The sequence below is a fragment of the Zootoca vivipara genome, chromosome 10 (genome assembly GCF_963506605.1).
Source record: "Zootoca vivipara chromosome 10, rZooViv1.1, whole genome shotgun sequence".
NCBI classification, from domain to species: Eukaryota; Metazoa; Chordata; class Lepidosauria; order Squamata; family Lacertidae; genus Zootoca; species Zootoca vivipara.
This window is the reverse complement of record NC_083285.1, coordinates 24,384,445-24,456,533: the sequence shown is the minus strand read 5'-3', so window position 1 is coordinate 24,456,533 and position 72,089 is coordinate 24,384,445. Positions and strand designations below refer to the sequence as shown.

Genomic DNA, 72,089 nt, shown 5'->3' with positions numbered 1-72,089 from the left:
TAACAATCAATGGCTCTTCCCAGGGAACGCTGGGAATTGTATCTCTAGTAGGGGAATTGGCTTCTCCTACCAACTTGCAGCACCCTTAACAAACCACAGCTCCTAGGATTCTTTGGGGCAGGGGGAAGCCACAACTGTTTAACGGTGGCGCTGTGGGTTAAACCACAGAGTTTAGGGCTTGCTGATTGGAAGGTCGGTGGTTCGAATCCCTGCAATGGGGTGAGCTCCCGTTGCTCGGTCCCAGCTCCTGCCCACCTAGCAGTTCGAAAGCACATCAAAGTGCAAGTAGATAAATAGGGACCGCTCCGGCAAGGTAAACGGCATTTCCGTGCGCTGCTCTGGTTCGCCAGAAGCAGCTTTGTCATGCTGGCCACATGACCCGGAAGCTGTCTGCGGACAAACGCTGGCTCCCTCGGCCTATAGAGCGAGATGAGCGCCGGAACCCCAGAGTCGGACACGACTGGACCTGATGGTCAGGGGCCCCTTTACCTTTACCTTTACCTTTAACAACTTGCAGCACCCTTAACAAACCACAGCTCCTAGAATTCTTTGGGGCGGGAGGAAGCCACAGCTGTTTAAAGTGGTATCATAGTCCTTTAAATGTATGGGGTAAAGTTGGCCTAAGCATCACTGCATGAGTGGAAGTCCTTATGCAAATAGAGCTTGGTTGAGAACTCCAAAATGTACATTTTTTATGCAGCTGAGAAAGGACTTTTTCACCATTAGACTCCACAAATGTGCACTCCACACAGACACACATTTTAAGAAGTGCTAGGTGAACTTGACATCTAGGTGAACTTGCATGAGCCATTAGCTCTAAACGTTAGCTATTCATTTGCAACATATAGGATACTATTGACCAACTTTAGAGAGTTACTGTAAAGACTCCTGCGAAAAAGTAATATGTATGACATGGTTGGAAAACACACCCACAAAAGCACTCTAGTATAAACTCTAAGCATTAATAGTAGGCAGACAACAGAGCAAGCATGCTATTAAACTTATTAATGTCTTATAAAAAGACATTTAACCATTAACCTTAATGGGGCCTGATTGACTGAGGATATAATCCCTTCTAATTAAAGTCCTCCTACTTGAAGTATTTAGCGCAAGGCAGCCGTTCCCCTCCCCACCCCTGCCTTCCTCCAATTATCACAAAACACTTTACAGGAAAATTCAACATCGGGGGCAGTGACTTGTAGGGGCTGAGCGAGCAAAACTATTCAAAGGATGACTAAAAGGGAAGAAATGAGCAGGGAATTATAATGGCAAAGATATATTAATCTAGAGGAGGTTGTGGAAAGCAGTAATAGTACGGAAGGGAATATTAATTGGCTGAAGGTTCAATTAGTAGGAGGAGGTGAGGGAAAAGCATCAAAAAGTGGCAAAATGTTGGGTGATGATTAGAAACTAATGGAAAAAAAATGAGTGAAAACAATTATTTTAAAAAATCTTAAAATGTTTGAATAATTGAAGTGCCATTCCCCCATGAGTAAATTTGCAACCTAAAGTCTCCTCAGACAATTTTTACCAGACTTATTTACTTCCAGGGCCTTCACCTCAGGGCCTGCTCCAGCTTGAACGTTCCTTTCCTAGCCACAGGGCCTTCTACCACTAACAGCCCTGTGGAAACGATCGTGGTCGCTGCATTTTCATATGGTTACCGTGGCTTTATTAATATCTCTTTATGTTGTTTGAAAGTCTTCTTGCAAGCATACAGCTCCTGAAAGGCAGGATACATAACTATGGAAGTGAGAGGTGGGTATTGATCCCAGCTTGACCTGAAAGCAATTGTAGGGTAGGTGGGTGTTTTTGTCATTTTCTCCATTCGGAGCAGGGAAGATCAAATATAGCAATTCAAAATCTGCTATAGTCCAAAATCTTTTTTTTCTAAAATGGATGGAAAGGCATTTCCTTTGAGGCGTCAATCATTTTGTTGACTATACAACATTCATGGAACATTCTGAACGCACACAATGAATGCGAATAGGCATAATACCATATCCTTGACATGATGCATAGAAGCTATTCTGACTGCTTTATATCTTAGTAACTTTTTACACAGTGGGGCTTCTCTCCACCTCCCTGCCCCTACTTTATATACACAATTGCATCTCCTTTGTTGTGCTGAAGTCTGGGAGGGAAGACGTGTGTTGGTTTGCCCAGTTAATTCTCCCTCTTCTCCACTTGAGGTTCTGCCTCTCCTTTCTGGAAATTTCTCCCTTTCTGGATATTGTATGTATCGGGATGCCTTAAGTTACATTGACTTTGCAAGTTTATGCAGAAGCATGGTTGACATAGAAGTCGCTATCAACTCGACAGGCAGGATCTACACATATTGAGATGTGATTGGTGAGTACTGGTATGTCCATGGGAAGACAACACACGCAGGCTCCAAAATCACAAGAGGCCCAGTAGAGGGCTTTGGCGACTTTGCAGATCACAGCAACCACAAACATCACCTCCATGAGAGTGCTGCCAACTTCAGCTCAGACCCAACACTCCAAGCCAGGGATAAAGGAAAAAAATTTATTCGGTTTGCATTTAAAGGTGAATCTAACAAATTTACACTTTACGAAACAATCTGAGAAGTGAAATACAGATCTGTTTGTTAATAATATTCCAATGTTAAAACAGGTTGTCCAGAGTGGATATCGTTGGTAAGGATTTCTGTCTCCAGTGTGGCGCCTTGAAGACAGCAGTCTAGAACACAACTCAAGTTTGCCCTTTAAAATTTAAAGGGTAAGTTGGTACTTTCATTCTAATTATTCCATGATTCCTGCTGCGTACAATCTTGTGGACAAACACCTAACCTAACACTTTCTTAACATCTACATTAATATATATGTTAAAAAGTGCTCCCCACAATCAATGAGTGTTTCAGATGTTGTCACTTTGGTACTTGGTTATGGTTTTCTTATTTTACATCAACAATATTTCCCCTATTGTCTAAAGTTTAGTGTAATATCTAAGCAATTTTTGAATCACTATTTTATTTCACTCCCTCCAGGCAATATGCTATATTTTTTTCCTTTGAATTAATGGTTTCAAGATGCCTGCTCATGTTCACTGACAGACCCTTATAAGCAGTCAGATATCTTCATCTCCCATCTGATAAAATGTATTATTGCACAGGAAAGTATTCAAAAGCCATGAAGTAATTCTCAGCCAGTTTGCAGGGTAATAATAATAATAATAATAATAATAATAATAATAATAATAATAATTTATTTATACCCCGCCCATCTGGTTGGGTTTTCCCAGCCACTCTGGGTGGCTTCCAACAGAAAAATAAAATACAGTAATCTATTAAACATTAAAAGCCTCCCTAAACAGGGCTGCCTTCAGATGTCTTCTAAAACTCCGGTAGCTGTTTTTTCTCTTTGGCATCTGGTGGGAGGGCATTCCACAGGGTGAGTATGGTCCAGTTATGTGTCCAGTTCTGAGCACCACAGTTCAAGAAGGATACTGACAAGCTGGAACATGTCCAGAAGAGGGCAACCAAAATGGTTAAAGGCCTGGAAACGATGCCTTATGAGGAACGGCTTAGGGAGCTGGGTATGTTTAGCCTGGAAAAGAGAAGGTTAAGGGGTGATATGATAGCCATGTTCAAATATATAAAAGGATGTCATATAGAGGAGGGAGAAAGGTTGTTTTCTGCTGTTCCAGAGAAGCGGACATGGAGCAATGGATACAAACTACAAGAAAGAAGATTCCACCTAAACATTAGGAAGAACTTCCTGACAGTAAGAGCTGTTTGGCAGTGGAATTTGCTACCAAGGAGTGTGGTGGAGTCTCCTTCTTTGGAGGTCTTTAAGCAGAGGTTTGACAGCCATATGTCAAGAATGCTTTGATGGTGTTTCCTGCTTGGCAGGGGGTTGGACTGGATGGCCCTTGTGGTCTCTTCCAACTCTATGATTCTATGATTCTATGGTTCATTCTCCCGAACTGCCACTTTCTTTATGTGGGATAGGATCCTCATAGGGCGACAGCGGAGCTTTCCAAACTTTTCATGTTGGTGACACACTTTTTAGACATGCATCATTTCGTGATACAGTAATTCAGTTTTACTAGCAAACCGGAGGTTAAACTAACCCCTCTCCAGCCCCGGGAGGAGTGCAGGGAGCATTCATGTGACACACCTACACACTGTAGCCAATGTGTCAAGACAAACAGTTTGGAAAGCTCTGGGCTACTGTATACTGTATAGAGATATTTCCTCTGCTCCTCTACAACCGGGTTCTGTATAGATGTTTTTTATGTTCAAGCGCTTCTCTTCAACTCAGGAAGTTATTCTGAATGGCTTGAAAGTGCAATCCTATACATTTCTACCCTGAAGTAATCTCCTAGAAAAATGTGCATTGCCACCTGAATGTCCGGGAATGAGGCCATTAATGAGCTGCATTTAATAACCTGGTTTGTGGGCTGTTGACAAAGTAATTGTTTTTTGTCATCACCGTATGAGAATTGAGTCGTTATTTTTTCAGTGAGCAGACTAGTGCAAACCCATTCACAACAACTCGTTCTTGGGTGCGCTCATGTGAGTCTCTATACCAGCATAACGAACGTATCAGAGACCCAAAGATATTCTAATGTTTTTTCTCCACAAACTAAGATTGATGTTGCAGTTCATTTATTGGTAATTTTGCATGCTCCCCAAAGACGTATTAAAATAACTTTCCAAGAGCTCAATTCCATTTTATTTTTAGATAAATTACATTTCACAATTCTGCAATGGTTTTATGCAATCATTCTGCATACAAGAAAATGATTTGGCAAAGATTAATTTGTTCCTCTAGTAGATACTGACTGATTAAAAATTGTTTTCTTGATCGCTTGGAAAGTCGATCTGGGTGTCAGATATTCATTGTGTACGTCATTTTAATTAATTCATCTTGTAAAGCATAGGCACTACAAACCAAAAAGCTGTAGTCTAAAGAGCCTCCCATAGAATTAGATGGAATTACCATATGGAAGGAAAGTAGAGAAATTATTGGGGGAAGTAACTCCTTTCTCAACTCGGGAGCGGCTGAACTTATTATTGCCTGAAGATGAATTTTTGAATCAGGCTGACGAACAGTGGCATGAGGTGAATTCTTTGGTAAGGGAACAGTTAGGGTCAGCTTGCAAAGGTGATGGGGGGGACACATCATGTGTGTGGTATCCTGACATCCCGACACCATGCGCGTGAGCATCGCTCCTTCCTCTGTAAGCTAGGAGATACTAGGCCTCTGGCATGATGCTGGAGCCCTCCTCCCTCCTCCTCCAAGCCGGGTGGGCTTTGGGAAGGTGGCAGGAAGGCTCTTGGACATGGGAGCATCGCACCTACCTCCCTAAGCTGGGCATAAGTTTCCTGGACTTTAGGAGGGAGGCGCTAGGCTTTAATACTCTAATTTACTTGGAACATTTAGGAAACTAGCCTAGTCCCCTTTCATCCATTGGCCGCACACCACTGGTGAGGAACATATAAAATTAGGAAAAGGCTGCCATGTAGCCCTAGGATTGTAGGTTGTCTATCCTGGGCTTTCAGCAGTATTGTCCAAAGACAAGAAATTGTGTGACTTGGTACTCTGATTCCTTGCCCATTTTATACACACTAATAGCAGAGATGATACAACTGGAGATAGCTATCAAGGGATAGACATATTACTTCTTGCCTTGGTGAAAGCCCATGGTGATTAAAGACTTTGATTTGCAGTGATAGATAGATGATAGATGATAGATGATAGATGATAGATGATAGATGATAGATAGATAGATAGATAGATAGATAGAAGATAGATAGATGATAGATAAGTAGATAGATATAGATGGATAGATAGATAGATAGATAGATATAGATGGATAGATGACAGACAGACAGACAGACAGACAGACAGACAGACAGACAGACAGACAGACAGATATAGATGGATAGATGATAGAGATAGATAGATAGATAGATAGATAGATAGATAGATAGATAGATGATAGGTAGATAGATAGATGATAGATAGATACGGTAGGTAGGTAGGTAGGTAGGTAGATAGATAGATAGATAGATGATAGATAGATATCCATGAACACTACAACATTGTTGTAGTGTTGGGCTACAATGAGATAATGATATGAAATACCCACAGAGAGACTTTGGGAAGATTATTCTGCTCCAGCATATCATCTTAAGTACAATAATAGACTATAACTTGCATGTCACCAAGTTTTGGATTCCAAGATCTTTTGAAAGTCTGCCCGACCATATAACACTTCCCCAATATTACTTTCAGCCTGCCTGCTTGAGAGCACACTGTAATTTTTTCCCTATAACCATATCATTGTTTTTGGCATAGCGTGTTATTAAATTTGAAATTACACTATCCAAGGAATTCAAACAAGTCTAATGAAGCTTCAGGTCTCAGAAAGGCTTCTTTCTAATTAAAACTCTCTGTTCATCCATGAGAAATATTATGAGAAAAAAAGAACTGCAGAAACTTTAAATATTTGCACTACGCAGGAAAAGGATGAGCAAAATTTATACCTCTTTTCATTCCAAATTGTCTTTTTCAGCTATGTCCTTAGCTACAGTTAATGCCATGTTTTTAAAGAGGTGGAAGATTAATTTTTAAGCGGCTCATTTAACAAAACAGATATCAGACGTCTAAGGTGTTCCAGCGACTTGTGTACGAGCATGGAAACATTCAAGCATTTACTGAAAAGTAGGCAGAGATATATTTTTTTGAATATATTTTTTTATAAAAACATTTTCACATTATCCTTCTGTGTAAATATTCTAATGACAATCATGATTGTAATGATATCCATGGCTATAATGATCAGAGCCAGGGTGGTGTGTAGTGCTTAGATTATCGGACTAGGACCAGGGAGACCCAGGTTCAAATCTCTGCTCAGCTATCAAGCTCACTAGCAGGGGCACTGACTTGGGCCCCAAGTTATGGGTGCCCAGTGCGTGCACATGACATCATGCACCCTGCGACCTCAGTGACACCGGAAGTCAGTTTCCAAGGTCTCGCAAGGCCTTGGGCCTCGGGCAGTATCTCCAAGGTCTCGCAAGGCTTTGGACATGACTTCTGGAGCTTCACACCCTGCGGTGTGGGTGCTGAGCACCCACAACAAAATTTTTGTGGGTGCTCAGGCCCCCAGAGCCCCCTATAGTCGGCACCCCTGCTCACTAGGGTGCCCTTGGACCTACCTCACAGGGTTGTTGTGACTATAAAAACAGGAGTTATATACACAGCTTTGAGCTCTTGGGAGGAGAGGCAGGATATAACTATAATCGATAATAATGTAGTATTTGCATAGTGTACGTTAGTTTGATAGCATCGTAGTTTTAAACTAACAGTGCAGTCCTATGCATGTAGACTGCATAGTTCCGTGGGGCTTATTCTGATATAAATCCATTTAGGATGGCAGTCTAAATTACATGTAAATGTTGTTGTTGTTGTTGTTGTTTCAATGTATATACCACCCTTTACCTAAAGGTCCCAGTGTGGTGTTCAACATGAAAAGCATTACAGAACATCAATGATAAAAATATAATGAAATGATAATAAAAATTAGCACCAATGCACAATCCCAGTATATAAGGTGTACTTATATGGAAGTGAAGCTTTTAATTTGTGTGTTGGAAGCCGTGTGAGTGAACTAGCCTTGCTCATGCAAGGTGACTTGACCTTGTGGTTTCAGACATAAAGTGGATAGGATCAAGAGAATGCTCTAGAGTAGATACGTAACAGCTGGTCCTCCACAACTTCCGTTATACTTGACCCTTGACCATGCTGGCTGGGACTGACTCAGAGAGTATCTTGAGAGTCACAGGTTTGCCATACTTTAGTAAAGAGTAGATTATCCTCTTGTTTCTCCAAAGGCAGCAAACAAACCACAAGAAAAACAGAATAAACCAAGCACCATCCATTAGAAATCCCCAAATGGACTCAAATAAATATTTAACAATATCCAGCCTGTTTTAAAAAATTCAGGGCCCTCTCAGACCTGCAGCTATCCCTGTTTCCCAGAAAATGAACTGGTACCCATTTCCCTCATATGTTGGTTTCTATATAATACAAGGTCATCTTTTTTTCTGTGTTGAATTATTTGAATCAAATAAGGCTTGAGATAATGCCCCATGAAGGTTCTTGAGAGCAACTTTTTAATTAGAGATGCTGAAAGATTGAAGATATTTTTAGCACTCTATAGACAACGAACCCACTGAAGAGCATGAAATTTGATATTTATGAAAAGGCACAAATATGATGAAGGAAGTCAGCGTAACACACTGTGTCAGCTACTTCTATAGCACCTTTCAGCTTGGCAGCTGTTTCCCCTGTGAGAGAAACAAAGCCACATTAATTGTACTGTTGGGTCATCAATTACATCAAAGCTTTAGTTTAATGAAAGCAAAATAAATTTTTAGAGGTAAAAATGGTATCAGGAAGCACAATAAGTTATTCAATTAAGCCAAAGCACTAGAACTTAATTAAAATTTTCTTATACTGTATGTCATCCTTAACAGATGGTGGGAGATGTTGTGAGAACATTCCAGAAAGCCCTTAGCCAGAACTTGCTACCATAGGTGACCTTAGTCAAAGCCAGGCTTCCTTGGCCCTCCAGATGTTTTTGGCCTACAACTCCCATGATCCCTAGTTAGCAGGACCAGTAGTCAGGGAGGATGGGAATTATAGTCTCAAAACATCTGGAGGGCAGAGTTTGAGGAAGCCTGGTCAAAGCTTTCTGTCTCAATCCCTACGTCTGCAGTGTGAGAATAATAATATTGATGTACCTTACAGGAATGTTGTAGGGGTTCCTGTGTTTCAAAGAATCATAAAGGTACTATCTAAATACTAAGCATGGGTATGGTAATTGGAATAATAATAATAATAATAATAATAATAATAATAATAATAATAATAATAATATTAATACCCCACCCATCTGGCTGAGTTTCCCCAGCCACTCTGGGCGGCTTCCAACAGAACAGAATATTAAAATGCAAAAATCTATTAAACATTAAAGCTTCCCTAAACAGGGCTGCCTTCAGATGTCTTCTAAAAGTCTGGTAGTTGTTTTTCTCTTTGACATCTGGTGGGAGGGCGTTCCACAGGGCGGATAACCTTCCTTTGTTCAAGAGATTTTTTTTGTTAATGGACCAGTCAGAAATTGATGCCTGGGCATTGTATTGATGTATCGTAGAGCTGTGTCAACTTGCCACACAGCCTGGTGTCTGCACATATAGGCACAGTGTGGGACTAGTTGGAGAATCCTTGCCATGCATTGACTGAGCCCATATCCCTGTTGCATTTCAAGCTGCTAATGTGTACATAACCAAAACTAAATTTGACAACAACAAAAAAACCCACCACAGTGCTATAAAAGGTAAAGTCACTGTAGTCTAAACCACTGAGCCTATTGGGCTTGCCAACTGGAAGGTCAGCAGTTCGAATCTGCGCAATGGGGTGAGCTCCCGTTACTCTGTCCCAGCTTCTGCCAACCTAGCAGTTCCAAAGTACACCAGTGGAAGTAGATAAAAAGGTACTGCTGTGGCAGGAGGGTAAACAGCATTTCCATGCGCTCTGGCACTTGTCACGCTATCCCGTTGCGCCAGAAGCAGTTTAGTCATGCTGGCCACAAGACCCAGAAAGCTGTCTGTGGACTAACGCCATCTCCTTTGGCCTGAAGCAAGACGAGTGCCACAACCCCATCGTCGCATTGCTTTTTCCTCCTCCCAAAGACCTTTTCAGCAGCCTCAGCTTTTGTAGCAAGAGTCAGTCATGGCCCTGCCCTCCCAGGCCAGGCGGGAATAGGCCTGCAAAGCAGGGAGCAGGACTCATAGCCAAGGTGGTCAATTCATTTCAATTCATTTATGAGTGTGATTCTGAGGATTATGCAGGCCATGCTGAATCTTCACATATCTTCAGCCATGTTCAGCTGATCTTTAAAATTACTGAGACCTTGGGACTTTTGCTTAGAATCAGAAATAAATTTGCTTTAGACATCTAAATTAAGGGATACATTTGCCTATGGCAATGGAGTATTTTGATGATGTTGATGCTGATGATGATGCAGGAACTCTGCTCCAATTGCAATGGGGTTGTTTCATATCACAGCAAATTAATCACTCTTTTAATCATGGATTAGTTTATATATGCTGCTGAATCTTCTGGGATTTAGTCCCAATAGGTAACCAACTGCTCCAATTTGCTGGAATTTAATACACTGACATCAACTGTCAGTTTTAATTGCACAAATAATGTAAACAGATTACACTTTTTTTCTGAAAGAAAGCAATCTGGTATGACAATTCAATGCTCTCTACTAAATTTGAATCAAAATATGGGTTAGGCAGATAAAAGGGTGCCATTATTTTTCATATCTGATTACTTTTCTTACTGCATAACGATCCGTTTCTGTTGTTGTTGCTGTTATTGCTGCTATTGTCATTATCCTTATGAACAACAGCAACAAATAATCACATATAGTTTATTAAAACTATCAATTCAGCATGAAAATAATCTTTTGAGGTATTCTTTGTTCCTTACCCATTACAATTAAGGCAAACTCTGAGTCGCCTACTGAAAATAGTTCTTACAAATCACTGAAGAACAGCCTTCCTCACCCAGGTGTGCTCAGATACTTTGGGCTACAATTTACACCTGTTCCAGTATGCATGACCAATGGTCAGATGATGGCAGTTATAGTCCAGAAACATCTGGAGAGTGCCAGATTAAGGTCATTATAGAAGCATAATCATAGCATGATCGAATGGCACCAGTATACCACAGCTAAGGCCAGTGTAACGTATCTGTGAACCTGTGGAGAAAAAGCAGCTGGCATGCACCTCACCCACTCGTAACCACTTGTTTAATCAGAGTTTAAAACATATGGTCAGTGGAGAGGCATATCTCATGTCACACACCCTCCCAACTGCTTGACTGTCAGTTAAGATCTAGGTCAGGTCAGCCTGCTTGTCCTGAGTTGGAGTAGGGCAGCTTCTGGGGAGATCATAATTTCAAGAGTGCACTCCATCAGGGCAGATGGGTCTGTTTCCCTATGCAAAGGCGCCCCCTGGTTCTAGGGGACAAGACTCTGTTGTACAGTTACTGGCTCACATGTGCATGCATGAAAGGGTTAACCTGAGCCCAGAGCTTAAGTTGCCAGAGTGGGTGTGTCTTGGCTGGCTCACAGCAGCCTTTGCTCCTCTGCCCACACTTTCTTTCTTTTCTGTGCTTCCTGGAACAAGTGAAGGAGGAGCCATACCAATCATGGCTCCCTCCAGGTGAACTGAATCTCTACAAAAGGAAGATCATTAAAACCTGCATCTTTGCTAACCTATAAGAAAACCGAGCACTTTTCTTTTTAAGCCATTTGGAAACTTTTTTCATCTTTATTTTACTGCCAGTGGGTGGAGACTTGTTTGCTTCAACTTTTGGATACGCTGTGAGTAAGGCAGTGCAAGAGGTGCAGGGTCAGGGGATGTCCAATGTCACCAAGGGCCACCAACAAAGACCTTGAGGGCCGCATGTTGGGCTGCCCTGCCCCAGAAGGTTACCCATGAGGCAATGCGGCTATCAGGCCAAAAAAGCTTCTCCACTCCTGCTCAATTGGTAAAGGATAATTACATTTCAGTCTTAATTTTTATGTTTGCCAAAAGCAACTTTTAAAATAGCTATCATCTTGTGCCATTGTACACATTTAGCTGCTTCTCATTTGATTCCACTGCGAAAAAATCCAAACAAGACATTTTGGCAACATGCAAGAGAGAGAATTCAAAGGAGTCTGTATAATGCCAGACAGCAGACTGTAAACAAGATGCTTGCAGAGTCATAACAAAACCAGTCTTGAATATCACTTTGCAGCCATGTAATTCTTATGCCTGTCTACCTATGGAAACATACTGTGCACATTCTCAGTCTCAAAAGTTGCTCAGAGATTATCCTAGTAGCCAACAAATACACAAAATTCAGTCATGAATCATTAGATTTTCTATGTGTAAGTGGTGTGGAGGCCACATTTGCATAACCATTTTTGCTGCTACTCTAGTCATAGGCATAACTTTAAGGATATTTCTAGCCTGGGCATTCAGTGACTTTTTACAGGGCATCCATACAACACTGCCACCCAATCATTATCATCCTGCATTTTCTCTGAGATTCTTCCATCTTTTCTCATACCACAGACCATTTTTTCAGCTGAATGGCAAAGCAGAGCCATATCCACAGGTTTAGACGGCCTTACCACTACATCTTTTAAAAGGGTGTGGGGCGACGTGGTCAGGAATGTATCAGGCAAGCGAACTTACCACAGCTTTGCACTTACCATTCATTGCAACCATTTTATGGCCCTGCTAATTAAACAAAATGATTTTATAACGGTGATCTTAAATAGAAGCAAATCAGAGAGGAGAAGGACAGCAAATTCTAGGTGGTCTCTCAGCAGACGTAATGGACTTAGCTCTGCCATACATCTCTCCCTTTGTGACAGCCAGGTGGACATCCTGCTGACAGGTGACATTTGAGGAAGAGGAGGAGCCAAGTAGTAGCCGGTGTCTCAGCCAAGCCAGTAGGGCAGAGGTAGGAGACCTGGAACCAGCTGGGTGCACAACTCCCAACATCTCCCAAATCTCATGGTGGCTGGACACGGGGTTTGGAGTCCAGCAGCATCTCAACACCATGTTGGCTGCTAATGCAATAAAAATTTCCTGTCTCAGGTGGATAAATATTTCAGTGGCTGATCTGTTCACATCCTTTTCACCAATGAAAATTCTCAGGCCATTTTTTTTTTCATTTAAAGAGGTGTGCATTTAAAACAGCATCACAAAGGTGCTTGAATTATTCCTTGGCTCGCTATGTATATTACAGCATTCCTTGAAAAACCCCTTGTAGTACCATCTCACATCAGTACTAAAAAAACGGCTGCCTTCTTTAAATGTTGTTGTTTAGGTTTACCAGACTTGCACAGTATTTAAATTACATCGCAGTTATAACCATATCCATACCATCTGGTGTGTGGGCTCGACAGCCCAAGCTAATTTGTTATGTGTTGTGCAAATAAACCTTCCTTTGTGCGGTTTGCTTTAACTTGTGTGTTTATAAACACCCATCTGAAGCAGAAATTAGATGGACGTTTTCAACATTCTTCAAGAAGTGAAGGATATAGCTCAGTCTCTGAAGGCAAACTTGGCAGCAGTCCAACACAGTTAGTATTTGAGCAGCAATTTATGCATTTATTTGTCTTTGAAGTCCACCCTTTTCAAGATATGTCAATCATACACCCCAGACCCAACCCCACCCAAAATCATTATATGATCTTGCTAATGTAATCCTAAACATTACAAGTAAGCTACATCAAGTGCAACAGGGCTTAATCCCAGCCAGGTAAGTATTTACAGAATTGCAGCTGTGTTCCAGGTATTTTCTCTGGATATGTTTAATCTCTGTTTTCTGTAACTTTTGAAACAAAAGTTTCAAAAGTGCCTTAAAACAACAACACCCTGTGCTATTTTGGGCTCATGGCAGGCAGCAAGAGTTTGACAACAGAAAAATTAAAATGTATTAAGCACTCTGGTCCATCTGGTGGTAGGAGAGGAATGAATGAATGAGATATAATTAATGCCACAGAGAAATGTTCACGACTAAAATACCTCCTGTACCGATTCTCTAGCCAATTAAAGCTTGGTTATATAACAGGTCTTCTAGCACTATTTGAAAATAGTTCATTCCTGGGTGGCAACATGTTCAGAGCAAAGAGACAGGTACTGAGACCATCTCTTTAAATGCTTTCCATTTGCCTAGGTTGAAAAGTTCAGTCCAGGTGATCAGTACAAATTCAGCAGGCTGAATGCAAGGATGCATACTAATCTTCCCCCTTTACCAAACCTAATATTAAAACATGACATTAAGACATGCTGCACAACTGTGGGGATATTAAAAAGAACAGCATTCCTAGATCTGCTTTCCACCTCACTTTTATAACATGCACAAAGGAAGGGACAGGTTGAGCCATGAAAATGTAACGCTTACCTATGTGGATAGTGTAATCATATAGTTTAGTCACTAGGTGGCGCTGAACTTAGTTGCATCTCGGTGAAGTCAAAAATTCCCTGGCTTCTGGGACTCTGCCCAAGCCCTTTGCTTTCCAGTCTACCACAAGTAGGATTTAAATGGCACCCTCTGTAATTTCATAGATATATCAAGCTAAAAATAATTGATATAAACAGATATCTGTGCACTTTTTAATTACATTCCTGTAATATGGGGGCTATCATTAGGACAACAAAAGTAGATTTTGTGAGTTTTTATGGTTGCCAAGAGACTTATATCTCAAGAGTGGCTGGGGAAACCAGAGAGATGGGCAGGGTGTAAATATTATTATTATTATTATTATTATTATTATTATTATTATTATTAATTTATTAAAATAGACTGGAAGAATAAACCATAGTCTACGACACAGTGTTCTGAGGCCCTAACTGCTATTGCTGCATTTAAACTTAAAAGCATCTACTTCATGTAGGTACTTATATGGACATTTGCCTGGAGTACATCAATGTAATATATCAAATTAGGATGGATGTCTTGTGAGTTTTCATAGCTAAAATGTGAGCAGATTAGGTTTTTCCTTTCTTCTCGCCCCCTTTTTTCCTTTCTGTTTTTCTTTGCATCCCCCCCCTTTTTGTTTGTTAAAGGTGCTATTTAAAATCAGTTTTAAAATTTTCCATTATTCTGTTTTGTTCAGAGGGCTCCAAGTTCTCATGCAAAGTGCTGGTGCTGTGGAACAGACCTATAATAATAAAGTTTTATTGGATACAAAAAGCTATTAAACTTTCCCAAAACAGCCTCGAGGCTCTGATCTGGCGTACTGAGGAAAATCATTACAGCCAATTTACTTAGCACTGACAAAGTAGTTAGTACTGCACAGAATGCAGAAGGGAAAAACCCAAATCATCCCATGAAGGACAAACCATTCTAAATGACAAGTTGGGAGAGGAGAAGCATCTAAGACAGGCATCCCCAAACTGCGGCCCTCCAGATGTTTTGGCCTACAACTCCCATGATCCCTAGCCAACAGGACCAGTGTCAGGGATGATGGGAATTGTAGTCCCAAAACATCTGGAGGGCCAAAGTTTGGGGATGCCTGATCTAACACCAGTGCCCTGCTATCTTGTGGAAAAGCTAGGTTTCCTTCAGTAACAGTTTCCTGTGAAAGTGATTCCTGGTATGGGTTTGCCCATTTTTCATACAGAATATTTTACTATTTTAATTCAAAGCATTCATCATTCCTTTAATCAAAGAAAGCCAAAATGACATTTTGCAAAAGGAACTGCGAGACACAGCCTACCATGCAGTGCTTTTATTTTACACCAAATGCCTAATAATGTTGATGCACTGTAGCTTCAGTTTTCTGGAAAATTGAATGAACCCTGGTAATAACTTAAGAACTGACAGCATTCACCCTCGCTTGAAGCTTCCCACTGTGCAGCTCAAGTGAAACAAGGTGGAGATGCCGTCACCCGCAACTTGGCAAAACAACACCAAACCTTTGGTTACATGGATTGCCAACACATGTAACTTAAATCAATATTGTGCTTGTCCATATAACCCCACATTGTAACAGTTGCTGTTTATCACAGCTACTACTATGCCATAGATCCACTATCTTGTTACATCACATATGGTATGTACAGTTGTTTATGGTATTTATATTATTCTTTTTGTGAAAATGTATGTGATCACAACATTGTTCAGCCATTATTATTATTATTATTATTATTATTATTATTATTATTATTATTATTATTATTTGATCTTACAGTACCCAGCACTTGTACTACTGATGAAGCCCAGGATGGCAAAACAAGGTTAATATTCCGGAAATCTTTGTCTTAGACTTTGTGAAAGGATTCTGTGGAACTATAACAACTCTTTTTGTGGATTGTGTGGACCTGATGAACAGACGCAGGTGGAATTGACACTAGCACATGCTTGGAGCTGATCCATGAACTGATTAGAGTGTACTGATCTACTGACTCTTCTGCTTTTTCCGTTGTATTTTATGACTTATTTCTGTTGAAATCTATAACATGACACAGTACATAATATACTTTATTTATACAAGAGCACAGCCGGTAACGTCACCCACAACTTGACAAAAGCTGCAAGAACTCAGCAGCGCTTGAATTGCTTTCAAACATTGTCAGTGTCAAAGACTGATTATAGGCCGGAACCCCAAGAGTCATTTAAAATATATGGGGTTTTATTTATTTTTTTGCTTGTATATCGGATCCCCCCTGCCATATCATAATCTGCTTCCAAAAGTCTCCACAGATTTCAAAGCTGTTGGCCATGTGGTGGTTGGGAAGAGATGGGGCTGCTGTTCTGAGAAAGACAAGAGCCATGAGGCCTGGAGTTGTGGTTGGGTTGCGTTAACAGGAGGAGGAGGAGGAGGAGGAGGAGGAGGAGGAAGAAGAGGAAACAAATGTGGAAACCTGACTTCCCTGGGAAGCAGAGTGTCTTAGGTGGAATCTACACACATATAAAACACACAGTGAAAATGCTTTTATAAAAAAAGTTTTGAAAAATACATTGAATTTGGCATAGCTCAATGTTGCCATCTAGTGTCACATTTGTATATTGCACGAAACAACACATTTAAAACATTTTATTTGCAGCTGTATAACTGAGTTCTTACTAGAAGCTTGGAGGCTGGGGGCAGCCATATGGGGAAGTGGAACCGGAGGCAGGAATGGCTGAATGTGTACCCCAAAAGGAGAGTGCAGTCCTGTCATTAAGAACCAGGTGCCATATTTGCATATAGGAGCAGACCTACCCACACCATAGGAGTGCCTGTTTGCAATCCTGACATCCCTGCAAGATGAGAGCATCTCACGTGTGAGTACACCTTGCCTTATCTTTAAAAGCTTGGCTGGCAGGTGTGAAAACTTGTTAGGACATCTTTGTTTCTTCTATTCCATTCTGAACTTCTTGCTCTGCTCTTGAACTCCTGAACCATAACACCTGAGACTTCTGTCCACTGCTGAGTCTGTGCCATTTCCCTCAATGAAATCTAATTCTTTGTACGCAAGATAGCAATTTCAGAACGGCAATGTTCCTGGAAACATTGGAAGGAACAGCCAAGTACAGTGTGAAAAATTAGTTTAGTTGCTCGCCCCTGAAAAGAAATCTTGATCCGCAGTAGCTTTCTGACAAAGCATGCTAGCTAAGAGTTATTCTCTAGATGGCATGCCACGTTGGCCATAAATCCACTTCTCCTACTTTATGCTCAAGCACTTGCTAGTCTGCTGTTTGACATTGTTACCCTAAACATATTTACTTTGAGTTGCTCCAGTGCTTTCCAAAGAACTTCCACAAATCAGCCTTTTACTTGTTGACATACAGTGAAAAATCCACTGGAAATGTTACTGTGAGTTTTGGGGGAGAGGGAAGAAAGTAATTATTGGAACCAAGCCTTCACCTTCTGATGCAATCCTATTTTGAGCTACTATGTAAAGTATAATCAGGGTTCATAGCAATTATTTTTAAACCTATCTTTTTTTATCATTTGATGGAGTCTTTTGTTCCAATGAAAATGCCTAGTTTGTGGAACCGGGATTCTGTTGAATATCATCATTTAATTAACTGAAGTAAGCTTTTTAATACATTAAGAGAAAATCTGTTTTGCATCTATTTATCCTTGCATTTATTCATGGTCAGAGGCTTTTGCCTTTACCGAGGCAAGATTTGGGGGATGAAATCTGCACGGTGACATTATACCATCAATTCCAGTGCTATTTCCAAGATTAGAACCTTGCTTTTCCCTGTTTATATAACCAGAGCTCTGGTTCCCTATCAGTGCCAGGGATTTAGGAAGCTGAAAAGCTTGCTCTGAATTGAGGATTATTTCTACACACTGAGGCAAATTTATCCTTGCGGTAAGTCAGATTCCTTCACTGACGTTACCATAGGAATAGTATTGTCTCAAAGCATTTATTTCAATGTGTTCTTCTGGCTTAGGTTATCTGCAGTATTTGAGTAACAGCTCCCCCCACCCCCTCAGCATGACATATGAAATCTCAGAGTCTTTACTCCTTTTAAAGGAATCTAAGCCATGGGTGGGGGCTAACACTTGCTCTAATGTACTTAGGAGAGGCTGCTAATGCCTTTTACATGGCATGTGAATTTGGTCAAAGCAAAATCTTTAATAGAAAAATTAACTTTGTTAAGGGAGCAGGGGAATGCCACAACTTGAACCAGGGTTAAATCCTTTCTCCTAATCAGTCATCATCACCATCACAACAATAAACAAGAACTAAAATACTCATTCAATACATAATGCGTTTTAAAGGAGCAAGGCCTACTCACCCAACTTAATTATAATAATGATTATTTGTACCACGCCGATCTGACTGGCAGGGGGTTGGACTGGATGGCCCTTGTGGTCTCTTCCAACTCTATGATTCTATGACTGGGTTGCGCCAGCCACTCTGGGGAGCTTCCAACTTATGTAAAAACATAACAAAACATTTAACATTACTGGTCATTGACTGAAATAAACAAATACATTAAACGTTTAAAAAATCCCTATACAAGGCTGCTTTCAGATGTCTTCTAAAGGTTGCACACATCTCTTTGATGTCTGATGGGAGGGCGTTCCACAGGGAAGGTGCCACTACCGAAAAGGCCCTCTGCCTGGTTCCCTGTAACTTTGCTTCTCACAGTGAGAGAACCACGAGAAGGCCCTTGGAGCTGGATCTCAGTGTTTAGGCTAAACGATGACAAAGGATGAACATGACGAAAGCCAGTGGCATATCTAAAAACCATAAGCATGGATAAATAAGTATGTTTTTGCCTGGTACCTAAAAGCAAACAATGGGCACCAGGCATGCTTCCCTAGGGACAGGATTCCACCAATGAGGATCCACCACTGAAAGGCACCTTCAGAAAGGGCACACGGTGTCCAGGTTGGTTCATGTGGGGAGATGGAGTCCTTGAGATAATGGGCTTTATAAGTCAAAACCAGCATCTTGGCTTGAGCCAAAAAACTATTGGTGGCCAGTACAGTCAAGACTGGGTAGGTGTTACATGTTCAGACTGTATTGCCCCAGTCATGAATCTGGCTGCTGACTTCTATACCAGCTGCACTTTCTGAACTGTCTTCAAAGGCAGCCCCACGTATAATGTGTTGCAGTAATCTAGCCTAAAGGTTACCAAAGGATAAACAACAGAAGTTAGGCTATCCCTAAATAAGTACACCTACCACATTATATTTGTGTGTGTTAATCATACAGGTTGTATTCCCTTAAGCAATTAATTAAATCTGCATAAATTTACATAAGCATTAAAGAAAGAAGCATTGCTTCTTTGTTTCTAAATGAGGCACACACGTTCTTGCTTGCACTACGAAAGAGGTGTCTCCATTTTCTCTTCACACAGAAAGGAATGCCTCCTTTAAGGATTGCTATTTGCAGTTTTCAAATCGGGGCACCAAATTAATTGGCAGCACCTTTAAATTCAATCCTGAGTTTTGGACAATTAATCAGCTTAACCAACTGATCACAGAAGCCTTACCAATGAGAACTGTCCGTCTGTCCATATATGTGTGATAGACGAAGCGCAACAATTAAATGAACAGATTTGTCCAACTGATAAGATGTAGAGGAAAAGGGTGGTCACCAAATGGTGGGCAGGAATAGGCTACATGATGGTTTTCCAAGTGTGAGAGGTGAGCCTTCATCACCCTGAGCCTCACAGTAAACATCTGACAATTCAATCCTATAAATGTTTAGTCCCAAATCAGCCCCATTGAGCTCACTTGGATTTATTCCCAGGCAAGCGCAACTGGGATTGCAGCCTTCATTGTGATATGTGTCCTTCCCCATTGCAAGTTGTGTTCAGAGGCTTAATTCCTTGACTTCAGCCATTTTTAGTACCGTAGGAGAAAATAGAGTGATTTATTCCTTCTCGAAGATGGGGCTGCTTTTCAGCAGGTGTTGCCACTAATTGCTAGAGATAATGAGCTGCTGTCTATGGCAGAATGCTTCCAATTAATTGACAAGGTCTAAGTCCACGATAAGGTGTCTCTTTCCAGAACCTTCCAATTTGCAAACCTACCCCCAAAAGCTAATAGATCCTTTCTTCCAACTATGATGAGTCAATTTCTGTTGCAGGGGAACCAAAAATGGCACAGAGGATTCCACAAACAGTGCAGAAGGAATCTAGGCTGTTAGACCAGTAAAACAATATACTCATAACTTCCTTTGAAGGCACCAAAATCAACAAATGCATAAGAGTTCCCACCCACCCATTGCTTGGGCAGAGGAAAAGATTGATGCAAGGCTTAACACAGGCACCCCCAAACTCGGCCCTCCAGATGTTTTGGGACTACAGTTCCCATCATCCCTGACCACTGGTCCTGTTAGCTAGGGATGATGGGAGTTGTAGTCCCAAAACATCTGGAGGGCTGAGTTTGGGGGTGCCTGGCTTAGCAGCTGCTGTCGTGATGATCTCTTTATAAATTACCTTAATATATTTGAAGTCATGGCTTCAGAATGCAGAGCCACGTTTAGTGTCTAGAGGTTATTTTCCATTTTTTTCCTCTTTGGTTCTGGCTTGAGCCCCCACCCAGGAAAACCTGGATAACCACATTGGGTATCTGTGTAGTTAACCTGCCCCCCCACCTGAATACAAACACCAGAGTTTTTTATTCTTTTCCAAATTAACAAACAGCGGTAGCAATTACAAATTACAAAATAGTAGCACAGATGAAAAACCGCAATGATATCCCCGAGTTCAAAACTTCCCACTTCCTCCCAAGAGTGAGATGTTCTAATGAGAGTCTGTGTCCTTTTCTCTTACTCATGATTAATCCAATGACACAGTCTGTTAGTTGGCGTTCCTTGCTTGCTCTGCCAACATAGAAAACATTGAGAGTATTATGGGGCACCCCAGAAGATGGCAGCAAATAGGCTCCTGTAATTCTATTTGGACTCTGCAGCTGCAGTCAGTAGAATGATCAGACCTCCTGGTCTAATAAGACAAGAAGATTGGGTCTTGCAAAACCAGATATCGCCTGTGCTCCATGCACTCCAGGGTAAGGATCCAACTGCTAGGGTAGCTGAAAGCCTCCTTTCATAGTAGTGAATTCATCTAGGAAATATGAACTCATCTATTTGAAATTTCATCCGATAGGAATTCCTGCAAAGCTGAGCAAATCCATATTCCAAGGAGATCAGCATTTAGACCTTGTAGTAAAATCTAACAGCAACCAGTCGGAATGCAGGTGGGGTGCCCCCACTGTTGCACCCTCCGGACTGACAGCAAGGACAGGGCAGGGTGGTGGCAATGTTGGGGGAAACACCAGTTTGACAGCAGTGAGCCATGATGTCTCTGCACTTTCCCTGCCCCATTCTGGTCCCAGCAAGAGGCAGCCAGGGGGGGCAGCACACCAACAGGGTCCCTACCTCATGCAAGGTGACTTGGAGAAGGGACAAGCCCCCCAAGCAATAAACTCTGCCTTAACATAACAGCGAAGTGCATCAGGACATTTCCACATATAATGCTCTGCTTAAAGTCACGATCAAGGGGCTTTCATGCACCATCAGGGCCATGCAGCACGATGGCCAGCTTTATGAAATGCGAATGTTTCATATAGCAGGAAGCGTCTGTATTTTCTGTTTCTGATGAGCTCACTAGGGAAAGTGCCTGGGAAAATTAAGAAGCATCGCTGCTTCATTTAATTCCCAGGAACACAGGGAAGCCCCTATCAGTGCAGGAGGCGAAGCCTGAGTGGAAGAGCGGTGGGAATAGCAGCAACAAAATCAGTCCGGGAAGACAAACAGCCCACAAGACAGATGGTTAGTAAAACGCATCAGCAACACTGAAGTTCTCTGCTTAGCTGGAAGGAAATCCTCTCTGGCTTTGCTTCTGCCCTCTAGGAAGACTCTTGCATGAACACAATCAGAAGGCTTGCCATCTGGCCTTGACTTTAAGGGCTTGTACCTTGCTTTTTTCAGAACAGGCACAGGCTTTGGGAACATCATGATCAGCTCATGATTGCAATCGCCTATTGTCTGATGAAAACCCATCACAAAAATCCAAACAAGCCCGCAGTATGCTTAGCTCCATTGGGACAAACGCTGGGTGATAACTCTGCTGGATAAATTATATATCTTGTTTTAGAAAATTTCTGCCCTCTTATACCTACGGAAGCAGCGCCCACTGAGCTCCGTGTCCCTTGCTTGAGAACATCACAGTCTCTTACAGTAAGATCCAAGCATTAAATGTGCAGAGCTTATTATTTAAAATGTTAATCATTTTAAATTTTAATCCCTTATTTCTGCAGAACTTCCCATGTAGAAAACAAAGTAATATCACAGGTCCTACATACAATGTGCAAATTCAATGTACATATTGAGCCTCATGAATTCTAATAATAGGTATGTCTATTATATCCATACTGCTTAAGAGCACAATAGCACAATCCTATGCAGGCCTACTCAAAAGCAAACCCTACCGAGTTCAATGGCGCTTAAGCTAACACCCTATTGGATTGCAGCTTTCATTCCAAAACAGGTGTTAATTTGCATCAGCGGAAAGAACCCTGGAGAACGTAAAGAGTAAGAGAATAAAAAGTAGCCTCTTGCTTCATCAGACGTCTTCGGGCAGTTGTAGCCTAGGTGTTTTTAAATTCACTCAATCCTAAAGAGCATGGGAGAAGCAGAGAAGACGATCTGCCACAACTGAAACCAGGGGGACTTGCTTGCTAGGATGGAGAGTGAATCTCTCTCTCTCTCTCTCTCTCTCTCTCACACACACACACACACACACACACACAGCTCCATACTGATGTAGCTGAGGAGACTGAACCTCTTGCTGGATTCAAAACTTCTGGTGATCAACTCTGTCAACAACCCATTCTGGGACTCTCTGCCTGCTGTTGCCTTTAGCTTTCCATCCATATGTACACAGCGGGAGCATCCTCCATAACAGAACCTTCACCAACAGTGGTGCTCCTCTCTGCAAATGAAGGCTGGCAGAAAGGCACCAACACACCACCCAAACCCCTTCCAGCCAAGAACATAGGGGAGGATAAGATCAGGAGCAGACTTCGGTAATATTTTCACAATCATTCCTTTTGGCGTAGCTGTAGCTGCCTTTTAATGGATCTTTTCAATAGGCTCCCTGAAACTTCACATTATTACAAAAGCAGAAGTTGTTGTTTTGCTCCCTCTTGGTTTGGTGCCTTATGAGGGGGAAGCGCCTGCACTGCCCTAAATCTGGCACTGATAATGGTCCTCTTAGTGTGCATAGAATGGTATGAATGAAAGTTTATTGCGGTCGCAGACCATTCATAGGCATAAATGGATCATAAGACATGGTGAACACACACCATTTGAATGGCAGTGCCAATCAACTTTTGGGGGGGATGGCCCCCTCAAATATTTTAGGGGAGTGACGGGACCTCAGCCCCTAGAAGTTGACTCCTATAGCACCTTCCCTGCTCCCCCAAGAGAAGCAAAGCTCAGAGAAGGTCGCTGGTGACCCGTCATCCCCTCCTCTTTCATCTGCTGGCAGGGCAAAGGAAGAGAAATTGCTATGGTCTTATTATTTGACGGTCTGGCTAGCTGGCTGCTTCTCATGCATCAGATGTCAAGGAAATAAACAACTATCTGACTTTTAGAAGATATCTGAAGGCAGCCCTGTTTAGGGAAGTTTTTTTAATGTTTGATGTTTTATCGTGTTTTTAATATTCTGATGGGAACCGCCCAGGGTGGCTAGGCATGCCCGGCCAGATGGGCTGGGTATAAGTAATAAATCATCATCATCATCATTATCATGCAATATAAAAACTTTCCCCACCCGCTGCTCAATTTCCTCTAGAGCCTTTTCCAACCCAAACCTCCCTTGGGGGACCTCTCCACGTGCGGAACGCTCCACCACCGACTGCGCGGCGCCGCCCCATTCATCTCTAGCGGGGGCGAACCATTCTGCGCCTGGAGTTCGCCCCTGGCATTGCGCTGCCGCTAAGGATTCGGCCCTTGGCAAGCCAACCCAGGAGCGAGAATCGAAACGCTCCCGCCGCTGCGAGCTCTCCGGCAGCTTCACCGACGCGCTCTGTCGCCAGGGCCGTTCGCGCTGGTTCGAGCCCGGCTCGCTCGGCCAATCGCGAGGCTCCCGACTCCGGAGAGCCAATCCGCTTCGGATAGGTGGGCGGAGGCGACGGAGCGGGTGCGCAGGGGATGCCTTGTGCGCGCTTAGATTGCTCGCTCGCTTGCCGCCGCCGCCGCCGCCTGCCCTGCCGCCGCCTCCTTGCTCCCTCCTGCGGATCTCGAAAACTTCCAGCGCACTCCGGGAAAAGGAGCATGCACGGCGGGAGGAGGCGCAGCGCGAAAGCCCAGGCCCCTGGTCCCACGCCGGATCTCCGCAGCTCTTTGCCATGAAGCACTGGCTCCCGCACCTTCAGGATCAGAGGTAAGCTTGGCCGAAGGGGTGGTCCTTTGGAGGGTTCTTCGTGCTGCGCTTTCGCCGTCCAGACGTAACACTGCTCAGGGTGCTTTGACCCGGGAGGGCAGGGAGTTTTCGGAGTCTCGTTCACCCTTTAAACACGCGCACGCCCTAAGGATTATGCGCGCGATCCTACACACGATTACTCGGAAGCAATCCGCCCTCTGTTCCAGAGGGATTTACGTCGAAGAGTTGGGCATCGCGGTGTAAATCTTACGCGGGGAGATCCGTCGCGTCAGGGTAGGCTTCGTAACGTGCGAAATTATGAATGGAATGGGATTCTGACGGGAGTGGAGTGAAATGAAATGCCAGGGGAGAGACAGAGAAGCGACGTATTGGCAAACTCTGGAGATAGGTTTTTGTTTGGGGGGTGGCGTGGCGATTATTTTGAGATTTATTCAGTGTCCCCTATACATGACAACGTTCCAGAAAATAATGGCCATATATTAGAACGTCGAGGCTCCACGATTCCGTAAAATCCCTTTGCTGTTGAAACTTTGATGTTCAACTGTGGCGACAAGGAAAGCCTCTGGCACCAGATTTCTAAAAATGAAGTTAGGATGGGGGATAGAAAGAGTAGAATGCGGGGTTGAAAAGGAAGGGGCAAAATGGTAAGGAGAGGAATCGGAGGTGCGTTACAGTTCAAGGGGAGTTGATACAGCAAACGGCAGATCCCTACTTGCCCCAAAGAGAAAGATGGGGGCAGCTGGGGTAGATTTCCGTGGGCCTTTAAAAGCAGCACATTTTCAGGCGCCAAGACAGAAAACATAAAAAAGGGAAACGAATTGCAGGCGGAGGCAAATCTCAGTAGGGAGCTGCAAACCTGGCTAGGTAATTGGGAAGACATGCATTCCCTACAGCAATATGTTGGGAGAAGGCGGGATGTCGAAATTGCATGGAGGTGGGTTAATAATCAGACTCGGTAAAGAAGGAGGTGAGTCAGATGCTGGCTGGGACAGGTGGGATTAAGTTTAGGTAACAGTGAGCAGTATGTAGGTTGTAACCCAATGGTACTGTAGGCCCCAGGCAAAATGGAAGAAGGGAAAATGTGCAAGGAAGTAATGATTACAAATGCCAAAAATGACCCTTTATTTATATAGTCCCTTTTTATTTATGTAAACAGGAGTCTATTATAATCAGAAAAACGGGGGATATATATGTTGGTATAAAACTGGTGGGGTTGCAATTATTAGTGTTTACATCTGTCCCTCTCCCTTATCATTCACATAAAAGTGATTAGGAGAGATGCCGATAATATAGATGCAAACTTCTGCAAAGTCTTTTGCGTACAATCAAAGAGTACCTGAATTTTGTTTCCTTTGCTTTGAGCATACCCACAGAAAGCAAAGGAGTGGCTAATGTAAGTCCATTGAATTCAGTAGGTCTTCTGAGGTCTACTTCTGAGTATGACTTGGATACAACCTTTCATTTCTTTTTATTTGTGAGATACAAAGCAATTATTTCAAAGTAAAATATGGCTGCAAGCTTTTTTGGAATTTGCTTGGTAGATTTATCAGTTAACACCACAGTCCCAAGTAGACACCTTTCCTTAGAAGTAGGTCCCATCGATTGCTATAGACCTTCAAGTAAGGATGCTCAAACTGCAGCCTACAGTTTGAGTTTCAGATTAAAATTCATCCCTCAGCTGATTGGTAAGGGCTGATGTGGAAGAGCAAATGACTGGGCAGGTTGTACAGATGGACCCTCTCCTTCCTTGTGCCAAGGTTAAGGGAGAATAATCAGATAACTTTCTTCCCATTTTTATCCAAAGCTATCAGACATTTTGTGCCTTGGAATGAAACCGTTATGGCCTTTCTTCTAGCAATAAGAACAACAAGCAATTGAGTCAGTTGAAATCAATGTCACTATCTTTGCTTAGACCTAGATCAACTGGAATCCTGCAGGGAACATTTTGTACCCTGGTTCAAGTGTGATGGGAAATAGCATATGAAAGACAATATTCCCTTCAAACAAGGGGTGGTAGCTTTTCGTTTTATCCAGCTGTTGAGTAACTTATATGCAGGGGAGCAAGTAGAAGGAACTTTCCTCATAAAGGCTCTGTATTTAAATGCAGTTGATTAATTGATTAAAATCCATGTGATTAATCAACTTGTAATTGCTTGGCAAACACTGCATTAAATAGATATCAAGATTCCTACCCGGGAATCAAAACATAGTTCAGATTCTTGTGGTTTAGCACATTTTTCTATGTGACTGGATATCAGCCACTTGGGTTTATTTTTGCATCAGGCAGGGATGATCAAATCAGTCACTATATCAAATGCAGTGGATTGTCACAATTTGAAAACTAGGGAGGTTATTCTCCCCGGTAACATGCTGAACCATGCTTGTTATCCTATATTATTATCATAACTGAATATACAAAGTTCAAAATAATGCACAACAATCAAATACATTCTCACAGAGTCAATGTATGCGTGTAATTTCAAATAATGTATTCCTTAGCAAAGCATGATTAAGAGATTCTGTACGCATAGGATGGGTGAATAGAGAACAAGAAACCTCGTAATCCAACCAGTTAAGCAGTTTAAGGGAGAGAGATTTCAGCAAGTGCTTAATACTCCTGTGGAAATCAATGAATTAATATCAAATTTTGGCTGGGTAATTCTCAAACTTGATAATGTATCCCAAAGATTTGCTTATCATTGTTGCTGGCATCTGGTTAATTTCTAAATTGGTTACATTGTTTTTTTGGAACATGTCCCAAAGAGGAAATAGCATTTCTGGTGAGGCCTGTATAGGGTACGTAATTATTCTTCTCTTTCCTTTTTTTAAAAACAACATTAGACATAATTACAAGAGCAGGATGGTTTCCTTTTGTTAAAACCATTGAATCCATACTTTCTTTAACTTTTCTCTTACTTCCCACGGATTTGTCAAATCATGTCTATTGGTAGGGAAATCTGCAACCCATCAATACCTTCCAGTAGTTTAATTAATTTGCCTTTCTGCTTTTTATCACAAAATACTTGTGCTGTCTAAAATGCCCATTTTATTCATATCTGCCTTTATTTTGGTGTTTATTTAATAAACACATTGGTCACTTTTCAGCAAAAACAGCTCTCTCAAAGTGACTTACAGAGAAGAAAATATGTAATTATTACTCATATCCATCAACATTACTACAAAGTTGGACTTGGTTCAAAACCAGGAGCCTGAGTTGGAATGGCTGACTGTTAAAGAATCAGATGGAAATCTTTCTATTTTATTTTTCTACGAGGACTTGCAAAGGCACAGAGAATATCTTCGTAAGAAATGCATCACTGTTTTTGCCTTAGTATTGTCTGAAAATGATACGAAACTCTTCTGGCTGGCTGCCTAAGGCAGCTATGGGTAGTCAACATGGTGCCTTCTAGATATTTGACTCTAGATCAGGCATCCCCAAACTTCAGCCCTCCAGATGTTTTGGACTACAATTCCCATCATCCCTGACCACTGGTCCTGTTAGCTAGGGATCATAGGAGTTGTAGGCCAAAACATCTGGAGGGCCGCAGTTTGGGGATGCTTGCTCTAGATGGTCCGATCAGCTCTAGCCAGCAAAGCCAATGGACAGGGAGCATGGAAGTTGTAGTGCGCCTGGAGGGTGTGGCATCAGCTATCCTTGCCTTAAGCTGTTGGAAGCCTCTCTTTTGAACTTCATTTATATTGGGGGTGGAGAAGCTGTAGTGCTGATCAGTCATCCCTGATCAGTCGCCATGGTGGCTGATGAGAGTTCAATGACATCTGGAGGACCACAGCTTCCCCATCCACGATCTAACCATATGCTTCTCTTTTAAAGTTCAACTGCAGAAAAAGCTTAGCAACAATTTCAAGTGACAGTTAAATAGAATAGCTTTATCATAGCTGTCCTGTCCTACATTTCTGATGTATTCTTTTTTTCAGGGAGGGGAGACCCTGGGTATTTGAAGCAGAACATAAGTGGCATAAAGAATTTCAGTGCAATTCTTGCTATTGAAAGCCTGCTGTTCTAAACTACTATGTTGTCTTCAGCCACAAATGACTTTCCATATGTAGACACCAGGGGGACTACCAGTGATGGCAGACTTGGGCAGCTGGCTCCAAGGATGCAGGGTGTTTCTTGGGGACACAACCAACCAACCAACCAACAGCCAGCAACTGTTACAGCCGTTTCTCATGAATCATTGCCACCCGTATTTGTCTTGTCTCAAGATGTATGGCCTCAGAAATGTTTTGTACATCCCATGTTGAGTAGGACCCCCCCCCCCCCGTTATACCCAGGACTTTTTTCCAGCCGGAACTCACCAGAACTCATTTCTGGCACCTTTCAGGTGGGCACCATTGCCATTACAAGAGAACAAGGAAGGCGTTCATGGTGAGTTCTGGCACCTCTTTTTCTATAAAAATAGCACTGGCTATGCCTGTTACATTCCAAGGTACATGACATAAAGCAATGTAACTGGTATAGCAGTACCACACAGGAGTGGTGATCGAGGGACACTACTCTGGCCACATTCATACCATGTTGTTGTTGTTGTTGTTTAGTCGTTTAGTCGTGTCCGACTCTTCGTGACCCCATGGACCATAGCACGCCAGGCACTCCTGTCTTGCACTGCCTCCCGCAGTTTGGTCAAACTCATGTTCATAGCTTCGAGAACACTGTCCGGCCATCTTGTCCTCTGCCGTCCCCTTCTCCTAGTGCCCTCAATCTTTCCCAACATCAGGGTCTTTTCCAAGGATTCTTCTCTTCTCATGAGGTGGCCAAAGTATTGGAGCCTCAGCTTCACGATCTGTCCTTCCAGTGAGCACTCAGGGCTGATTTCCTTAAGAATGGATAGGTTTGATCTTCTTGCAGTCCATGGGACTCTCAAGAGTCTCCTCCAGCACCATAATTCAAAAGCATCAATTCTTCGGCGATCAGCCTTCTTTATGGTCCATTACAACCATTTCAATACATGAATCTAGACTCAGGCATTGATGGAATAGGGTGGTCATAAAACCATTTGGGAACTTGCCCACTTGTCCTCTCCCTCTTTAAGCTGAATAATTACAATGATGTTGGCTGGTTTTCCTCAGCCTGGCACCCTCCAGATACTTTGGACTATGTACATGCCTGTTTGTTAGGATCAGTAGGTAAGGTTCTCTTTGTGTTCTCTGCTCTGAATGATGTGAGCAGTGTAGCGACCCATGAAAGGGTCATTTTGGTGGGGCCCCATTGTGGTGGTCTCCCCACTGAAGTGCACCTTGCCTCCACAACATACCCTGTTTCTCCGAAAATAAGACGTAGCCATAAAATAAGCCGTAGCAGGATTTTTAAGCAGTCAAGGAATATAAACCATCCCCGAAAATAAGACATAGTGATAGGCGCAGCAGCAATGCCGGCTGTGGCAGGAGGAGGAGGAAAAAAATAAGACATCCCCTGAAAATAAGGCATAGTGGGGGGGTTTTGAGGAAAAATAAATATAAGACGGTGTCTTATTTTTGGAGAAACACGGTATTTGCTGTGACAGGTGAGGATGTCTCTCTCCTGCCAGCCTTCTAGAGGTGAGTTCTTCTAGAAATCTTCATCCTCCATTTTAAGTAAGATGCTGCTATTATAATAGTTATGAATGAGGTGTATCCAACTTATTTTGATTCAGAGTAGATCCATTTGAATTAATGGACCCAAATGAGTAATGTCAGTAGATTTCAATGAGTCTACTCTGAGTATGTCTAACACCAGAGACAACCCTAAGCATTTTATTTGAATTTGGCTTTAATAATTGTATTCTATATTTTGTTGCTTTGTGACTGTTGTGGGAGAATGGGTGATTATATATATAAAGGTAAAGGTAAAGGGGCCCCTGACCATCAGGTCCAGTCGTGTCCGACTCTGGGGTTGTGGCACTCATCTCGCTCTATAGGCCGAGGGAGCCGGCGTTTGTCCGCAGACAGCTTCCGGGTCATGTGGCCAGCATGACAAAGCTGCTTCTGGCAAACCAGAGCAGCACACGGAAACGCCGTTTACCTTCCCGCTGTAGTGGTACCTATTTATCTACTTGCACTTTGATGTGCTTTCGAACTGCTAGGTGGGCAGGAGCTGGGACCGAGCAACGGGAGCTCACCCCGTTGCAGGGATTCGAACCACCGACCTTCTGATCAGCAAGCCCTAGACTCTGTGGTTTAACCCACAGCGCCACCTGGGTCCCTATGATTATATATTAAAAAATACCTTAATAAATAAACCTCACATTGACCAAGCTGGCTGGGGCAGATGGGTGCTGGAGTCCCACAACATCTGCAGAGCACCAGACTGGAGAAGGCTGGGGTGCATTACATGGTCTGACTTTTAACATTATGGGATTTCAACGTCATCACAATTTGGAGGTTTGTCAGCATTGTGGATTTAGTTGCAGCTGCTGTGTCTCAAGAAAGTAGGATTGCAGAATAAATCCCCCCAAAGAAATCTTCTAATCAACCCAGCAATATTGAGATTATTGTCTGAAGGAGGAAAAGTAGGCCTGGGGAAATTGAACCCATGTAAGAATTCTGCGATTTCTCCAGAATATGAGTTTTTCTCTGAAAATGTCATTACAATACTAACAGGCTTTAAAATAGTGCCAAAAACTTGAAAGCCCCTTCCTAAAGCATTGTTTCCATCTGTGAAGAGGATTTTGGAATAGGAATGGCCACACAGCTTGAAAAGGATGAATGGAGGATAATCTCCATTTTTCTGGGTGTCCAATAGAGACAGAAACCTTATAGAGAGCGCAGAAGCTGCAGCATTCAGCTCCTTGTGTTTTGAAACTCAAAACCTGCATCTCACAGTCTCTGTGTGTAGATAAAACCATACAGGGGGTTTTCTCCTGAGATTTTCTCCTCAACAGTCATTAGCAGAGTTGCTTATGATTGACTGTGAAGGATCAGTCTGTGTTTTTGGTTTTGTTCTTATAACTCAGAGGATAACAGAACATAGGAACTAGAATAAAACTATAGCAGCACTCGGTTAAAGAGTGGTGTTTTTTGTGCTTTTAAAAAGAGAATGCCTTAAATAATAAACCAGTGAAGTAGTTTGTGCCCTAGATAGGTGTTTTTCACATTTGAAATCCAGAACTTGTTTTCCACAGCTTGATTTGTAAGAATCAACCCAAAGCTTGATTCCTAAAAATCCAGGGGCTGCTTCTGCTTGACAGTTTAGCACAGGCATCCTCAAACTTCGGCCCTCCAGATGTTTTGGACTACAATTCCCATCTTCCCCGACCACTGGTCCTGTTAGCTAGGGATCATGGGAGTTGTAGGCCAAAACATCTGGCGGGCCACAGTTTGGGGATGCCTGGTTTAGCAAGACAAACTGGTCCCAGGTTGACCCAGTAGCAAATCGCCAACCAATGCAAATCTCTGAGCACAGGTCTTATATGCTGACAAGACCTCACTCCTGTCACAGGTAGGTAGCCATGTTGGTCTGATGTAGTCGAAACAAAATAAAAAAATTCCTTCCAGCAGCACCTTAAAGACCAACTAAGTTTTTTATTTTGGTATGAGCTTTCGTGTGCATGCACACTTCTTCAGATACACTGAAATAGAAGTCCCCAGATGCTCATATGTAGAGAAAGGGTGGGGAGGGGTATCACTCAGAAGGGTTGTGGAAATGGGTGATTGACTGACTGATAGCTGTTGACGACTGTAAATGACTGCAAATGGTCTTGCATGAAAAAGCAAGGGGGGAGATGTCTGAAGATCGCTTTATCATGTAAAATGAGATAAGAATCCAACGTCTCTGTTCAAACCAGGTCTTTCCATGGTTTTAAGCTTGGTGATAAGCTGCAATTCAGCAACTTCTCTTTCCAGTCTATTTCTGAAATTATTTTGTAGTAAGACAGCTACTTTGAGATCTTGTATAGAATGTCCTGGGAGATTGAAGTGTTCTCCTGTCAGCAATTGTTCTGCAGCATTCTTCACTAACTGTAGCTTCTGGATCAAGCATGAGGCTGCATTGCATGGAGCGCATTGCAGTAATGCAGTCTTGGAAGTAACCAAGTTAAACCAGCACATGAACTACTTTGGCAAGGCTTTCCCAATCCATGAATGCCTGCAGTTGCCAAACCAGATGCAGTTGGTGACAGGCAATTCCTGGATCCAGAAGAACCCCCAAACGTCAAACCTTCTCCTTCGGGGGAATCCAGAGTAGGCAATGGACCAGTTTCTCAGACACGTGAACAACTCACCCACAGTTTCATTCTTCATTATTTTTCTGCTCCTTTCCTTTCAAATATCTTGGGGTGTTTATCTTGTTGGTGTTCAAGGTGGTGGCACAAAATGTTATTGCTTTACTCAATACAGCTATGACTCAGGAAATCTTTGGAAGTATCACAGTAAATGAGAGCAGACAAACTGTGTGTTTCATCTATTGCAAACATGAATGCTTGGTGTACTGAAAACTAGTCCTTGTTGGCATGTAAACTATGCTAAATAATTTCCCTGTGTTAGCATCACATCTCTCTGCCTCTTGCCCCCCCCCTCAATACCTGACTATGAATGCTATCTGTAACTATTTGAACCAGTGAATTAAGCAGTGTGTCAGTGCTTTGTAGATTACGGATATTTAAGGCAATGTGGAAGATCGCTTTGGTTTCTCTTCTTTTATGCAAACTTGCCCAATTGTTATAACAGAAGAGATTAGAACTGTAGAAATGGTGAGTTTTAGTTTCCTGGGTATCTCATCATCATCATCATCATCGGGGATGAATGGCAGGCATCTGGGATACTTTGGGCCCGGTAATAGATGTTTAAAATATGAGCAGGCCATTTTTATTTCTTTGACTTAAATTGTATTAAATTTAGTGCAATCAACCTCAAGCTTAGTGGTTTAGGATCAGAAGTGATCCTGGCATTTCATACTTCTTGGATTCTATGTTTATAAAATGTTTGTTGGCTTGCTGGAGCTAGCCATGTGATTGAAAAGGATGACAAGATAGCATTATGAGTTGTTGACCTTTTGTGCTTTTTTGTGTAATCGCCAGTAATGATCCCTACATCTGAATATTAAGCTTGGGTTTTCTGGTGCCTGAACATCTCTGTTGAATGAAACCAGGAGCATGCCCTTGCGGAGTTAACATACTGCAGTCAAGGAATTTGTAAAAGAGATCTGCCTGGCCTTTCATGACATTTTAGCTGAACAGACTTGAATCTGCTCCTCTATCTGGCTTTGACATAAATTCATAGTAGTATCCTTAATCACTTCCCTACAAAGCCCTGTTCCAGGATTCAGTCGTTCACTAATGCAGCGTTCGAGAAATAGCATGCTGATTCTTCCGACAAGGATTAGTGCATTCTAAACATCCTGGTGAGATTTTTTGCCCCCCTCCCAATAATACTGTCATTGTGACTGTAGAGAATTTCTGGAAAATAATTCAGTCCAAAAGTATATTTTAGTCAACCTATTGCAATAATTGGTACATTTCACATCTCCCTCCGTGACATTTCATCTTTTCCTCATTCCCAAATTATGCTTTAAATTTTCACTGTGCTTTTTATGTGTATTTTTGCTTTCACCTAAGGAAAACTGCTGGAAACCATAGGTTTCCATATACTGTACAGTATGGGACTAGGCAGCTGCTGTTTAGCTTAGTACTCATTCAGAGGAGCATTGTTTTTCCAGCCATGGTATATGAGAAAATTTTCATACACATTTTGGTAGTACTATTTTTTCCGCCAAGAACTATAGTGCAAGATTAGAAGAAGTGAGATCTGAAGGATCCACATATTACTTTATGAAGTGTCGGTCAGCTTAGTTTCACTTTAAAATGCTTATCAAATTAAATCCTCAAGTATCCCAAGCAATATCTTATTCTTCCATTTATTGGCCAACACCATATGCAATTACCCCCAAAAAAACCATCCTATATACAGCTCAAAAGTTCTTTGTTTCCTCTCTGTTGAACAGTTTTAACCCTAAATGTCAGGAATGCAAAAGAGTTGCACCTTGAACTTGACCCTAAACTTTAACAAATATAATATGTTTACAATGGCAAAGAAATCAAAATAGTTTTCTAGAAATGCTAAGTTGCTGTTTGTAATGCAAAAGCAATGCATGAATTAAATTGAGTCACATCCACACCATGTGTTTAAAGCACCTAGCCTCCCCCAAAAACTCTTGGGAACTGTAATTCTTCCCCACAGAGCTACAATTCCAAACACCCTTAAACTACAGCTCCCAGGGTTTTTTGGGGGGGGGGTAGGGGGGAACCATGTGCTTTAAATGTATATTATTAATGTGAGCTCATTCTTATTTTTCCCTGGGACACAGTCAAGTAGAACAAAACAAAAAAGCAGTAACAAGGACAATGAAAACAAAGTAACTTAAATCTAGCTCATGAAGTTTAAATAGCCATATAATTGATAAACCAATGATAACATATCATCTGTTAATGAATAAACATTAAATTAAACAGTCCTTTGATAATTTCCAAGGTCCATCAACAAAAATACCAGAAAATACTTCAGATTAACAGGAAAAACAATGCATTTCCAAAACTAAATCCTGACATCAGCAACAAGTGATACCCCACCCTGCTGCTCTCTACAGCGGAAGCAGCCTTTGTAGCTGGAGTCAGTCAAGGCTCCCCTTTTCGGACCAGATCACAATAGCCCAGATAAACAGGTCTTGTGGGACTTTCAATCCGATGACACTTTGAGGGGCAGCCTTTGTAGGCCAGCCAAGCAGGGAGCAGGACTCACAGTAAAGCACCTTCAATAGCGGCTTTTGACATCCAGAACAGCCTTTTGTAGCTGGAGTCAGGCCAGGTGAAAATAAGACAGATGAGCAGGTATCCCAGGGCTCTCAATGAATTATTTCTGGCACTTTTAGGAGCAGCTTTTGCAGCTGGAGTCAGTCAAGCCCCCATCCCCTCAGACCAGGTAGAAATGGGCCAGATAAGCAAGGAGCAGGCCCCGTGGGCTCACGGGGAGATTCATTTTAAAATGTACTGTCCACTTTTCCTCTGGGCTGCATCATTTCAGGTTCCAAATGAGGGCTCACATAATTGAATGTTGCTCCCTGTAAACAGAAAAGCTTGTATGACAGGGAGCATGGTAGATTACAGTCCTGTTCACCAGCATCTAATTTTCTAGGTAGGGTTTTTTGATCTCAGTTTTCTTTGTTTACAAAGTGGGAGCTGTGTCAAGATGTTGTGATACGGAGTGTTCTTTTCAGGAATTCAGCCGCTCTTTTCCACCACCACCACCTCTTTTCTGATTTTTTTAAAATAAATATTATTGTCCCCCTACAGTTAATCAGAATTTCATGACTACTGGGCACACTCAGTACTCACTGGGTTGTTTTGAGGGTCCTCCCTCTAGGATTTCTCTTCTAGAATTTTTTTTGTACCACTACAAAACTTGGCATTCATACAGTCCTGCTGAGCTCTCTGTTGCGTGTGCGGGCGTAGCAGTGTTTTGAATGTGTATGCAATGGTGCTCACCCTCTGAACATCAGAAACAGAGCACATTATTTAGAGAGCTAATATCCAACTTTTTAAGTATATAGAATCCTTAAAGTAGCTGACCAATAAAAATAGGTAAATAGTCATAAACAGTATTTATCTTAAGGGTCAATAGGCAAAAGCTTGTGAAGCAGTACTGTAACTCCATTATTCTAGCCAATCATGGAGACTGTTCTGCTTTTAATGGGTTTCTAACGTTGGGTTAGAATCCCCTTCCTTTTTCATCAGTGATACAGTGGTACCTTGGTTTACGAACTTAATCTGTTCCGGAAGTCCAAAGTGTTCTTAAACCAAGGTGTGCTTTCCCATAGCCGCGGGGGACTCAATTTACAAATGGAACACAATCAACAGGGAGCGGAACATGTTCTGCTTCCAAGGCAAATTTCACAAACCAAAGCACCTACTTCCGGGTTTGCAGCGTTCTTAATCCAAGTTGTTCATAAACTAAGCTGTTCTTAAACCAAGGTACCACTGTACTAAGAATGGTGTTTGAATTTCCTCTTTTATATTCTGAATTGGGGGCAACCCATAATTGATGAATATTTACATTAGATTTTGTAATCTTCCATTTTCCATTTTGTGTTAATGACGTTCAGAAGCAGTTCAGAGTTTTTTTGGGTTTCTTAAATGGTTCTGGCAACATCATATATGAGAAAGCTGTTGGTTAGCAATCTTACTGGGTGCTGTTGGACTTGATGGTTGCCTCTTGGCTGACCTTATTTTTTTAGTGCTAATGTGACATTAAAATTAGATTGGAGAGATATTGCCATCCTGAAGCAATTTGATGGGACATTAGAGTAATTTCTGAATAAATAATCAGCACCATGCTATAATCTGGTTACACAGTAGGTCTGTTCTTTTCAAAAGTGGAAGATATTTTCTCCTCGGTTTAAAATTTAGAGGCAGAGAATCATTATTGCCAAGTACATGAGATAGCAAATAGAAAAAGTCATAAACCCATGTTGCCCCCTGTATTCATTGCTACTGGCAGCATACTTTTGAGAAGAGTCTTAGAGAACAGGAGTTTTCAAGGTCAGTGACAGTGGTCATCCCGCAGTTTTGAAGCAACTGATCAAATATTTTTAAATGTAAACCAATCTTCATAACCCTGAGCATTAAATGTAGCACTCATGGGACACTATTGTCTTTTGATATGTGGTTCTAGAAACTGGAGGGAAGGGTTATAAAAGGGGTGAACATCTGCTTAGATTCTCCTCATCCCTGATGGTAAGAGGGACATTTGCAAGAATTCTCTCCCCATCCTGTCCCCATTATACCTTTCACGCAAATACACCATCAGCATTTTCTACATTGGGACATCAGAGAAAACTGGGAGGAGACAATGCAAGAGGCACAGAGTGCAAATTAAGAGACACAAGTCTCTGGAATTCTGCCGTAAGGAGAAATCCTGCAAGCAAGCAGCATTTAATGCCTCCCAGTCTGACATAGAGGCTGACTTTAGGGACGTTTTTAATGTTTAACAGACCATTGTATTTTAATATTTTGTTTGGAAGCCGCCCAGAGTGGCTGGGGAATAAATAATAAATTATTTTTATTATTCTTATTATTAATATTATTATCATTTATTATCTATTGCCATACAAGTTCAAATGAAGCAAATGGGCTGCTTGCCTGAGTGATTCACACTGGAGCCTGAGAGAAAATCACAGCCTATAGGAATTTATAACCTGCAGTCCTAGGTGAGTCATCACATAGACCAGTAGAAATCAGACCTGACACCTTCAGTTTCTAGATCTGACAAGAGGATAGCCCAGGGGTCCCCAAACTAAGGCCCGGGGGCCGGATGCGGCCCAATTGCCTTCTCAATCCGGCCCGCGGACAGTCCAGGAATCAGCATGTTTTTACATGAGTAGAATGTGTCCTTTTATTTAAAATGCATTTCTGGGTTATTTGTGGGGCCTGCCTGGTATTTCTACATGAGTAGAATGTAGTCCCTTTATTTAAAATGCATCTCTGGGTTATTTGTGGGGCATAGGAATTAGTTCATTTCCCCCAAAAAATATAGTCCAGCCCCCCACAAGGTCTGAGGGACAGTGGACCGGCCCCCTGCTGAAAAAGTTTGCTGACCCCTGGGATAGCCTATTTCCTCCATCCAATTAAATGGGTGGCAGGGTGAGCTTGCCCCTAATTTTCTGCTGTAAGTCTTCATGTTCTTTGTGATTCTCAGCATCTCATTTGGGCTGCTGATTTTGTTTTTAATAATGTACCACCATGCTTGTTAGCATGTAAGGAGTGTGGTGGAGTCTCCTTCTTTGGAGGTCTTTAAGCAGAGACTTGACAGCCATATGTCAAGCCATATTTGATGGTGTTTCCTGCTTGGCAGGGGGTTGGACTGGATGGCCCTTGTGGTCTCTTCCAACTATGATTCTATGTCTTGGTGGCATGCACACCCATATGTTATTACTAAGTAACTCATTGGCTGGTGTTGGTTGCTTGTTTACTGCCACTGTGTTTGGCACACACAAACCGGAAAAGCACTGGTGTTGGGAAAAGAAAAGAAAGGATCAGCAGATCATTTGGAAAGTATGATGTGGCATACAGGTTGCTTATTAAACACTTAGAAATGTGAATACTTGGGCAAAACTAACACAGAGCAAAGCAACACTCAAAACATAATGTTTGTCACTGCATGTTTCTTAATGCAGCCAGTACCATGCTTGTTGGTAGGAGTCAATTTTTGCCTAATAAACAATCCAAATGATTAGGGCATGGTTAATTTAACTACCCATCTAAAAACTCTTCCTACCGAAGATTCATGCAGAACGGTTGTCTGGGAAATTTTCTATTTTGGTTGTAGCCAGAAACATAGAAACAGCTCAAAGTTAGCCTATCACACTGAATTGTTCCTGTTTGATTGGTAATCAAAATTTCATGAAAGCTCCATTTGAACCAAAGCCCTGAGTTTCCAAGAGCTCAGTGCCTCTTGAACTGCATAAACTGGAGGAAAATGAAGGTGGATCTCTGCTTGTTCTGTGGATAATGGCTCAGCACAGATCCTTAGTCCTCTTCTCCATTAATGCTCTCTATCTCCCATCCCCAAATGACTATCAGATTTGATGAGCTGGAGAAAAGAAAGGATTGGACGTTCCAGTCCTTCCGGTCCCCATTCCTCTTAATGTCCACCTTCACTGCCCATCTTTTCACCCATAAGTGAAACCAGACAAAGTCAATACTCCATCATGAAACTTCTGAATTAAGACCGATCAGATGTTCAATTCTGTCACCTGTAGCCTGAATCAAAATAATGGGTTTTATCCTTTGATGTGTTAATCAGCTGGCCATTGTCGGCGTGTTTGTATCTGACTGCTTCGTGAATGGTCTCTATTATTAGTTTACATACCTTTAAGCTTGAATGTAATTAACACAGTCTTGTATTCTTTGCATTTCATTCTCCTCTGACGTCACTGTTTCCATTCCTCAAACCCCACACCCATGTCGGCGATACTTCATGCCAGAATGAATTTGTTAAGTCTTTGATATGTCGTGAGACTCTTGGTGGTTTTTACTGAGAACTAATGGAGCCTGCATCTGAATTGCCCTAATTTGGATTCAGTTTTTCCCTAAGTTTAGTGCAGAGGCAGCCAATATGGTGTCTCACATTGGGCTACAAATCCTGTTGGCCATGTTGACTGGGGCTGCTGGAAGATGTAGTTCATCAACATCAAGAGGGCACTTCATTGACTACTCCTTGTCTAGCCAGTGTTGTAATGTTAGAAGACCCATCTTTTGCCTAGGATCTTAAACAGGTGTTTGAGAATTTACCACATGTTCATAATTTGAGTTTCTGTGATGCCGAATTTACCTTAACTTGGTGCAGAATTACAAAAGTGTTATACCAAGTTCTGAAAGTCCTGCTTCGTAGTTGGATTACTGGCAACCTCAAAAGGTATTATGTACTCTCCATTAGTATTTCAGAGTGGCATGTTAATACTCTAATATCCCAACGTAGAGTGCAGGACAAAGCAGGCCTCTGTCATAGAATTCGCAGTCGAAACAATCGTTTTGGGTGCCTTTTTTTAACAAAAGCCAACAGCGCTGCAAGTAGACTATTTAAAGGGGATAAGAAATTCTCCCATCTCTTCCACAAAGCAGGATGGTCCAGTACCAACCTTTCCCAGATCTTTCTAATCCATTGTGCCAGAAAAAGAAAAGAGGCGCATGACAGATCTCTCCGGGTGAATGTTTCATTCGCTTCAGCACTGTGAGGAAGAGAACACCCACACAGCCCTTCCTGGTTATACAGCATAATAAAAGCCCAAATATTATTTTACTTGTATTTAATTTAACTAGAACACCAAGTCCAAATATTCTTTGAATTTTACAATGTTTGTAAAAGGTAGTAATAAAACAGAATCTGTTGTTAGGCTTTAATCACTGCCACCCCTCTCTGTGTGGATGTGGGTGTGAATAATCCTTCAATTTCTTATAATAAAGGAGCCATTGTTTGAGTGACAGGAATGATGAGGATGAGGATGATGATTATTATTATTAAATGTTTGGTTGTAACACTTACAGTAAAAAGGTAAAGTAAAGGTACCCGTGACCATTACGTCCAGTCGCGGATGACTCTGGGGTTGCGGCGCTCATCTCACTTTACTGGCCAAGGGAGCCAGCATTTATCCACAGACAGTTTTTCCGGGTCATGTGGCCAGCATGACTAAGCCGCTTCTGGCGAAACCAGAGCAGTGCACGGAAACGTCATTTACCTTCCTGCCAGAGTGGTACCTATTTATCTACTTGCACTTTCACGTGTTTTCGAACTGCTAGGTTGGCAGGAGCTGGGACCGAGCAACGGGAGCTCACCCCGTCGCAGGGATTCAAACCGCCAACCTTCCGATCAGCAAGCCCTAGGCTCTGTGGTTTAGACCACAGTGCCACCCGCGTCCCAACACTTACAGTATTTGTTCTAAAAGTCCCATAATAAGAGAATTGTTTGCTGCAGGTGGGTTTGCATCCATATCATTTTATTAAAAAAGGAAGAACTCCTGATGCGCATTTGGGTCATCTAGTTCTTTCCAACAACACAGTGAAAATAAGCCATAATATTCCTGATTCTTTTACAATACAACTAAAAAAATGTCTTTGATCAGGAGGGGGAGAGAGTATCCTAGCAAGAGACCTTTCTATCCTATTTCATAAAATTGATACCCTGCTGGATTATAGAAAACCTCAAAGTTGTTTACAAAAAGATAAAACAATAAAATCTAGTGAGTCTTCTGTGAGTCTAACAACTAAAATTGCCATTTTTTTATTTTCTCCCCCTCCCACTTATTTCATATTAGGGCACAGAAGAAATCACCCTTATATTTAGACCAAACACATTTTTCTTTATTACCCATGTAGAAAATTCAAAACACATGGGGAAGCAATATATATTTGTTGTTATTTCCCATTTGAAGGAGATTTGAAATGGGGAAAATACAGAATTTTGGAGTTTGGGGAAAAATGTACAAATGTAAGACTGGCATTTTGATCCTTTCTTAAAATGTCCCCAAGCTCTATTGGATTTGAACATTTTAATTAGAAGTACATTTCTGATTGTTTATTTTGCTAAAAAAGTCAACATTATTTCAAATTATTTAAAAGCAATTCCCAAGAACACAAGCATTTCAATTGTTGTGGCTTCCAGTGTCAAGATTATGAACATTAAAAGAATGTAATTTGAACAAATATAGTTGTATTTTTTTAATAATAATTTTATTGATTTTAATATAAACAAAACAAGACAAAACATAATATATATACTCCATCCTTCTTCCCTCCCTCCAAATAGAGTTGAAATATAGTTGAAATGAAGAGGGAAGCTTGGATTTTTACTATAACATAACTTTTGTTAGTGGGAAGCCATGCAAACTATGAACAGAAAAGTTTCCAAACCAGAGCTTCAACTGCTGCCATTTTTTAGACTTGTTTTCACTGAATTTGGTACTGCTTTTTCATAAACTCTCTACGGTCATGGGCTGTATGCTCCTGGATACCAGTCTGTGGGAAGCGGTGGCAGGAGATGGATATTGCACTCATGTCCTACTTGAGGGGAATGATTATGTTCTTAATCTTGTTTTGGGTTCTGAGGACCTCTTGAGAATCTGCAGGCTTTGGGCTGAACTGATGTGATATTGATTGCGTGGATGCAATAGTGTGCCTGTTTGTTTGTTTTTGCAGTGGTTTTATGTGCCTCCCTTCAACTGCACAGAGACTTCACTTGAATATCTTCCTTCCGTGTTAGACAAGGGGGATATAGGGGGGAAAGGCACAGTCATTCTTTTTATCAAGTGAGTACCACTCGTGGCGATTGAACTTTGCTATGCACCTGTAATGTGGAAACAGTAGTGACCCATGTCACAGGATAGTCTTGACTTGAGGATAAGCCCATGAGAATTATAAATACAGCTGAAACATACTAGATACAGAATGAAACTTAGAGTGGTGAATGGCACTATTTAGCGGGAAGAAACTCCAATTAAAATACTTGTTGTTGCATATTTTTACATGGCTGTTTATTTGTATACATTTTAGAATTTTTATATATGCATGTTTTATGATCACCAAACTTTTATTAGGCATTACAAGTACTGTATAGGCAAAATAGTAAAAGTGGACTGAAACTTCAGTAAAAAAACTTGATTATGCTGGAATTGGTCATTGGAACCCGAATGATCTGGCACAAGTGGATCAGCAAGTTTTGGGCACTCAAAGTTAGTTTGTTACAGTAAAAGAATGCTATTTGCAAATGTATATTGTCTGGTTCAGAATTTCCACAAGGTGCAGAGTAACAGTGTTACCTAATCAGGAGGTATCTTCTGCTTATGATGCAAGTTGCTAGGCAATGGAGACGAAGAAGAAATAACCAGGCTGTTCTGTGTTGGTGCTTCATAATAATAAGTCACTTAGCAGTGCAGGCATATTTAAGGGAGCCCAAGCCTTCTAAAAACACACATTTTTTCTTATACTGTAAGCTCACATTATCATTCACTTTTTGCTATCTTGTAAAGGTAGTTTTAAATTCCGATTTGCTCCTTCACCCTACTCCCCCAAAAGTGACCCTAATACCACGAAACAAAGACTGCCTGTGTTTGTAGAAGCATATAAAGCAGACAATACCAGACAATAGCAGCAAAACATGCCAAGTACGTGCAGACTAACTGCATGGGGAGGGCAGCAATATGATCATATATTTCAACCTACAAAAAGCACTTCCACAAGAACTGGGCTTTACGTAGCTGTAGAATCGTTTGAACATGCTTGCCCAGAGTAGGCATTAGTGCAGTTCTAACACTGGATCTCCTGGGACGCTAGCATTGCCAGCTAGGATGCCAGCATTTCATCCAGGTCACCCATATGGGAAACCAATTCAAATATGCCTACAGGTAGGGATGAAATGAAAAGATCTGCCAATTCTATTTCTTTCCGTTTCTCATTTTTCCCAGTCTTAAATCTGGTTCTCCACATTTACAAACTTTCATTTTAATATTCGTCATGAAAATTATTCACCATTTTAGTGAAATGTTCTACTAATGAATATATTTTTGTATGCACACATTGATGTACACATTTTGCAAGCAATTTCTCCTAATACATTTCAGCTAAATATTACTTTTTTAATGCACACATTCACCTAGTGCATGCATTTTTTTAAAAAAAAGAGTGAGGAACAGCATCGCAAAATTCAGATTAGTGTGAATTTTAAGGAATGGCTCTGTTTCTGTTCTCATATTGGATTGGAAAGTGCAAATCTGGTGAATGCAGCTTCCCATGTGAACTGAATTGAATTTCTCTCCATCCCTACCCATATGCTTCTTCTCAGGAGCATATGAATAAGCCTTCATATGTTTGGCATCTTGGCTATTCCTGTTCAATCAAGTACATATCCGTGTCTATTTGGGGCCATCCCCTGAAATAAAAGGTATAAAAGGATCTCAGGAAAGAGCATTGTGTTGCATAAAACACTGTGGTAGTGCACACTATTATTTGTATACAAAATATTTATCCTAGTAACCTGTTTTACTTCTTTCCAAGATGTCATTTTGATTCATCCATGCACCAGTGGCTGGAAGAAAAACCGCACATTGACCCAGTCAGATGTTCGGCACCAGGCTTTTAGCCTCGAGACATGGTGTGCCCAGTTCTGCATTTGAGAAAACCCATAGAGTTTGAAAAAGAAATACAAAATGACACGGTGTGTAATGCTAGGCTTTGCAAAGAGATGGGCAGTCTAACTGGAGAGTAATGTAAATTGGCAGGTACCAAGTTTAGAAACTACAGTATTTTGATTCATAAAAATTAGCTCCATGCCCTAAAATTGGTTCAGGAAAGCTATGGGATAGCTCACTCGTGTAAGGAAACGATAGCTACACAGACTCCTGTCTCCCTCCCACCCTATGCTTTCTGGTGACAACCATGCCACTCTGAGACGTTGGGTGATTTGTAGAGATTAATATTCTTTCTCTTTCTCTTGACAGCGACTGGCGCAAAGCTAACTACATGTATAAAGTGTGGCAAGGAGCACTGGGAGACGGCTAAAACACAGTCATGTCTTTGGTTTGGCACACCATTTCAGCTCTTCACGTGAACTACAAGAAACTGATATGCCTCTTGGTCGTTGCCATAAGTTTGTGCCGCAGTGCCTCTGCGATGTGTCCTGCCGCTTGCATTTGTGCCAGCGACATTGTGAGCTGCACCAGCAAGAACCTCTCGAGAGTGCCCACAACCCTCTTCAAGCACACGAAAAGATTGGACCTCAGTCACAACCGAATTGGGATTTTGGATCACGACTGGATGCCAGTGTTGCTTGATAAACTGGCCACCCTCATTGTCAGCCATAACGGCATCACGAGTATCTCCCCAGGAAGCTTTTCCGCGACTCCCAATATCAAGTACCTCGACTTGTCGTCCAACAGCTTGAGGTCCCTTGGCAGTCCTGTCTTCCAGGAACTGAGAGCTCTGGAGATTTTGTTGCTGTATAACAATCACATTGCCCATATTGATTCTGCTGCTTTTGGGGGAATACCCAAATTGCAGAAGCTCTATTTGAGTTACAATTCTCTCTCCCAGTTCCCAATCGACTTGTACATTGGGAAACGTAAACTCTCCGAACTTGTGCTATTAGACATTTCTTACAACCAAATCCAGTCGATACCCATTCACTACATGAGCTTAGTACCAGCCAGACATCTTAGTGGGATTTATCTTCACGGGAACCCCTTTTACTGTGACTGCACACTTTACTCCATGCTAAGCTTCTGGTATCTTAGACACTTCAGCTCGGTGGAGGATTTCAAGGCTGAGTATACATGTGTGTTGCGGTCAGGCTCCAAAACGAATAAACTGCCCTTATTGCACGACAACTACTTGAATTGCTCGGAAAGCACCATCAATGGCTCTTTCCATGCGTTTGGCTTTATTCAGGAAGCCCAACTTGGGGAGAGGCTGATCATACCTTGCGACACTAAAATCAGCGACGCAGGCACCCACTTCGTTTGGATCAGCCCAGACAATCAGTTTTTGGAGCCCAGCAAAGATATTGAACACTTCAGAGTATTTCTCAATGGGAGTCTGGAAATCGACGAGGTCCAGTATGAGGATGCTGGACTTTATTCCTGCATTGCAATAAACAGGAAAAGACTGTTGAATGAGACAATCGAGGTGAAGATCAACGTGAGCAATGTCACCGTGGACCGGTCTCACTCTCACGAAACCTTCAACACGGCTTTCACCACCCTTGCCGCTTGTGTAGCCAGCATTATCTTGGTCCTCCTTTACCTCTACCTGACGCCGTGCCCTTGTCGGTGCAGGTCCAAGAGAAGGAAAAGGCAGCCGAGCCAAAGTAACCCTCATGCCTCCATATTGACCTCGAATCCTCCCCTGGACCTTCCAGCTGATGAGAAAAAAGCCAGCAGTGGCAAGAGGGTGGTGTTCCTTGAGCCCGTGAAGGAGCCAAAGCTGGGACAGAATGGGAAAGTAAGGATGTTTCCTGGTGAGAACATCATTGCAGAAAGTATCCTAAAAACTCCCCGAACGAAATCGGACTCCGATTCCATGAACTCGGTGTTTTCGGACACGCCTTTCATGCCGTCCTCTTAGCTTCCTGCCTGCATTCGCATTGTATGGCTAACTCTTTCAACAGCTAGCTGTCCTGCCTCTAGCCAATCTTAAAAGAATAGGGGAAACTCTTTCAAAGCAAAAGAAATTATGAGGTCGTTCTGATAGGTGGTGGTTACATGCCCTTCATTCTGTAAACCTGGACCAGTGCTGGGGAGGAACACTTTGCTAGATGGCTTTTGCAGCTCCCTGCTTTGAAGTGGCCACATCATGACAGATGCCACTGCTGTTTCAATTTCTGTGCTTATGGGCATGTGAGTGCCGTTCAATGAGTGGCATTTGTGCACTGCTCCCATTCACTTCAGTGAAGCTTGTATTGGAGAGCTTCCCAGCAGATTAGATCCTTGGCTGTGTACCTGTATAGAATTTGTGTAATTGTAATTGTCAGGGATCAGAACCACAATCAATATGGCTCCTAGAGCTGAGCTTAGATAGGGAAAGAGAGAAATAGCCATTTACTAAACTTCTGGTTTCTGCCTTTAGGCACTGAGCACATAACAGAAACAAAGGAAGTGATACAACAGAAATATTTCAAAATGGGCTTTTGCATAAATTATGACCTAAGCTTTGTGATTTTGGGGGGAGGAGTGGTGTCATCTCCTTCTGAATACTAGAGATTCAATAGCCAGTAACCGAATGTATGATTACGTGGTATAAATAAACTTTCACTATATGAAAACTTTGACAGAAAACACTTGTTCAAAGTTACGATCTAGAAACCACTTGAGCCTTTAATGCTTTTTTTCTGAAAAGGTACAGCACTTTGCTCCTGTTAAGAAATCGGAGCCATAGCGATATTCAACAGGTAAAGTTTCCCCACCAGTGCACAGAGACGGGAGAAGCTGCACCTTTGGAATATCTGGGTTCCTCACCATTCTTAAAGAGACAGGAGCTATGTTGCTTCTGGAATGTGGCCACTTCAGTCTACCTACTTATTCTTGCGTATGTGGTGTGTGGCTTGAGGACAGAATATCTTAGGAGAGGAAAGCAGAGGATTAGTTTGGAAGTAAAGGAACCAGGGTTTGTGCAATTTCATGTTTTGTATATGAGCTACTGCACTTTGAACACTTTTGCTGACTTAATGAGAGCCATAATGGAAACCACCAATCCCAAATTGAATCCTGGAGCAGCCAGGCCTTCTCATTATCAGCGATGAAATGGCTGGCATGTCCGGACATTGCCTTCTACAGCTGACGGGGGAACCTGGTTGCATCCAGCTTCCCGGATTGCAGCCTTACTTGGAAGAATCGGAGTAATTCGGCAGGTTTTTCGGAACATATTAATGTACCAATTTACAGGCATATAAATGACGATGTATCAATTTACAGGCATATAAATGACGATGTAATGAAATTTGCATTTCGTGGTTTGATATAGAAAGCGTCAATTAAGTACTTATTTCTAGGCTTATCAGTTTTGAGAATTTTCCATTCCTAGCAGAAGAACTAGAATTTTGTAGGATTAGGCCTTTATAGTGATTTCCATCTGCTTTAGTATGGGGTTTTTTTGTTATAAAATAGACTACCAAAAAAAAAAAAACCTGTGTTGTTTCTAGAAAACAAAAGACTCCAGTATTCTTAGTGTTGTTTGTACTATTTGCACTCTGATCAAGTAGGTATACTTTGCTGCAACAGCACATGGAATAGCTTGTTCAGCCAAGGCTTCAGTAGCATCGTGTCCTTGGGAACTGGGAGAAGCCAGCCTTTGTGTTTTGCTTGCCAGTTGCAATCATCTTATGAAGGTTGCTGTCAAATATTTCTCATGTATGGTTCTGCATGGCAATTGAAATGCCTTTGGATGAGTTTTCACCACTCCTCCCCCACTTCTCAACTGAGCCAAGGAGCAGCTTTATATCACACCCCTAAGTTATGTTTGATGTCTGGTGTCTGGCTGGCATAAAGTTTCACTAACCCTGTGATGCTCTGTGCATAAAGTAGTGTCCTGGTATCCTGGATCTGATCCATTCCAATAGCTATGTTTCACTGATGGCAGTGGTTGTTTAGTTCAAGTCTTGGAAGGACTCGCATAAGAGTTCGTAAGATCAACCGTAGGGCTGGGTAATACCCGGTTTTCAACTTTGTGGTATATCACCAGCTACGCATTGCGATATGCCAATATATCACAGTGTCTGAAATAAGGATGGAGCTATGTAGAGGCATTGGCTGGCTTCGCAGTTTCCCCCCGCATTGTGATTTTTGCATAGCGCTCACACACACATCATGATTCGCAATATATTGCCAGGTCAAAAATTATGAAACTGATATCACAATATGGACTTCAAACCAGTTTTGGATGATATATTGATATCTCGCCCAGCCCTAAGCAAGGGTATCCTGTCTATACCCAAGCAATGTAGCTTTCCACTCTCTTTACTCAGCTTACACAATTCCTGATTTCCTTGCTTCACTTCTCTCTCAGTACATGGGGCTGAGAGTGGTTCACCTCCCACAGGGCTCATTCTGGTGAATATAACTAAGGACTACTTGTGCAGCATGGGAGCTTATAAATCTAAAGTAAATACATATAATTCTAAACATCCCGTTTCCTCAACATTCCCCATGACCTTCACCTAATTCTTTGATTCAGCATCAAAGTATGTTGAAATAACCCTTTTGACTAGCTGCTGTCTCTTATTTGGTGAATAATCAAGGGATTAAACTGGTGCCAAAGGAAACTTTTACTGTCTTGGCCATAGAGATTTAAATAACATTTGAGGATCAGGCTAGACCTAAAAAGTTTGTTGTTCAATGCAGTGGACACAAAAATAGGGTAATCAGTTTTGCAAGCTGGAGACCAGTATGGTCCTCCAAAGGTTGCTGAAGTAAAACTCCCCTCAGCTCTTGCAAACATGCTCTCGATTCTCAAGTACTCAAGGCATGGCTTACCATTTCAAATTGAAACAATTTAGATAGCAAAGGACAAGATGATACTGGGTGTAGCTGAATTTTCCCACACACTCCCCCATCTTCATTTCAGGGAAGGCGTGAAATGGATGCTGTCAAATGTTTGGCAGGCTTTGCCTTGCTGACGCTTGAATGACGTCTTGAAAGTCTGTGAGCTTGGGCAAAATTAATGTGCTATGTTAAATCCATGAATCCTGCATTCAAAGTGTCGGTCATTTGCCACCCGCAACCCTGCATCAGGCTATGAAATCATTGCCTAGTGTATTTTGACAAGTATAGATACAGTACTTGCCCAATCCGACCCTCTCAGTATTCTCTACTACCACTCCCATGACTTTTGGCTTGATCTGATGGGAGTTGTAGTCCAGTATTAGGCTAGAGAAGGCCAGAGGAAGAGCTTCAGTTTGAGAATGGAAGTTGGGTGTTGAATTTCTAAGCACAAAAATAATAGATTGTCTTCAATGTAAGCATTGCCCAGGTAGGCACATTATGTGACCCATGGGAGCAGAACAATAACCAGACTGTCCAACAGTGATGGGATAAAAGCAGACCAAATCTCTATTGACAGATGCAGGCAGGGCAAGGGTTGGCATGGCACTGGGTCCCAGGATCATCATTCCACAAGCCCCATGTGGAATGGATCTGCTGGCCTTGGATCACTGGAAGCCGGCATGACAGGAGTCGGCCCGTGTTGAACCTTGCTGTGGTGAAGCCAAGCAAACAAGGTGTCACTGAGGGACCAGGGTGCAGATTCCAACCAGGCAGATACTGAACCCACATTTGGGTTTGCTGTGGTCAATCCTCCCCTCAGGCCCCCCTATACTATGTTGATCCTGGCCAATGCCATTTCCACCCTCATACAAACAACGTTCTTCTGCATAACAAAGGAAAGCAACAATTTCACTGAGGGAAAGGCGGGAAAATACCCAGCCAAGTGCCAATCAGGTTGAGAGAGAGAAATTCATTTCCAGCCCTGTCAACCAGTGACCCAAAATTGCTCAGTGAAGACTCTAACCCAGGCATCCCCAAACTTCGGCCCTCCAAATGTTTTGGACTACAATTCCCATCTTCCCCGACCACTGGTCATGTTAGCCAGGGATCATGGGAGTTGTCGGCCAAAACATCTGGTGGGCCGCAGTTTGGTGATGCCTGCTCTAACCCAATGGGGAGGGTGGGAAGCTCTCAAAGCAAAATGACTGTGAGCTCCCGGGGAAGCAGCCTTAAAAAGGCTTTCCCTTCCCCACTTCAGCAAGGGCTCATGGGACAGCTTTTTCCCATGAGCCCATCACCCAGAGAAGATACTGGGCAAAGCCTTGCCTGGTACTTTGCTGTAATCTATGGACCACAGCACAGCCAGGCAAAGTCATCCCATGCTTGCTTGGCATGGAACGGGGCCTATCAATGGGAGGGCCTTTTCAGTTGTGGCACCGTGTTGCTGGAAAAACTCTCCAGGGAGGCTTACCTAATGCTAACCTTGGTCATGTTTGTGGCACCAGGCAACCTCTTTTTTACTTTCCCACCCTTTTAAAACCTTGGCAGTTCACAGATTCATTCTGGTGTTGTGTGTGTGTTGTTTTCTTTTCACCATGTGAGTTGATAGTTCATCACATTTCTATGGAAATCTATGCCAACACAAATCCCATTGCTTTCAGTGGAACTAACTCCTGGGTAAATGTGTGTAAAAATTTCTGCCTTTTAATATCTTAATTGTGTAAAGCACCTTAGAAGCAGTTCTGGTAAAAGGCAGTATAAAAATACTCTAAACAAAGAAATAAACCCTCAAGTTGTGACGTTTTGCATAAGTGCGACAGAAGAGCGTCAAGGGAAATGTTCCAGCCAGCTCACTGGATAATGAAGAATTTGCTGCTGACCTTCAGAAGAGCATGACCTAGCCTTATAAGAAAGTGTTGCTTAAGGAATCTATTTTTTATTGACGGAGAGAGAGAAAGAAGTTGCAGGATTTGCTGCTGTGTGCCATCTGTGCGTGGACAAATTGGACTGCACAAGGAGGAAATGAGTTATTGTAAAGAAGGAACATTTTGTATTTTCGTCATGGAAAACTGGTAGAAACAGCAGTGTTTGAGCTTTTAGCATTTGGTCTTTAACTGATAAATTGGGATATTTTACTTAGAAAAGCCATTACTTCCTAGAGGTTGGGCACAGCCGATTATGCCCCTTTAGAAGTCCTATTCATTGCTGTGTGACTTGGGCAGGATAAAATCCATCACTTTAAGTCACCAAATGATTACAAAATGCAAAGTAGCATGAATAAAATAACCACTGGCTCTTCAAGTAGTCATCCAGTTATGACAACTGGAAATGAACCTCAAAATCAGCCCCTTGTAATAAATATGCTAGGCTGAGCACATTCAGTTCCCAATATATGAGGCAGTAGTTCTGGTTATCAAAATGTGCAAAGTGAATTGTTACTTCAGTAGCATAGCTTTGTTCATCATAGAAGAGACTGATGCTCAATCTGCAGTGAGAAATAATTGTAAGAATAATAAAAGGTTGCTGGGTCAGATCAATATGAACTTGTTTTTAGCTTATGACTTGTACTGATAATTTTAGTCTACATTTTATATTTTATGCAAGCTTCACAGAGGTCTTTAACTCTGTGCAAATTCTGCTAAATAAATGTCTACAACAGGGGTTCCCAAACTAAGGCCCGGGGGCCGGATGCGGCCCAATCGCCTTCTAAATCCGACCCACGGACGGTCCAGGAATCAGCATGTTTTACATGAGTAGAATGTGTCCTTTTATTTAAAATGCATCTCTGGGTTATTTGTGGGGCCTGCCTGGTGTATTTACATGAGCAGAATGTGTCCTTTTATTTAAAATGCATCTCTGGGTTATTTGTGGGGCATAGGAATTCGTTCATATTTTTTTTTAAAAAAAAAAAATATAGTCCAGGCCCCCACAAGCTTTGAGGGACAGTGGACCGGCCCCCTGCTGAAAATGTTTGCTGACCCCTGGTCTACAACTATACATATTCTGAGCGTAAGCCACAGTGGTACAGCTGTGCTGGAAACACACATTCTTTCCAAAATTTCAAAGAGATTTTGTTCCACCAGTTTGTAACAGAACCAAATTGTCCACAGCAGTGATTGGGTGAGCAGTTGTGAGGTGACAATCCCTTCTCATCATCCATCCTGGGGGAACATTGATTTTCCTGTTTTAAAGAATGAGGGAACGAAATAATATTTCACTGATTGAATGTACATGTAGCGCTTTTGAAAGCGAAGCTGGAGAGCTCTTCTGAAGCATACAAGATTGATGACACAGTATTGAGTTGTCAGCGAGGACACTTGACAAATAAATTGCGAAGGTGCAGAGAAGCCAGGCCCAGCACAAATAAGAACAAAAAAAAAAACCCGCCCTGTGCCCCATGCTCATTTCTGTTTCAGTGTATGCTTATACACAGTCCATGTCAGCTTGCTATTTTTTAAAAGAGCAAATTAATATTGTTAAGTACTTGGCTTCACTCTTTCTTTTAGCCATTGCTTTGAAGTGTTCAGCTATACAGGTATTTTCTAACAACTGAAAAGCTGTAAATTTGACATTAGGGGTGGACTGGTGCTGCAACTTGTTCATGTGTCATGCCCTCCTCCAACTTAGGGAATTGTGGTTATCCTATCAGCCAGCCCTTGCGTCCAACCTGGACCCTGCAATCATCTTCTGTAGTCCTTCTTTGTGTGCTTCCTCCACTGAAGGTCTGGAGGGTGGCAACACAAGATAGGGCCTTTTCTGCAGTGGCTTCCTGTTTGTGGAATGCTTTTCCCAGGGACGCTTGCCTGGTGCCTTCATTACGTATCTTTAGGTGCCAGGCAAAAATGTTTCTCTATAACTAGGCCTTTGACTGATAAACATTCTATGGCCTTTTAAATGTGCTTGTAGGAGTGGGGACTATTGGTTGGCTTTTGTTTTATTATATATTATTTATTCTCATTTTGTAATTTTATGCTGTGGACAGCCCTGTGGTCTTCAGGTGGTATACAAATTTAATAAATCTCAGACAGCCTAGAAAATGAATGGTTGCAGCTTTGAAGTATCCTGGTATTTTTAAATGATATCTTAGTCGGCTCTTCTATGTTTTCAGCCAGCCTCTTATCATTGTTAGGGATTGTATCCAATTAAGTAATACTCAGAGAAGACCCATTGAAATCAATGGGCGTGAGTTAGTCCATGGACTATTCCAGTGGGTCAATTCTAACTATGAATGTGTCAGATAAACCCCCATGCTTATTTGTTGGTTTTATATTTTATTTTATTATTTATGCAGTGTGTGAATCGTTTCATTGAACTGTTGAACATCACCCTGGAATATTTTGAATGAGAGTGATTAAGAAATATTTTTTAAAAATGTTAAAATACAATTAACAAAATACAAACTCTCGGTGTATCTCACCTATCTCCTAACTGTAAAACAAATGCAACTCATCCCATGAAAAAGCACATTTATGTAACCCACCAGCAGTAAACTAAGTTAGCAAAATAGGACCAAAGCACAACTTCCATAGAAATTAGTGCTGGCATCTAAATTGATAGAGAGGATTTAGGCAACACAGCTGATAAATCTCTGAGCTGAACATGGAGATCAGCTTAACTTACCTTCTTGGTCTTAGTATATCTTCTTGATGTATCATCATGACTAAAGCTGTTCTATGTCAGTAGATCAGAGTTTTCTCTTTGATGTAGTAGCTGCCTGTAGGTATTTTATTATGGTCCTGAAACATCTGTTTGACATACTCTCTGAGGACTAAAAGTTTCCATGTATGTTGTTGTTTTTTTGTCCTACTAATGCAAAATCATGATACATGTTGTCAAAGTGTTACATTATTCTAAAACATGAAGGTCAGGTATTCAGAAGACTGCTCTGTAATTCAGCTCTGTCATTCCTGCGAGATGAAGACATCTATTTGTGCAAATAAAAAAATAAGGAAAAGATCTGTTTATTGCACACAACAAGAGGGGAACATTGGTATATCCATGATGGAAATGTGCAGCTGTACATACGTCCAGGGATGATGGCATTTGGCATGGGACCCATATAGTGCATAAATAAAAATTATTGAGTATCAAACTAAGATGAAAGCCATAGATTCTGACTTTGGAATTTCAAACCCCCGGTTGTATTTACTGAGTAGTTACCGGTATAGCATGCATACACAACATTTTCTTTATGTACCATTTTCTTTATAATGGGTGGATTTCAACTAAGTCTTATTGAAATTAAGGGACCTAAGTTAGTCATGTTCATTAATTTCAATGGGTCTGCTCTGAATTAACACTTAGTGGAATGCCACCCTATGTCACATGATCTAGGCTCAAATCCTAGCCTTAAAAAGAAGTGCTAGCATTAATTGGAGCCAGAGATTGCTAGGAGTTAAGTCCAATATCCAAAACACCAGAATATTTTTTGTGTATAATTATGATAAATTATTCCTGAATTTACCCTTGGATTAGTGGAGAGCTTCGAAAAAGAAAGCAGAATATTTATTTCACATTCTAATGTATTTTCAGCTGCTTACCCTCTTTTAAAAAGATCAAATGGCTATATGAAGAAACAGCAGATGTGGTGATATTGTCTTCACAAGTTCCTTGTGTTTATATTCTCATTTTGTGTTGCATACACTCTTTTTTCTGTACAAACCTCTTTTTTGTATTTCTTTGTAGAATGATTTAAATTGACTGGAAATAAATATTTTCCCATTAAATCTAATGGAAATCGTGACCTTTGCTGAGTGTTAACAGTCTCTCTAAATGAATGTCGACCTCGTCTGTCAAGCACGCACAATGGGAGTTTCTCTGGAATATGAATAAATGTGTGTTTTAAGCCTCCAGAACAGCAGGTGGCAGAAGTGTATTAAAACACGGTGGGGGGGGGAGTTAGCCACTCCTCTTGCTTCAAGTAAATTTATTGGGCCTGTGTCAGCTGTGGATGATGAAGCCATTTGTGGTCGTCTATCCCAAAGGTTGTGAAAAGCACCCTTCCCTTGATGCGTGTTCAGGCTAATCTTTTAATAAAGTAATTCCATATTTCAGATATCCCAGTTTATTCCAGTCTCCTCCTCTGAGTATCAGCGGTGAAAGATAAAAGCTCCTACAATTTCCATAATGAATGGCTAAATTTAGAACACGTTTATGAAAATGTCACGAGGGCTAATTGCTGTAATTTTGATATTATCCTTTGAAAAGCAAAAGCCTCAAAATAAGCCCTTTTTGGATCACAGAGAGATTTTTTTAAAAAAACAGGTACAGGGGTGGCCAACACAATGGCCTTCGGATGTTGGTATGCTACAACTTCCATCAGGCCCTGCCAGCAAGACCAGTGGTCAGAGATGATGAGATTTGCAGTCTGGAGGGCATCACATTGCCTACCTCTGATTTTAAAGAAAGCCAACATAGTTTTGCTTTCCGTGAAGATTAAGAAGGGCTTCCCTCATACACACTTGTCCTCTTGTACCCTCAGACATACACACAGATCTTTTGGAAGCAGGGGACTTGAATAGGAGGAATCGTCCTGGCTCCCACCACCCAAACACAAACAGAGACACTTGTAAGTAAGAAAGAACTTTCTTCAGACTGGCACAGGCTCAGCAGCAGAAGCTCAGGAGTCATCATTTGGGAGCGATGAGTTTCGATGCCCTCCCCCATTAAAGAATTGGAACTTGCTTGTTTTGTGGGGATGTCAAGGTTGCAAATGTTCTCCCATTAGGGTGGGTGAATCTGCTTCTATCTCCAAAGGCAGCACCGGCTTCTTGGCAACTAGATGCATCCTCAAGCTCCTGTTTTCAGTCACTGCCGCCTCCTGTTCTGGCTCTCCAGTCTCCACAGAGGCTCTCTGCAGGATCATCATGGAAGAGAGCAGGCATTCTTTCTCTCACTTCTGAAGCAGCTGAAGTCAGGTCAGAAAGGAGAGATTCCTCCGTCTTTGAAGCCAGGTCCCCATCATTCAGCCCTCATCCCCATTTCTTCTTCCTTCTCCGCTTCCTATCTCGGAGCCTGCCAATCCAAGCCCAATCCTGACAGCGCTGTGAGGAGCCCAAACACATTCAACAGAATGGACACACAGGTCTGTGCTCTCCATTTCAATGAATGTGGAACCTTTACTACATTGCTGTTCCACTGCTGGAATTGCTTTTCGCAGTGGTGCTTTCCAGTAGCTTGCATGAAATTAAAGCATTTTGCTTCACCTTTGCTTAGGATGAATATATATGTAATCATCAATGTTTTCATAAACTCCACAGTTCCCTGGAGTTCCCTGACTGAGTGCAATTCGTTCTTTGCACTCATAACTAGAAGTGTTCTTCTGTAGCCTTTACTGTTTCTCGATCCATAGTGTCAGCAAGACCAGAATAGCTCAAAACCCAACAGATCCTGCTCTGCTCCAGCATAACACCCTCAGGCTGAAAGCATGTGATATAATACTGTTTCCAGAACCTTCTAGTTGCTAAGCCTTGATGGGTGAGGGGAGAACATATTTCTCCTTTGTGTTGTGGGTGTTTTCTCACTGGCTACAGCAAGGACATCTTTGGAGATTTATGTCTGCTTCAATCCCATGGTATGTTATCTCTTGCTTCATAACCTGACAGTTTATTTATTTTGTTGACGCATTCAGATTACAACCTGTTAAGTCAAGTCATGTCAAAGTTATGGCTATTGGTATCCCATTACACTGGTCCCAACTGGGGTTGTCCTGATGTTTTAGGGTTTTGAAAATCAGGGGTTCTGGGAGAAGAGGAATGAACCCTTCCCTCCACGCTATTGTCCTGATCTATATGCCCCCACTACCCCCTGAAACTGTATTAACTCCCTGGGAGAACATACACAAGTAGCTGCATAGAACTAAAGTCATATCAATGAGCAGAAAACAGGAGGGCAGTAGCAAATGATGCAGAAGGCCCATGCCACTTCCCTGATGAGTCACTGCCACATACTGGGATGGAGGAGAGGAAGGCAAGGAAGCAGTAAGGTTCATGTGGTGCAGGGTGGATTCGATTTAAATCGAATCAAATTAAATCACGATTTAAATCACTAGTCAGTAAGGCTTGATTTAAATCATTTTTTTCACAGAAAGACTCATTCTTGCTGGTATCTTCTAAATATTTACAACCTGATGAAGGTTTCATTTTTGGAATAATAAACCTTCAGAGTAGTTTTTACAGTTATATAACAAATTACTAGTTACAGGTAGGTAGCCGTGTTGGTCTGAGTCGAAGCAAAATAGAAAAAAAATCCTTCAGTAGCACCTTAAAGACCAACTAAGTTTTTATTTTGGTATGAGCTTTCGTGTGCATGCACACTTCTTCAGATTTGGTTATACTATTAGAAATACATAGACAGATAATTATGAAATTATTGTGATGTTCAATAAGTTAACTGTTTATATTTGGCAACTTTTCTGCTGTACTTTATTGGAAGGAGAAAAATAATCATTTCCTTAATAACAATTTAAACAATTTATTTAACTAAAACAACAACATTATAGCATGTGTATCCATGTTTGTTAACAGATGTGGTTAAACCTTAGACTGAGTTTTAGCACACATGAAAAACTTAAAACAAATCCTTATTTCCTGATGAATAGCATATTAAAAAATCTGATTTAAATAAAAAAATCTGATTTAAATAAAAAATCTGATTTAAATAAATAAAATCTGATTTAAATAAAAAATCAATTTAAATTTTTTTAAAATCCAATTTTTTTAATTTATTTTTTTAAAATCATTGATGTTTATCCACCCTGATGTGGTGCAAATGTGCCTGCTGGAGTACCAGTTTGGGTCGTTCAATGCATTTGATTTGCACCACACTGACCTCGTCTCCCCCTCTCTCTGTCCCAGTATGCAGCAATGGCTCAGCTGGAGGGAGGTTAGGTAAGCAGCACAGCCCCTCTGCACTCTCTGATACTGGGGATGGGGAGATGGAATGAAAACAAGCATGGCTGGCCAGCGGCAATGTTTTGTTGTAGGTCCTGTTTGTTTCTGACCACATCATTGACACCCCAATTTGCATTATTTGTTCTTCTGGAACCACAGAGTACTTGGAATGTAAATATATAAACAGAGACACCGGTATTCTCTTCCTCAAGATAAACTGTCTTTGGTAATAAATTTTGATAGCAATATTAGTACATTAAAAAAAGACCTAATTGAACCAAAGTTTTTCCAATATCTTTCATCACCACCATGACCTTTGCCCTGAACCTTTTCATCTATCACTTTAACCAGACTTGTTTAAAACGCTTTTCTGTTTTCAGATTGTGCTTACCTCTCCCATTGAAATCAGTGAGATTTAGATAGGCTTGAGATCACATGCATCATTTGTAACCAAATATTTTCTTTCTTTCCTACAAAGAAGGGGGATATTTGATCCAGCTATGACTGGCATATGCTTATGTGTTCTGTTTCTTTTCTGGCATAATAGGATAGTTTGGGTACAGAATAATGTTTCATGTACTGTACTGTTCTTATTTAAAATTCAGTATGCAGAATTTAGTGAATCCTATCTACCACCCATATGCTCTGCAAAGATAAGCCACCTTCATTTGTGGACTGTTATACGTTATTCAATTTGTTCTTTTTAAAAGTGCTTTTTCCAAATACAGTTTTTCTCCTGGTCTAAGGAAATTATCTGTTTAGTAAGAAATTGCCACCATTGGAAGACTTTTAGCCTCTCTCCTCTCTCTCTCTCTCTCTCTCTCTCTCTCTCTCTCTCTCTCTCTCTCTTCACCAACTTAATTACAATTCCAGAGAGGCCTTTTGCTCTGACCTATTTCAAATCAGTCATGAAAATAACAAGCATCTTCAGCATCAGCTTGAGCAAGCATGTTTCCAGAACACCCCCATCTTTCATCCTGTCATTTTCCAAATCCAGAAGAACAAACATAGATACTTGGTCAAGTTCTGGTTGTAAATAAATTTCAGTGGTGCATAGGTTTTCAGATAAATTGTATCATTCCACCCCCCACCCCACTCCCGCCTCACCGCCCCCGATAAACTGCATGATGTAGAAATTCCAGCTGTCTAACAGATATGTTTCTTTTGGAGTGTTTCTCTCCTTCGCTGCTGATAACTGAATTATTGTAGAACATTGAATATTGTTCATTTGGATTTTCATCTGGTATTGGGTGATGGGCAGCTATTCTCAACAAACTCAGTGGAGTTGTTGCAGGGAGATTTAAAAAAATAACAATTCACAAAGCTTGTACAGATCTTTTCCTTCCCATCTACTACCTCCTCTTCTTCTGGGTACTCTTAGAGACTGCAATAAAATCCAGCTGAAATTAAAAGGAATTAATTGTAATACTTAGTGCTGATCTTGGATGATATTTTGAGTTTATAAATTTACTTTATCTGCAGAACTGAATCCACAATGGCAAGCAGTGTTGGAAAGCAAACAACGTAATCATATTTTAAAGAGGTCTAAAATTAACTAATAATTTTGGGCTGCAGAAGGACTTCTAAGGGCAACAATGCTCAATTCTTTCCAACTGTGTTGGAGCACTCCAGTTTTATTTGGGTATTCAGATAATTTGTATAAGCAGTCATGTGACGGGAAGTGGGTGTGCAGGCCCTCAGCCCCTCCATCATATCACCTTGGTCCTATTTATAGTCTTCCACAAGTTTGAAGGCAAGAGTCTGAATCAGGGAGCATTCTCTATTCATAGAGCCTCTCTGCATAATTTAGAACTCGGCAGGAGATCAGGGGAGGCTCAGGAGTCACAGGCGGGCGGCGCTATTGCACAGGTGGGCAGTTTCTCTACTGGGCAAGGCATGGAGGGGTGAGATGACTTTGATCCCCTCGGCCAACTGGAGCGGCGGCGGAGCTGGCGTAGAGCCGGGCAGCTGAGTGTGAGAGAGAGTGTGAACGAGAGCATGTCCCCGATGGCCGGGTACTGCAGACGTCAAATTGATTTTTCTGTTTCACTCTCAAACATCCGGGGGAGCGAACTGCACTCTGCCCCTTGGGCACGCGCAGGCTCTGCGCTGCCTTCCCCCCCCCCCCAGCTGTAGGGCAAGTGAGTGGGAGGAGGCAGGCAGACTCTGGAGACCCCGCAGTGCACCCCTCCCCTTCCCTCCCCTGCAAGAGCTCGGTGATGGCACCCAGGGTGGGCTGAGAGAAGCAGCCACCATTACACAGCTTGCCTCACTGTTTGATGTTTAAAATATTTATTTCTTAATTTTCGGCTCAAAAAATAGGGGCCGTCTTATACATGGGGGTGTGACGTTTTTATGCTGTTTGTTACAGCTTTATCAACCCGACCCATCAAGGGTTAACTCAGACTCCGTGTCGACTGACTGGACATTCCATGAGGGGAGGGGAATGGTTGAATGTTTACAGAGAAGGGACAGTCGTTTTTGTCAGTTGGGAGGGTGCTGGGGGAGCAGGAGTGTGAGGGTGTTTGTAAAGAAGATCTAGGAGAGTAGGTTTAGGTTAGGTAGTCGTTAGGTTATCTAGTACATTAGTAACAAGGTTATTGCCATTGAAACTAAGATTGTACAACAGGAATACCTTAAAGCAACCATTACGTTCTTGAGAAATAAAATTTCCAGTGTTAAAGTGCCAATCAGAAAATCGTCTGTGTTGTTTTCCAGCCAAGGTACATGAAACTCATTCATGAGGACACACATTAAAAGAACAACATTTCCTTCAAGAGTGGAACTGTTAGTTTGTATCTTTGGGGTGCATCAAGAGGGCGAGCCAGGCAGACAGACCCAGGGTGTCATAAAGTTACCTCAGGGAAGGGGCAAGCTTTTACAGGAAGGGATTCTTAGAGGCAGAGCTCCCTATACTGTGGACACAAGGGATAGTCTCAGATACAGCCCTGAACTTTAATAGGTTGTGCTGGAAGAGGACTCTCTTTTGTATAAAAGAAGAGGAAATAGAATAAAACCCTCAAGTGCATGAGGGAACACAGAAAGGCTAAGGGGAGCAATAGGGGGGAGGCTCAGTTTACCACAGACCATCCCTGTTAGTTCCTTTAATAAGTGAGAGGTAGAATAAATAAGACGGAAGCAAGGGTCTGCCCCTTGGGCGCGCACAGGCTTTGCGCTGCTTCCCCCCCCCCCAGCTGTAGGACAAGTGAGTTGGAGACCCCGCAGTGTGCAGTGCGCCCCTCCCCTCCCCTGCAAGAGCTCAGTGATGGCACCCAGGGTGGGCTGAGAGAAGCAGCCACCATTACACAGCTTGCCTCACTGTTTGATGTGTAAAATATTTATTTCTTAATTTTGGGCTCAGAAAATAAGGGCCGTCTTATACATGGGGGCATCTTATAGATGAAAAAATACGGTAATAGTTCCTGGGAAGTGAACAAGGTATTCTGCCATGTTACAGGCAAATGGAAGGTGATGAACAGATGGTTTAGACTGCTTATCTTTCAAAAGGTGATAAAGCCAACAGCTGTAGAGTACACAAGACCCACAATGCTCATTTTATGATTAATTCAGCAATGGTGATGAAAAAAGAAAAAGTATGCAGCTACAGCTGAATGAGAAAGAAAGATAAAAACAGCAGATCAACTTGTGCCATCCATGGAGAAGCTTGCATGTATGTAAAGCCCTAATGCTGTCTTTACTTTTATTTTGTAGATGGAAAGATTTGCTGTAGCAACAACGGTGACAGGGTTCAGCCATCCCGGGAATAAAGAGATTGTTTATTTGTAGGCAACAATGGAAATTTGATCCATGCAGCTTCATTGTCATCACATAAACCAGTCAATTTGTTAACCATAGGATGTCCAGGCTAACTTTTTATTTTGAATCTTGCAATTCAAGTCAACAGATTGTCTGAAAAAATAAACTGAATGCTGGAACAGACACAAGCACAAGACGAGAAATTTTTAAAGGAGAGCAGAAGGGGCAAAGGGTATTTCAAGGTTCCTCCCACATGTCAGATTTCTGAAATCATGGTACCGGTATGTATCAGATTAACATTTTACTCCTAAATGTATTATCACTCCCATTGATGCAAATTCTGCGTAAGGATCCTTTATTGTCCAGTTTATGATTCAGTTGTAATTTGTATGTGGAAAATACCTTTCCTTCATTTAACCACTACCTGGGTTGAACAGTGAGGGGAAGCTTGAGCAGCAAAGCAGAGCCGGTCCTACCATTAGGCAGAATGAGACAGGTCCCTCATGCAGTTGATTTGTGGGTACAGTTGTATTATGAAAGGGTAGCCCGTGTTTAGTTAGTTATTTCATTATTCCTTTATTTTTTTATTTTCCTCTCAGGGAGAAGCACTTGAGGTTTTTCTGCTTCAGGTGCCACAATACCTTGGTCAGCTATAGAAAGCTATGTCTCTTGAGTGGGCTGGAGGTGGCATTTGCCAGCTCACCTCAGGCAGGAAAATGCCTTGGGCCTGCTCTGGGGGTGAGCTACTAATGTAGAAGGACACCCTCCCCAATGCTCCCTGTAGATACTGAGTGCAACATCCATAGCAATTCTTGGTCTCTCCAGTGGCTTCAGACTTAACAATCGCGTCTGTTGTGTATTAATTCAAATATTCTGTAATCTGGCGGGAGTACTGTCCATTTGTCTGTTTAAAGGGGACAAACACAATCCTCAGCATGATTGGGTTCCGCCGTGAAGTTAGTGTGTTATTGGTTCCCGCCTAAATGTGTCCTTCTTCACCCAAGCCTTGTTCCTATAAATACAGCTTCCCTTTACCGTAATCCCCAGTCCTGTTTGCCCTAAATAAAGAACTGTTCTCTTGAAGATGCGTATCTGGATTTATTAAGCCACGACACAACAGCGTCTTTCCTAGAATCAGTCAAACAAACTGTAAGTTTTTGCACTGATGTATCCCCAACACAACCCCTTGCAAAATGCAGATATAAATATTCTCTGCCGTGCTGCTTTTGCTGCCTGTGAAAACATAGCACCTCTTTTAAAACATTTATTCCCTGTTAGATGTGCACTTCATAGTACTCAGGCTGCTGTGATTTTAGCTCATTCATATTGTATTCGCAGTACAAAACAATCTGTCAGGCTTTTTGTTGGAGGCTTAAATCTTCTTATGTGAGAAAAGTGTAAGCAGCACACACCATCATCTCAGAAGCTAAACTTTCCACCAGTTATTCATACATTGAAATGTGTTCTCTAAATATCCTTAAGCGCATGGGGTTTTTCCAACATCTTAAAATAAAAGCCATGTTGTGCAACAGTGATGGTGCTGTCAGATATTTTTTATTTAAAAAAGCATGCTTAGAAAATAAATGCCTTGCTTCCTAATATTTGGGTTATTGTATATTATCAAAAGTACTGAAGAGATGAAGACCCCTTCTCTCCAATACATTTTAAACAGCACCAAATCATTTTAAACAGTCATGCCCCCCCCCAATATCCTCAGAATTGGAGTTTGTTGACCCCATTCCCTCCCTTAGAGCTACAATTCCCAAAGTTCCCCAGGAAGAGGGGTTGACTGTTAAACCACTCTGGGAATTGTAGGTATGAGGTATCTCCTAACAACTCTCAGCACTCAGCAAACAGGCATCTCCTAACAACTCTCAGCACAAACTACAGTCTCCACGATTCTTAGGGGGGAGCCATGACTGTGCAAAGTGGTATGATTCTGCTTCACATGTATAATGCAGTTCTGTTCTTTGAGGGAGGGAGGTACAATCTCTTGAGCTCATCCTGAATTAAGATTGGAGTCTAGAACAGGGTGGGGAACTTCAGGGCCTGGGGCACACACGCACTGGCAAAGTGCAGACGGCATGCCCCGCCCCTGCCTGCTCTCCGCCCTGCCCCCAGTGTCGGAGCATGAAGCTCCGCCACTGCCCACATGCATCCCTCTGGGAGTCTCCATTCAGCCTAGGGAATGATGCCTAAGCCCCTCCTTCTCCCCAGGCCACACCCCCTCACTGTCCCTGCTCTGTGCCCTTTAACTGCTTTTGCTTGGTTGGAATGTGTCATTGAAATGTAACAATGCTTCTTGTTCACCTGGTCGGATAAATGGGAAGTATGTAAGCCCCTGATTTTATTGTGGCTCAGTTGTAGTCTGCTGTACAAAGGTAACCATCTGGCCCTGCTCATCATTGGCATGCGGCCCTCAGAAATGCAGCCATAGCACTGGAAAATTGTTCCTCATCCCTGTCCTGGAGGGTTTACAAATGGTGAGGCTTACATTTTTGAAGCATATGTTTCACATGGTTTACCAGGTTTTAGGAATTGCAGCTGCCATCTATCTGTAGCCAGGAAAGGCTTTAGATTTTGCTAGAAATACTAGCAGGCATTTGCACAAATTGCTTTTTGTTTCCTCTATGTGCACTTTAAATTTCCTGTACTACAGATGCACAGGCAGCATTCACATCTCTTCTGGGCTAATTCTCCATCGGACATTACAATAGAAGTGCAGAAAAGCAGAAGTACAACAAGGAACTCACACATCCCCTTGGAATTTTGGATTGCTCCACTCACAGACTGGAGCTCAGATCTTTCAGCCTCAAAGGTTTGCATGGGGATCTGAACCCCAACAGATAACTAGAATGTTGCAACCTCCACACTTCTTGCAATTCATGAAGCTCAAGCTAATGAAACTTTGTGCAAGTCAATACATCTCAGTTTACAGGATGGCTACTTACCCAGAGGGGTCTTGATGAAAGTCTCTGTCCCAAAACCAAGTGTGGGGCAGAAAGGCTTTAGAGCAGGCATCCCCAAACTTCGGCCCTCCAGATGTTTTGGACTACAATTCCCATCATCCCTGACCACTGGTCCTGTTAGGTAGGGATCATGGAAGTTGTAGGCCAAAACATCTGGAGGGCCACAGTTTGGGGATGCCTGCTTTAGAGCTTCCAGCAGTGGCCTCAAAGGGCCACCTAGATTGACCCGCATCTTCATGTGGTCCCATAATCCCAGACATAACTCTGCTCCAGTGTCAGCACTCCATCTGGAGGCTGAGAATGGATATACACCAAATGCCTGAGGCAAAGCCTACCTATAACTGTCTAGGCTTTGGTCCCTGGGGGTTGCAGGTCCCGGCGAGTGGGCCCACAACTCAGAAGAACGTTGTGACACTAAAAGCAGTTCTGAGCTCCTTGACAAAACAGCTGGGTGCAAATTTAACATTTAAAAGAAACCATTAAAAAGAGAAATCCAGGTATTATGAAACAGAGCAAAGAAATGCAGGTTTTGTTTTTACTCACAATATGAAGCAATCGACCCCCCCCCCCCGACCTTAGCAGACTGGTTTTTCCATCCTTAGCAACCAACAAACAAAACCTTAAAGGGTGTTCCTTCTAGACATAATTCCTCGCAGGGTGCGTGACCTTGAATGACAGTTAGATTAGTACCCCAACTGTGAAGGTTTATCTGATGCAAAGGGTCATAAAAGCACTTAGCAAGTATTACTCCTGAGGTGTGTGTTTCTGTTGAAGACTCTACCTGTAGTATTTTTAGCATACAGAAAGACAATGTTCTATCTGTGGTGTTTTTAGTGGCCTATAAAGTAAATACAATGAAATGTGTTAGGAAAACTTTGTCATGACCATTAGCAGATGATGTTACAGTATAGGCAGTAGGAGGGAATTCTACTTTGATTATATGAAGGGATCACAGTCCAGGGCATCCTCAAAGTTTAATAATAAGGAAAGAAAGCAGAACTTCCCCAAAATTAGTCAAGGCATCTTTTGGTAGGTATATATAGAACTTTGTAAACACTTTTGTAGATACTTGTAGATTGTAGTCTGGAAGTTCATTATGCTTAATAATATGTTTGACACCAGTGGATTCTTTATCAGTTTTGTTTTTTCCCCTGTTGGCTTTGGGATGTTGCTGTTTGGCTTCATTATTTGATTTCCAACATGCTCCTTCAGAGTGAAATTTTACTTAGTTAGAAGTCACAGGCAGTAATCCCCAAAAGAAACCATCCACCAATAATAACACAGCAGCTGGTAAGTGCCTTTATCTTCCTCTTTGATTTTAGTGGATGGATCAAGCAGCAGTGAGACTCAAGCAGGTTTCTGACAATAATGCATCCATTAGCATCTGTTCTGCCATGTCAGCCCATGCATTCTCTTGTACATGCTGTTGCTTGGCCAGCCTTACATGTCCATGGTCTTATAAGAGGACAGAAGGACCATAGCTCAGTCACAGAGCACTTGGTTTTCATGGAAGAAGTCCCAGGTTCAATCCTTGGTGTCTCTGGGTAGTGCTGAGAGAAACTTCCAGGTCTGAACCCTTGAAGATGTTCTGCTAATTAGTTAATACTGTAATAAATGGATCAATTTGCTGAATAAGTATAAGGCAACTCCCTCTCTTCCTTAGGCACTTATAAACCAAATGATAAATAAAATAAAAAGCCTGTCCATTCACCTGTAATAACCCCTAGCTCTCTTCTTTGCACTTATAGTAAATGCCAAGATTGTACTATAGCATGCATTTGTGTTTTGCAGCTTCCCTAGTTTTCTTTGCCGCAAAACTAATTTCATTGCTGCAAAACTCCAATCAATTTTCTCCCATTTCTTTTTTTCCTGCTTATTTTTTATTTTCAAAAACATACGCTAATCAATAAAAAATAGAAAAAATAGAAAATTGCAAAATAATAGCCATGAAAAGAAAACAAAAGTCACATGGGTGCATTATTTGTTTTTATTTTCTTCCATTTCTTAATGTGAACAAATTAGTATGGAGAATAACTTTATGAATATGTCACAGAGTAAAAGCCAAATGTGTAATCAGTTAATCTGTCCGTTCCCTGATGGAAATTATAGATATATAGTACTCGTCTGCATACTAGGTTCTGCATATGAATCTCAAAATTTAGCTAGGACATGTGTGAAAACTAATTTAACCTGACAGTCTCTCATTAGATGCATAACTAATAGGGTCTCAAGTGGATTAATTATTCTATCCTAATTAAGTTTGAACTTATGCTTTCTAAATATGTCCTGGTCATGCCTATTTCAGAGCAAAAGAAGAAAGAAAGAAAGAAAGAAAGAAAGGAAGGAAGGAAGGAAGGAAGGAAGGAAGGAAGGAAGGAAGGAAGGAAGGAAGGAAGGAAGGAAAGAAAGACATCATCAAATAGAAGGTCCCTATATATACGGTATATATATATTTTTAACCCATCCACTTACTCAGCTTCCTTCAATTTCTGCATGCTGGAACCTGAATCAAATTTACAAAATATGTATTCTTGCACATTACATTCATTCCACACACAAAAAGGGGAAAGGTACAGCCCATCACCTGTCATTTTAATATTTGCTTGTTGGGATGGTGGATAAGAAGTTGCATATGCTGCAAGAATGGAGAGTCCTGTTGGGGTACAGGAGAGGGATATGGCTATGACGCAGAGGTATTTAGAAAGGACCTGAGCCCTGAATAATCAAGGCAAAATTGTTTTCAAGCTGTTGTGCTGCTCCCAGCTCTGCTGTCAGACACTAAAACTACGTCAGGTCTCTAAAGATTCAAGCTGGTAGCATTTTCATGCTCTAGCTGTCAGTGGTAGTTGCAGAACGCAGCCAGTGGGAGTATTTTGCAAGAATATTTGCAAAATTTGGCAAAGTTTTTTTGCTATTACTAAGAAAAAGACTGTTGGGCTGCAATGACTGGTGTGACATTGGTGCCTTCTGTTGGGTTATCGACTCAACCGTGTTACAATAAACTTACCCAAGAATTGGTCATCCTAGAGCAAACCAAAAAGTCCATTTTGTCAAGCAATTTATCTCCGATAGATGTGGCATTTCCAAAGCAATACATAAAAAGTGTGACTATTTCTTATTGTTTGTCCCCAGTATGTGGTAAACACAGGTCTACTAGACCTGTGTTTAAATACAAAAAGGTTATTCTTAGCTTATACTATCGATAGACCCATTTTCCGTAAATCCTTTTTAGAAACCCATCTTGGGAGCCATCTCTGCTAATGGACATGGTCACATTATTTGGTAATTCCTGTCATCCTGCTGCAGAAATGTCTATGTGTCCCTTGACTTTCTAGGAAGTTATGAAGCAATCTTCATGCAAAATTAATTTCAGCAGAATTAAAGCTCGTATAGCAGTGTTCATACCTAAAAATGGAAATTAGGCATCACCTCTGTGTGCTTGGAACTTGCAGTTTTATTGCCGCAGTGCTAGTTGCATTTGGTACACAGCAAATCCCATTAGGTGAAACCTCATGGCTGATCTACGATGAGTCATTATTATGCAGGACTACACTAAAATCGGGAACAACAATTCTCAACGTTGCAAAAGAAGATTGGCGTAGTCTGCCACAGGTAGTAACAATTTTGGATTTGGAGACAATAATCTTTTGGATTTGGAGACAGATTCACTTTTGGGTGAAGTTGTTTTCTTAAGCTACACAGCAAATGTTAGACATCCTGGCCCTAATTCAAAGTACTGGTTTTGTTCTATAAAGCCTTGAGTGGCTCAGGACCACAATACCTGAAGGACTGCCTCTCCCATATAAACCATCCTGGACTCAGCATTCATCACCTGACTTCCTTCTTTGTGTGCCTCCTCCACATGAGGTCCAGAAGGTGGCAACACATGAACAGGCCTTCTCTGTAGTGGCTCCACATTTGTGGAATGTTCTCCCCAGGGATGTTTGGCTGGTGCCTTCATTACATATATAGTAATTGCCAGGCAAACACATTCCTCTTCAACCAGGCCTTTGGTTGATTAATATTCTACAGCCTTTTAAATGTGTCTGTGCAAAGGGTGTGTGTGTTGTTTTTTGCTGTTTTGTTTTCCTTATTTATTTGTTTTTATCCTGTATTTTATTCTGTGAACCACCCTGAACTCTTATGATGAAGAGCAGTATATAAATCAAACAAAAAATAAAATAAAATGCACATACCTAATCACTGGCACTAATAAGCCAGAACTTGAGCCAGACATCCTGGAGAGTGAAGTCAAATGGGCCTTAGAAAGCACTGCTAATAACAAGGCCAGTGGAATAGCTGAACTATTTAAAATTTTAAAAGATGATGCTGTTAAGGTGCTACACTCAATATGCCAGCAAGTTTGGAAAACTCAGCAGTGGCCAGAGGATTGGAGAAGATCAGCCTACATCCCATTCCCAAAGAAGGGCAGTGCCAAAGAATGCTCCAACTAATGCACAATTGTGCTCATTTCACACGCTAGCAAGCTTATGCTTAAAATTCTACAAGGCAGGCTTAAGCAGTATGTGGACCAAGAACTCCCAGAAGTGCAAGCTGGATTTCGAAGGGGCAGAGGAACCAGAGACCAAATTGCAAACATGCACTGGATTATGGAGAAAGCTAGAGAGTTCCAGAAAAGCATCCACTTCTGCTTCATTGACTACGCAAAAGCATTTGACTATGTTGACCACAGCAAACTATGGCAAGTTCTTAAATAAATGGGAGTGCCTGATCACCTCATCTGTCTCCTGAGAAATCTCTATGTGGGACAAGAAGCTACAGTTAGAACTGGATATGGAACAACTGATTGGTTCAAAATTGGGAAAGGAGTACAACAAGGATGTATACTGTCTCCCTGCTTATTTAACTTATATGAAGAATTCATCATGCAAAAGGCTGGATGGATGGATGAATTCCCATTGCCGGAGGAAATATCAACAACCTCAGATATCTGATGACACAACCTTGATGACAGAAAGGGAGGAGGAATTTAAGAACCTTTTAATGAGGGTGAAAGAGGAGAGCGCAAAATATGGTCTGAAGCTCAACATCAAAAAAACTAAGAACATGGCCACTGGTCCCGTCACCTCCTGGCAAATAGAAGGGGAAGAAATGGAGGCAGTGAGAGATTTTACTTTCTTGGGCTCCTTGATCACTGCAGATGGTGACAGCAGTCACGAAATTAAAAGACGCCTGCTTCTTGGGAGAAATGCAATGACAAACCTAGACAGCATCTTAAAAAGCAGAGACATTACCTTGACGACAAAGGTCCATATAGTTAAAGCTATGGTTTTCCCAGTAGTGATGTATGGAAGTGAGAGCTGGACCATAAAGAAGGCTGATCGCCGAAGAATTGATGCTTTTGAACTATGGTGCTGGAGGAGACTCTTGAGAGTCCCACGGACTGCAAGAAGATCAAACCTATCCATTTTAAAGGAAATCAGCCCTGAGTGCTCACTGGAAGGACAGATCCTGAAGCTGAGGCCATCTCATGAGAAGACTCCCTGGAAAAGACCCTGATGTTGGGAAGGAGAAGGGGACGACAGAGGACGAGATGGTTGGACAGGGTTCCTGAAGCTACCAACATGAGTCTGACCAAACTGTGGGAGGCAGTGGAAGACAGGAATGCCTGGCATGCTCTGGTCCATGGGGACACGAAGAGTCAGACATGACTAAACGACTAAACAGCAACAATCACTGAGACAAACCGCTAAGCATTTAAGCACTATCTTAGCACGATTGTTCCTAAACTATTTCATTCTTATGTTCTGTCAGAGGTCCTGGATTGGGAGCTCCATCTCTGGAGATATCTTCTTCTGCCTCTGATCTCTTATCCCAACCTCCCGAAACAAGGCATCAAGGAGATAATTATTAGATGCCACCTAACTCTTTGCAATCACAGTATATTCACATGTGTTCCAACGCAATTGGGTAAAATTCAAACAGGAAGAAACGTGTGGTTGTACAAAGAGTGATAGAGAAAGATACCTAAATAGTGTAAGAACTTAAGATTACTTTGCTGGGTCAGGCCAATTGTCCATCTAGTTCAGCATCCTGTTCTCATGGTGACTGACCAGTGGGGACCCTGCAAGCTGGACATTAGCACAACAGCACTCTGCCTGTCTGGAATTCCCAGCAGGGATTGTTTTATTCTTCGGGATTTTTAACATTTGGGACTGTGCTTAGTATATAAATTAAAACAACAATATGTTTTATTTTAAAAAACCAAAAAGTTAATTTACATGATGCTGAGCATGTATTTAAATGACCTGCGATTTCCAAAGTAGGACTTCTGACCAATTATTGGATCTACTTTAAATGATTGTGGACTTCCCAAGGGATTGTGTTTCTCTCCCATTTTGTTTCAGCTTAACACATGCAAAATAGAAGTAAAATGCCTTTCAAAACTTTATAAAAACAACAACAACCAGGACACATATAATTGATGCACCGTGCTTGAACCAAAGATGAGCAGCTTAAAAAGATCCCCAGTAGATTTTACATTCACTTCAGGCCACTGGTGTTTCTTTACCCCTCTGGCACCAAACATTGTTTCCCTCTCGTTATATACAACAATCTGCCACTGACAGAGTTTTCATTTTTGCAAGGCAAATGTGTCATCTAGATTAATCCTGCCAGCTCATATGTGTGCACAAATCCCGCCAGGCAAGCCCCCTGCCTGACATCAGGAAGGGACACAGAACAGAGGGAAACAGAACATCCTCTCCGGCAGAATCAGAAATAAAAGGCAAAAACAACAGCAGCACCATCCTCTTCCCTAGCATATAAAGCAATAAACAACAACATCTCCAGCATGATCAGAAAAAATAAAGGAAAACAGCAGCAGCAGCAAATTAGCACAGCAAGGAAATAAAAGTGAAAAAGCAGATAGCAGTTGCCATGTGGGTGGCCACCTATGCATCACACCACAAAGAGGGTAAAAAAAGAACACAGGTTTTCATTAAAATGTACACAGGCTACTTAAAATGTGTAGACGCACATTTGGAAATAATTACTACTATGTTTTGAGAGTGCATTTTCTATTTGACTTCATTTAGTAATGTTTTCGTGTTCTGTAGTTGACCTCCTTTGTAACGTTTTATTTTGAAATATTTAAGATATGTCAGGAGCCGGTGCCAGGAGCAGGTCAGCAATAAATCACACAGCGTCCATACAGTTAAATCTTTTTTTCAAGGAAGCAAGGTTGACTGAAGAGGCCAGGTCTAGCAAGCGCAGCAACTCATCCCAGTAGATCTTGCCCCTATGAGGCAGTTGGGAGAACTGAAGGTCCCTGCCTTCCCACAGTTGACTAAGTCTCTTCCGCCCCCCAGTCCTTCACAAGCACTCTGAGACTCCATCACTATACCTGGCTCCTTCCTCTTCATACCTCTTCGGGTCCTGGGAGACCAGGGGGAAGGTGAGCTGACTGCAGCAGGAGTCACAGACCCTTTGGCTTCTTCAGCAGCCTCTCTGATCTCTGCCCCTTGACTCCTCCCCTCACCAGCCTCCT

At 41.8% G+C, this 72,089-nt stretch overlaps 1 protein-coding gene across 1 annotated transcript; it reads left to right on the top strand.

The window, feature by feature from the left end:
- Positions 1-24,277: 24,277 nt before the first annotated feature.
- AMIGO2 (adhesion molecule with Ig like domain 2) lies at positions 24,278-47,655 on the top strand. The gene is made up of 2 exons (XM_035128480.2): positions 24,278-24,458; positions 44,431-47,655. The coding sequence occupies exon 2, from the start codon at positions 44,501-44,503 to the stop codon at positions 46,049-46,051; it is 1,551 nt and encodes a 516-aa protein (XP_034984371.2). The 5' UTR covers positions 24,278-24,458; positions 44,431-44,500; the 3' UTR covers positions 46,052-47,655.
- The last annotated feature ends 24,434 nt before the right edge of the window (positions 47,656-72,089 follow it).

Excerpts from the sequence above, each read along its gene's own strand:
- AMIGO2 (XM_035128480.2), top strand. The coding sequence starts at position 44,501 with ATGTCTTTGGTTTGGCACACCATTTCAGCTCTTCACGTGAACTACAAG.